General features: G+C 35.9%; 3 protein-coding genes across 3 annotated transcripts; 1 reads left to right on the forward strand and 2 right to left on the reverse strand.

Moving 5' to 3' along the window:
• Positions 1-24,788: 24,788 nt before the first annotated feature.
• On the reverse strand, positions 24,789-31,366 carry LOC132038148 (putative late blight resistance protein homolog R1A-10). Its single transcript, XM_059428869.1, has 3 exons — positions 30,944-31,366; positions 25,457-27,686; positions 24,789-25,102 (listed from the first exon to the last, which is right to left on the reverse strand). The coding sequence occupies exons 1-2, from the start codon at positions 31,364-31,366 to the stop codon at positions 25,461-25,463; spliced, it is 2,649 nt and encodes an 882-aa protein (XP_059284852.1). The 3' UTR covers positions 24,789-25,102; positions 25,457-25,460.
• Positions 31,367-37,574: 6,208 nt separating this feature from the next.
• Positions 37,575-43,118, forward strand: LOC132038149 (putative late blight resistance protein homolog R1A-3). The gene is made up of 3 exons (XM_059428870.1): positions 37,575-37,985; positions 40,116-42,309; positions 42,915-43,118. Exons 1-2 carry the CDS (start codon positions 37,575-37,577, stop codon positions 42,300-42,302), a joined length of 2,598 nt encoding a protein of 865 aa, XP_059284853.1. The 3' UTR covers positions 42,303-42,309; positions 42,915-43,118.
• A 2,700-nt stretch (positions 43,119-45,818) lies between these two features.
• Positions 45,819-48,691, reverse strand: LOC132038150 (probable disease resistance protein RF9). The gene is made up of 3 exons (XM_059428871.1): positions 48,632-48,691; positions 47,862-48,177; positions 45,819-47,617 (listed from the first exon to the last, which is right to left on the reverse strand). The coding sequence occupies exons 1-3, from the start codon at positions 48,689-48,691 to the stop codon at positions 45,855-45,857; spliced, it is 2,139 nt and encodes a 712-aa protein (XP_059284854.1). The 3' UTR covers positions 45,819-45,854.
• Between the last annotated feature and the right edge of the window lie 16,035 nt (positions 48,692-64,726).

The raw sequence follows: 64,726 nt of genomic DNA on the forward strand, positions 1-64,726 counted from the left end.
TTTATTCCCCACACTTCCCAGTTGGTCCTCTAAGTCTCAAATCATGAATATAGCCTAGTTTAAAGGTGCGAGGTGTTACAGTAATAAACTTGTGGGTAACGTCTTGGATGTCTCTTACGTTTTATGGAGGCATGTTGCCACGTTTCAATTTAAATGTTGAATAAGACTTCCGCTGATTTTTATTTCATGAGTTATGACCATGATATTTAATTAGTTATTTATAACATCTCTTAAACTATTAATGAAAAATTATAAAAAAAATTGGGCTTGATGGTTATTGATCTATGAGGTTCTTCCGATGTTGTTCATGACATCGGATCTCGGTCACGTTTAGGGTTGGTTTTGGGGCGTGACACAACACTTGGATCGGGTTGCACGTACCGTAACACTGACTATTAGATCGGGCTGTGCGCCACCGGCAGTGGTACGGACATGCCTGGGCCCAAAAACATGGGTTATGGCTGTCGGAGCGTAGACATCGTCCGCCCGAAGCGTGTGTGTATCATTGCATTACATTTGCATTCATATCATATTCTCATGTTGTTGGTTTGGATTGATATTGATATGTTGATGATATTGATAGTTGTTCTTGTGGTTATGTTTCAGTCTTATAAGGGACTTTGAGGTGAGATATCGGAATTGGTACTGAAATTGCAAATACTTATATTGTGTTGAGATTATATATGTTTGTGAGTATGCCTATCTTTTAGTTCCTTACTATGCATATGTTATCCAACTATTATCAGCCTATGATATCTACTCAATACTGTGGTTTTGTAGTGATATTACCTTGATGCGCTCTTTCTATGAGTGCAGCGTACACTGTTGGTGAGTCATATACTCCTCGAGACTGATCCCAAGGCGTGCTACCTATTAGAATTTCTAGGGTGAGTTTGCTTGATGGATTCCGCAGCCCGGAGATTCTTCTGTTCACTTGGCTTTATTTTATTTCGAGACAGTGCTTTCTATTTTGAGACATATTGACTATTCCAGACTTGTATTTATAGTAGCTCTTGTACTATTAGACTAGATCTTTGGGTTGATGTATTTCTGCACTTATAGAACTTCCTATCTATGACAGACTTATTATATTATCATTGGGTGATTGATTTACTTTATTGCTATTGGTTGTTGACTTAATGGACGGGTTCGCCTACCGAGGTGAGAAATGATAGGTGCTTTCACGTTCCCCAAGTTAGGGCGTGACATAAGGTCTTTGAGCACTTCATTTTAAGACTGGAAAGCCCACTATGGGCACTAGAAAGCAAATGTTCACTATGGGGACTTTGGAACAATGTGAGTGTCTGGAAACGAAAGGAGGGTATTGGCAGCAATTTAATCATTTCTATCCTGATTGAAGCTCAGGAACAGGCCACTATAGAAATTGAGAGGCTCAAAGCTAAGAATGCCATCCTGAGAGCACAATTGGCTGCAAAGGCACAGGAACATTGTCCCGGTAATAAAATGGCAACTGCTAATGCTGAGTTGAGGGCTGAAAATGCTGAGTTGAGGCAAAAGCTTGATGTGCTCCGTGACCAAATGGTCCAAGATCAGAGGGCTGCCAGTGAAAGAATGAATACAATTATCAAGGCTTTCACTCACTAGATCCTTCCCAGCTTGTCCTCTATTTCCCTGTCACTTTAGTCCAGTCCTCCTTTTGAAAATCTTTTTTTGTTTACCCTACTCTTTTGATGACATTGGTACTTTTGACATTTTAATTATCATAATTTGTGTTGTCTTGACTGCTAATTTTTGGATATGATTAACGGTTACTCTGTTTAATGGGAAATTACTATGTTTTATGCAATGCTTACTCTGTTTTTATGCGATGTTGTTCTTGTTTTTGCTCATGTTGTGTTGCCCGCGCCATGAGTTAATGTCACTGAACTTCTTTGTGCTTGTGCCACCTTTATTGCTCTTTTCAATGATGCCAAAAGGGGGAAATTGATAAGTTATGCCATTTTATGCTTTGATGATTTGAAAAACACTTGAGGGATCAGGTACTCGATCAGGTCCCCTGAGTGTCGTACAGTCAATGCATGCGCCACAGCTGTAAAGCTATGGTACTATCACTATGCCGACTGGCAGAACCGCAACAGCACAGTTGCAGTTTGCTAGAGGCTAAACTTGTAGCTAAAGACCAATACCAAAAGATGAAATGTCCCTATCCATGGTCACATGCTTCTTACATGCTCCCTAATATATATATGCAACATATTACAAGGTTTAACCTATCACTTGCAAAATCAGAAAATCATATTCTCTTAAGTGTAGCCGCCACTACTCTCTAGGTGCTCTCAAGAACAAAAGCTTCATCAAACTCAAGAACCAGATCCCAACAACTGAAGATCTCTTAAGTCCTAGGTTTGTTAAGTCTTTTGGCATTTTGTTCTTTATTTGTAATCCTACACTACTTTCAAGAAGTGTCATTGTAGGAAAGTTTATCAACCTTTATTATTTTGTTTTCTTGGCTAGAGTTAGTCAAGGGCATTTGTTTTCTTGGCTAGAGTTAGTCAAGGGCAGTTGGTTACTTGGCTAGAGTTAGTCAAGGGTTGTAGCTTACAATAGAGTTATTGTAAGGGGTGATGGATTAAGAGTTTAATTCCTAGGTTGCAAAGGTTGTAATCTGAAAGTTGCTCAGTTAGTGAAGTTGAAATCCTACTCTGGTGGATCGTGGTTTTTAATCCCTTGATCAAGGAGTTTTTCACGTAAATATCTTGTTTCATTTACTTTCTGTTTTGTTAACTTGAGGGAACATATAGAGAACCTTGTTCTCTATACTGTGTGGTGGGTTTCTAGGGGCATTTAATTAGAAGTGACTTTTAAGTTTCAAAATTGAGTGGAGGTAACTCAAGTTTTTTTTATTGAGTAAAGGTGATAATTTTTTGATTAGCGATTAAGGAGTTTTGGACTTGCCCAATAGTTTTATTTTTAACACTTTGCCCCCAAATTTTATTTTTAACACTTTGACTCAACTTAATAAAATCCAAATTACCTAAAATTGGTAGGAAAAAAATCCCAAAAAACACACCAGCGCCCCTCCCCCACCCACCATAAAAAAAAATTTAAAAAGTTTTGATTTTTTTTTCACCAAACCCGCCCCCCCCCCCCCCCCCCCCCAATTTTTTTTTTTGTACACCAGCCCCCCCCCCCCCTACCAAAAAAGAATTAAAAAAAGTTTTTAAATTTTTTTCTTCATCCCACCCCTCATGACCCAACACCCCACCACCTCCACCCTCCAAAAAATAAAATTAATTTTGGTTTTAAAAAAAAATGAAAAGTTTTTGTTTTTGGTTTTTTGCACCCCCCCCCCCCCAACAAAAAATAATTTTTCATGAAAAGAAGTTTTGAATTTTTTTTGTTTTTGGTTTCTTACTCCACCCACCTACCCAAAAAAAATTAATTTTGTTTTAAAAAAAAATTGTTTTTGATTTTTTGCACCACCCACCCACCCCCCACCCAAAAAAAAAATCTTGAAAAGAAGTTTTGAATTTATTTTTTTTGTTTCTTACTCGACACACCCACCCTACCACCCCCTCCTCCTCCTCCTCCTCCTCCTCCTCTTTTGCTGCTGCTGCTTTCTTCTTTCATTTAGAAAAAAGTTGCTCAAGAAAAAAAAACTCGCCTGATTTTCCAACAATTTACAGTAGCAGTTACAGTTGTTGCAACAAGTGCTAATGATGTTGTATAAGAGCTTCTGAATTTATTGCAGCAGCTGTTGTAGTTTTTGCAACACTTAAAATAATTTATGCAGTTGTTGCAACTTCTGTACTAATCTGTTGCAACAACTGCTAAAATGTGTATAAATAATTTAGCCTACTTTTTGCAATAATTGTGAAAGTTGTTGGCCAGCTTCTACTCTTTCCAACAACTCACTGACTTATCGCAACAAGTAGACTTCTTGTTGCAATAACTACATTAGTTTTTGCACATATTTTATAGCTGTTGGATGAAACAGAGACAACCGAAGTTGTCACCAACAACTAAGTGATCAGTTGCAACAACTCACCTAAGTGATATGTTGATCTTGTTCAAATCACAAATGTATGTTCTGTTTTTAATAAATTCCTGAAAAATTTCCAACAAGTAATAAATATGTTGCAACAGCTCTGTAATATGTTGGGTTTTTCCAACAAGTAACAGGACTCGTTGCAACAACTAGCTAGTTGTTCAACATATCACAACAAATAGGAAGACTTGTTGAAACAACCATTTATCTGTTGGACTTTATCCAATAAGTGACAAGACTGGTTGCAATTAACAAATCTTTTGCCGCAACTAAGTTACTTGTTGGGGTTTGTCCAACTAGTGACACGATTTGTTACAGCAACTAGGTTGGTTGTTTGAATTTTTCCAACAAGTGGAATGACTTGTTGCATAAACTAGGTAACTTGTTGTGTTTTATCCAACAAGTGATATGTCTTGTTTAACAGTTATGTTACTTGCTGCAACAGATACTGTAATTGTTGTAACAGATACTGCAATTGTTGCAACAACTATGATATGATTCACCCATATTTAGTGATCAACAAAGAGAATCAATGATATTTAGTGATAAACAAATGAAATTAATTATATTTAGTGATCAATATATATACACTTAATCAATTTGATGGTATTTTGAGTCATGACAGATGATCAACTAAGTCACTATACACTAAATCTAGTGATCAATAGAGTGATTTGATGTGAACTACTTAATTTACCCATATTTAGTGATAAATAAAGGAAATCAATGATATTTAGTGATCAGTATATATATTTAATTAATTTGATGGTATTTTGAGTTAGGACAGATGATCAACTAAGTCATTATGCACTAAATCGAGTGATCATTAGAGCAATTTGATGTGAACTATTTGATTCACTCATATTTAGTCATAAACAAAGGAAATCAATGATATTTAGTGATCAACATATATACTTAATCAATTTGATGGTGTTTTGAGTCAAAAACAGATGATCAACTAAGTCACTATGCACTAAATCGAGTGATCATTAGAGTGATTTGATGTAAACTACTTGATTCACCCATATTTAGTGATAAACAAAGAAAATTAATGTATTTAGTGATCAATATATGTTGACACCCAATTTTGTCCCTCCTTTATTCCTATTTATTTTTGCGGGCTTCTAAATTTTTGACGAACTAAACACTTTATTTTCGCTATTATTAATTTTCACTATTTTACTATCGATGTTACTAGCATTGCTTCATCACAACTTTCAAAATGGTTCGTCGTCATTTCATTTTTAAGATTTGTACTCGTTAAATTAATTTCACTTTATTAAATCATTTATTTTCTATATACTAATTATTAATCGTCTTTACATAGTATATATTGTACTAGTTATTAAATTAGAAGCCCAATGGAATTAATATGGAAGAGGATTTTCAACTAAACTACCCAGCCCAAATGAGCAGCCCATTTCTAAGTCCAAAACAAATCAGCCGTGACCAGCCCATGCCTTCACCCGACCCGACCCACTATAATCCCTAAATCTATCCTAAACAAAGCAAAAACAGACGCCTCTTTCTCTACCTCTTCCCTTCTTCTCTTCTTCATCTCTCTCCCCTTTTGAGCTAAAACCTTTCCCCCTTTCAGCCATGGCAGATTGCCATACTATTTCCGTGCAATACTCCGCACCACTCATCCGTTTCTCCTTTCTCTCTCTACGCTCCTCCCCCTCCATTTTAGGCAAAGAAACAAAACCCCTTTCAACCATGGTAGAGTCAAACAATACCATTTTCGTGCAATACACAGTCCCTCTCTCACCTTCAACGAAAATGGAAAATCTCAGAAGTCTCTTTGTGTTTTTACAGACCTTGCGTGGCTTAAATCGGGTGGAAAATTAATTGGTCCGCCACGGGTTCAGGGTGAAAGAGGGTTTCATCCCTTTTCTTGTTTTCTTTTGTGTTTGTTTCGATCCAAAGCTTTAAAGAGTGTTTGTCCGTTTATAAAGTCCGAATATTGCTTTATCAGCCCTTCTGATTTTCGAGTACAAAGCTTTAATAAGACTTTTGTCTCCATCTTCTTTGTTGATGTCATAAAGCTGAAACCAGCCCCAACGTTCGGATTATCACGATTTTTGAATTTTGGATTTCAAAATCCCGCCCATTTTCGAACCAGAAAAACCCTAGATGCTTTGCTATATATATCGTTGAAGTCATTTTAGAAAGGGGGCTTTTTTCAGCGGCCTGAACACCTCCAAAACATTTTCAGTCACTATATCTAAAAAAAAAAACATCAATGCGGACCGAATACTTTACCATATTCAACATTTCTACTTTTCGACTACTACTTTAAAGTTTTAGCTTTGTTCGAGTTCGATTCTGTTTCGGAGTCATTCGTGTACTCGAGAATAGATTCGCGACCACCGTACCCGGTTCACTGTACCCAAAACAGAACACCGGAGCCGAAGAGTTTCATTGTGAAACTCAACGACACTGCTTATGGAGTTTGCACCCTTTTATCGTCTACCCTCTTCTCTCTCGAGTCAGCCCACCGCACGGTGGCGGTGGCAGACGTGATCTCAAAAAATGGGCTGAGCCCATTTAGCTTATTGCCTCCTTATTTTATTTTGTGCATATTATTTGTGTAGTATGACTAACTCTTTGTTTTGTCTTGTTTTCTTAATTTAGGTGAACCTTAGATGAGTTAGTAGTTTTAATTTTAATAATGGTAGTTAATTTAAGGAAAATTAGTAATTAATCCCGCAAGATTCATTTCTTCTTCTATATTTAAGTTATTTATAATATTCGTAATCTTTACTTCTAGAATAATTGATAGTTAAATAGTATATTTTGAATTAAAGGGGTTATATTCCTATTATCTCAATTTCGAAACATCGGTATAAAACTCAAGTATACTTTATGAATGACTCTTCAAGTTTGAATCAATCACGTAGACTTTTAGCTAAACATAGTTAATAAAAAATAATAATAAAAGGGAGAAAGAAAACTCACTTCTTATTTTGAATCCTATTTATACAACTAAATTTTTCTACATTGTTATATTCATATAACATAGTTTATCTAAAGTTCAAAACTACTAAAATCTCATCTCAAAAACTATTATTCATATGTAAATTATTATATTTTCTACAAGATTTATTTTAAATAACATTATCATATTTCATTTATAACTTTAGCAAAGCTTATAAAGCTATTTTCTTTTTTATGACACTATATTTGCACTTAGCCTAATTAAATTCAAGTCCGGTCGGATTAACCATTATTAATGGAACTTAGAGGATGCCTAATACCTTCCCTCTGGGTTAGTTGAACCCGTACCTAGAATCATTTGGTTTCGTAGACTTTAAAAATAAAATCAACTTTAGATAATTACTTTAATAATTTTAGGTGCCCTAATTCACCATAATAATTAGGTGGCGACTCCTTAACTTTAATTAACCCCGGAATTACCCGGATGTTATAAACTATTTTGACCTAGGTTAAAATAGGGTATGACAATATATATACTTAATCAATTTGATGGTATTTAGAGTCAGGATAGATGATCAGCTAAGTCATTATGCACTAAATCAGATGATCATTAGAGTGATTTTATGTGAACTACTAGATTTACTCATATTTAGTGATAAACAAAGGAAATCAATAATATTTACTGATCAATATATATATATATACACACACATACTTAATCAATTTGATGGTATTTTGAGTTAGGACAAATGATCAACTAAGTTACTATGCACTAAATCAAGTGATCATTAAATTGATTTGATGTGAACTACTTTTTCACTCATATTTAGTGATAAACAAAGGAAATCAATAATATTTAGTGATCAATAGAGTGAATATTTTACAACAACTAAGTACATTGTTGCAACAAATGAGCCATCTGTTGTAACAGATGAGTAACTTGTTGCAACATTTGAGTCATCTGTTAGTAACTTGTTGCAAAAGCTTCAACAAATTTGCTTGATTTTTGCAACAAATGAGCCATTTGTTGCAACCTTGACATTACTTTCCGGCTTGTTGCAACAATTTACATTGTTTGATGTTTACCGACAGGTCGAATGCATTACAGCATTACTCAACTGTTGTAACCATTTACTCAAAGTAACTCTTTGATTATTTTCAACAGTTGTTTAATCTGTTGCAATAGATGGGAAATCTGTTGCAACATCTGCAGCAACTGTTTGAATATTACCAACAGATTTGGAATATGTTGCAACAGGTTTGTAACTTGTGAAACTACTGAACATAAGGAAGTTGTTGCAACAAGTAAGGAATCTGTTGCAACAACCTCAACAACTTTTTGATTTTTTCCAACATGTGAAGAATCTGCAACAATAACCTCCTTGATTATTGCAATGACTTTATGACTTGTTTGAAACTACTGAACATAATTTGAACAACTGAAATACATGCTGAACATATAATATGTTGATACTGAACACACAATATATATATATATATATATAACAAAAATTGCATAATGATCATCCACCATAATCCACCAAGAACATAAAATACAAACTTATAAATAATTGTTCGTCAATCCCCCTTAGGGCTCCAAAAGTACAATTAACAGTTGTGATGTGTTTAACGCAACAATTCCGGTTACTTGTTGGAAAAACCCAACATGTTGCAGAGCTGTTGCAACATATTTATTACTTGTTGGAAATTTTTCAGCAATTTATTAGCAACAGAGCATACATTTGTGATTTGAACAAGATTAACATATCACTTAGGTGAGTTGTTGCAACTGATCACTTAGTTGTTGGTGACAAATTTTCCGATTGTCTGTTTCATCCAACAGTTGTATGTCCAAAAACTAATGTAGTTGTTGCAACAAGAAGTCTACTTGTTGTGACAAGTCAGTAAGTTGTTGGAAAGAGTAGAACCTGTCCAACAGCTTTCACAGTTGTTGCAACAAGTAGGCTAAATTATTTATAGACATTTTAGCAGTTGTTGCAACATATTAGTACATAAATAGCAACACCTGCATAAATTGTGGTAAAAACTACAATAGCTGTTGCAATAAATTCAGAAGCTCTTATACAACATCTTTAGCACTTGTTGCAACAACTGTAACTGCTACTGTAAATTGTTGGAAAATCAGCAGCAATACCCAGATGAATAATTGAAATAAAACAACATTGTTTTACTTACCAAATGAACGGAAATAACCCATGAAGTGATGCCCAGTGTTACACGAATGAAATCCGGTCCGAAAATTACGTAAATCGGGCGAGTTTTTTTTTTTTTTTTTTCTTGAGCAACTTTTTTCTAAATAAAAGAAGAGAGTATTGACACCCAATTTTGACCCTCCTTTCTCCCAATTTATTTTCTCGAGCTTCTAAGTTAATAATAAAACAAATATTTTATCATCGCTAATGTTTTCATTAATATTATTATTATTACTATTAGTGCTAGGATTACTATTCATACACTCAATTATTATTATTATTATTATTATTATTATTATTATTATTATTATTATTATTATCATCATCATCATCATCATCATCGTCGTCATCCTTCTTTTAACTTCTAATTTTCATCTTTAAGGCTTCTCATGTTCATCGACTTAATAAAGTAGTGATACTATTCTAGTTTTACGCTTTATATTATTTTTACTATGGCATTTTTCACTAAACTTTAGAATATTTCATAATTTATTTTAAGTGCTATAATTTTTAAGGTATATTAAATATTAATATGTTAATATTACATGGTATTATTAATATGGCTAAAAGTATAGTTTTATTCAACTAGAAGCCTTGGTGAGGAAGAAGGGAAAAGGCCAATGCCTTCAGCTAATTTAAAGGCCCAAACTACCCAAGTCTTTCCTTTCACCAGCCAAAAACGGAAACCCAGCAAGCCCTTTCCAAATAATTACAGTCTAGAATTTTCCCACATATCTGAAAAAGAAATCCAAATCTCCCCTATCTCTCTTCACGTGATGAGTTATTGTTTTTCAGGAAACTTTTTGACTTGCCAAGACTCTCTCTCCTCACTTTTCTTCAAACCTTCAGAAGACTCCATCATCTTCTTCCCCTTTTCATGCTTCACCACACAAGAAATCTTAAGGTGACAGAAAAAAATCTCAACACTTTGGGCAGTGACAGCTTTTTGTTGTTCTCACTCTCAATTTCAAACGGCTCTTGACTTTTCTTTTGAAATTCTAAACCAAATTCCCGCTCTAAGAACCCTAGTTGCATTTATAAATACCAACTGTATTGCAGCCATTTAGAGAGAGAGTTTTAACCCGCCTCCTCTCCCCCTTCAAACTTCTGCAAAACTCCTTGTTTACATAGTTATCCTCCAAAATATAAGCTTTAAATCACATGTTCTCCCTTCTCTATTGTCTTTAGCCTTTGAGAAGATTTATTCAGCTTTAATCGTGTCGTTTTATTTGTGAGGAAGGTCGGAGTACGTCGGATTTAAGACCCTTCCCCCAGTTCATTGCACCCAAAAAAGGTCAGCCTGTTTCTTTATTTTAGTTTCATGTTTTTCCTTAGTTGTTATTGGAATGTAAAATCTGCATCTGTTTATTTTCTCGTTATCAACGGGTATTTTCTGTATTAGAAATCATGTTTCAGTTGTTCATCACATCCGTTTAATCAAAATATCGCTAAAAAAAGAACTGGACTTAGCAAAAGTTTCTCAGATGTTGTTGTCCATCTACTAGAAACCATTTTCTAACCCTTTCTTATTTGCTTGAAGAGGAATCAATGTTAGCTGTTGTTTACACAGTAGATATCATTTTAGTGGATCTCTTGGTTTTAGTTTAGTTAAAGAAGTGACTTGAGTATTTTAAGTACAAGCAGCATGCTAAGAAGCTATTGTATTTTTTTTAATGAAGAGAAAATAGAGCTATTTACGTAACTTTAAAAAAATGTGTTCCAGGATTCCTCTTTTTATTTGTTTGAAAGATCTGTGTGTCTTAATATTTTTAAGTTTTGCTTATTGCATTTTTATAGTGAATCATCTTGAATCTATGCTCATCTAAGTATTTAAGCTTTTCTAGTTGACACTATAATACGGAGCTCAGTAATGGTTATCGTGCTTAAGATTGATCACTGTGTCCTCATCTTGGTGCTGCATAAGAGAAAAGAATCTGAGTGCGAACTATATGCCTAAACTTGCCGTGGGTTGATACTAATTAAGGGTGTCAAGTGGGCCGGGCTGGGCCGGGCCGGGCCATTTTAAGGTGGGCCACAAGGGGCCGGGCCGGGCCGTAAGTTAGGGGGCCGGGCTTGGAGAGGGAAAAGGGTGTCCGGCCCAGCCCACCCCGGATAGGGGCTACACCTCGGGCTAACCGGGCCGGGCCGGGTTATAGTTAGTGGGCCGGGCTTTTTTTTTTTTTTTTTTAAAGTTCTAATACAAAAATAGACATTTACATTTACTAATAATAATAAAATTAACATTTACATCTAATGATAAAATTGCTAAATTAAAAAAAAGTTTAGTCGTCGTCAAATTCAAAAAGCTAGATTTGTAAATTTAAAAACTAGTCGTTCTAATTTTATTTGAACCCCTAAATTTATGAATAACTTCACTTTGGTCATATTTTCAAACTATAAATACCCCTCCATTCTTCTTCATTTTCACACAATTTTTCCACAATTCTCTCTTTATCTAAATTTGTTATTCAACTAGTGTACATTACTTCACCTCCACCTTTTCCTCGAATTCGAAGATCAACTTCAAGTGCGGTGTGGATGCATTTTGAGCGAGTAAATGAGGAACATGTTAAATGTCAACATTGTGGTGATACATATCTCCACAAGTCTGAGAGCGTCGGGTATTAGCCTATTGGGGGGGGTGGGGGGTGGAGGGGGGGTACCTGTGTTGCGTAGACACTTGTGAAAAGGCATGAAATTGAACGAATGATTTATCAAAGGTATATTTGTTGAGAGATAAGTACTACCACAATCTAATACATACTATATCTCGAAATGTATCAAAGGTATATTTGTTGAGAAAACAAGATTGTCTAGCTTTAAAATACAATTTTAAAGAAAACTAAAGTGCTCCGTAAAAAGAGACTCCTAATTTATTGGGATATAATGTTTTTAAAATACTTATTATTAGTAATAAATGTAGTACTTATCTTTTTCTTTTTTTTTTTAATTTGAAGTGGGCCGGTCCGGGCCGGTGCCCCTGGCCATCAGCAACTCTTGGGCTGGGCGGGTTGGTGTCGTCCACCTTGTCCGGCCCATCCCCCTAAAAGCCCACCTAGCCCAGCCCTTACACCTTTTAGTGGGTTTGGGCCGGGCCGGTGGTGGGCCGGGTTTACCGGGCCGGGTTCGGGCTGGCCCGGCCCACTTGACACCCTTAGATACTATAGATAAAAATATACTTTTTGTAGCTTATTAGATTGTTACACTCTTAAATATTTGAATTGTCTCACTAATTTCTTTATTTCACCTCTTTTACATGTACACCGTGGAGCAAATGGAGTCTTAATTCGGGACTTCAATGCGGAGTCTCAAAATGAGACTCGCGCTATTACTATACCTGTGCATGGAGTCAATGCATCCCATATTCTTCAACATACATCAGCCAACAAGAAAATAAGCGAATACGCTTTGGGCCACCTATGGCGTCCTTCCTGCTTCGTTTCTTTCCTCAGCCATTTTATCTTAACCCTTTTATGATTGTTAAGTTGTTTGTGCATCTCAGATTTCTTGAGTTTTTGGGGTGTATATGTCGGGAGTCATGCTTAACATAGGATTAAAAATAAGCTTATTTTAATCATTTAGGATTTCAGTTCTAACACTTACTAAATTACTTCCACGCTTGAAATGTGGCACTTTTTGTGAAGACTTTTATTATATTTTGATGTGTACTAACTATCACCACCATAAGGTTTTCCTTTAAAAGCACTTTTCTTTTGGCAGCAGTTGTAAATCAAAGGAAGTTGCTTTTTTCGTAAGTATTAAAACTTATCCAACTTGAGAGCCATTTTTCAGTCAAGAAGAACATTTGATTATAAAGGCTTCTTTTTGGTTTTAACTTATCTCGTATGATGTGTATATATATATATATATATATATATATATATATATATATATATATATATATATATATATATATATATATATGTATGTTTAGTAGTTAAAATCAATTGTTACTTAGCCACGAGTTATTTGAACGATTATAAGAAAACATTTTCATTGGTTCGGCTTACTTTTTTGAAGTTCAATTTGTAACTTAAAACTTTGCAGCTACTGTCTTTGTTAAACTCAACTAGTATTTTTATAAACTTCATTCGTAACATTATTAATATTTACTAAGCAGTTTGCAAGCTATTTTCTTAAATATATAAAATGTTGTACTTGTATAAATAATGACCTAAGTTTGGCCGGTTAACCGTAGCGGATCTTAAAGGATGCCTTACCCTTTCCCTTTAGGATAACTAAGAATCCTTACCTAGAATCACATTAGTTAAGTAGACCATTATCGGAGTTATTTTAAAGCATTTATTTAGTTAAAATAGGTGTCCTAATTCACCTTTAAAAAATAGTTAGGTGGCGACTCCTTAAGTTAAATAATTAGGAATCACTATGTCGTACTCCACTTTGATCCGGTTAAAATGGGGTATAACAGCTTGGCGGCTCCGCTGGGGACATTTAGGTTCTTAACTATAACAAACTTAGGTTAATTAAGTTATTGTGTTTTAGTTGTTCCTCTTATGTGATTTTTTTTTTTTAATTTTATGTGATAATTTTTTGTTATTTGCTTTAACTATTTCTTTTAAGCCAATATGTTGTAATTATGTGTTATTGTTTTTTTCTAAAACTGTCATTCCGCTCATATCTCCTCCAATTACGAAAAATTCATACTATCACACGTGCACGCGAGGTGTGTTTTGCGCATCCGCAAATTTCTTTCAAAATCTCAAATTTTAGGAGAGTTGGCATATGCGCGGGGTGTCCGAATTTACGTATGACCGTGTAGTCTTCTCACTCAAGTAGTCCGCTCGGGAACCTTGAGTCTAGTCAACCAAATCTTAGAAAAACTTAGGATAGAGCTAAAACAACACCTTTTTCCTAAGGTCATGCATCATTAAACTTAGGAGGCTTAATATCCTTGGTATATTAAGTCCATTAGTAAACCTTACCCAACCCCAAGCGACGCTTATCGTATTATGTGTGCATTATTTGAAGGTTGATTTTGCCAACAATATGGACCATTGTTCTAAATTAATTAAACTTTAGGAGGGCGGGTTTGTCTAAGTCTTTTGTGATGCAGACTAATCATGAAGATCCCAAGATTTCGTGGATTGAAGACTAGCCTTGGCGCGCCTTATATGGATGAAGAAGTTTAGACGCGACGAAGAAGTGCATTTAGCTTACGTAGATTAGGAAATATTTCGTTTGGCATGTAATAAAGCTTATAGACATTTTTGTACCTCATTTTGGGAATAGAGTTGTTTAATTGATTAAAGAGCAATGGGATGACATACAATGGCACATTCATCTTTCAAATATACGCTAGGCCTACCTCTGGCATATAGAGGTCCCTGCATATTATGACGTGTTATTAATGCTTGTGTTAAAACTTTGTAAGTCGTTTGCTTGCTTACTTGCTAAGGTGATTTACCTGAATTTATTTGCAATATGTTTGAATTTATTTCCGATATGCTCTTGGATTTATTTGCAATATGCTTTACTTGATATTTACTAACATCATCTTTGTTTCAGAAGAAAAATTGAATTCAGATTTGTTTATCTCTTTATTTTGACATATAATTGCATACTGTTTATTAATTATTTTTTATGCATCACCTTCACAATTTTAATAATCAAATTATTCCGCGCTTAGCGCACTTTATCGATTCTAGAGCACATTTAAAACGTTCACATTCCTGGTGCCTATCCCTCCATTTTTCGAGCATGATCCCCTATTTTACAAAGTAGGAGGTTTTATTCGACAAAGTTCTAGTCGTCGGAAGTCTTTAATTATTAAATTTCCTGATTTTTGCATCCATGAACTAGCCTCGAAAAAAATTTCTTTTGCCAGCACTTGAAGTTAATTCTTCATTCCAACTTTTTTTTATAGGCGTAGTCTCTTATAATTGTTTTTTCCATCGTTGTTTCCTTAGTTAATCAAATCTATTTTTCTTCTAAAAAAGGGTCAAATAATTGATCTCCCGTCAAGTTCGAATTCTATAGCTTTTACCTTCTCAAATCTTCCAAGTCCTTCTTTTATGGGTATGATCTTCCATCTCAAACGATAGAACATTTGGCCGGTTAGTTCTGCGCCTCGTAGGATCCATTTAGCGCTCGATCTACTTCATACTTTAAAATTCTTCCTTTTTCACCATTTATCACTTCTTAAATTGGTAGATGTCCAAATTTATTTGCGCAATCTATTAAATGGCATTTCTCGATATTCGTTCAATTTTGCCATCAAGTTGTTCAGAAACGACTTTCCAAGTAACTTACTTCTACGGAGTCTTCACTCGTTTAATCACGTCATTCTTATTTTGGGTCGTCGAGATTTATCTTCGCGCACCCATTAATTTCCAGTTTTGGCATACAAGTCTCCCGTCCTTGACATTTTGCAACCCGCCAATGCTAAATAAATTTTAGAGCCGTTCGCAACCCTTGTGCGTTTTAAGTTCAACTCTCGTGCGCTCGATCAATCATAATTTTTCTATCTTAATCCTGAGTTTGTCTATCATATATTCCAACAAGCATCAAAATATGTCTAAAGCCATAACTTTTGTCTTTGGCCTCTTTTTTAAAATAACCTTTCTAAGACTCGATCCATCGGTTTCTTCTTAGGAAAATTTCTAAATCTCTTAGCCTTTAACACTTCCTTGCCTAACGTTAATCATACCTCCCCTACGCTTACCAAATATTTCATTTTCCTTCCAAAGGTTGACTTAAGTTGAACACCGAAGGTAAAACGAGTGTCATTGTTTGAAAGAAGCGATCCAAAACTATTGGATAATGTAGGATTGTTCAGAGACCATTGGCTCACCCTCAATTTATTTTGAATCAGCCTCCAGCCGGCATACCGATGCCAAGTTACAATCAAGCAGTTTGTCCGCAATTTTCCAGTCAAGTTCCTCCTCAAAGCCAAGTAATTATTGGATCAGGGTTTACGACACCAAATTTATCCTTCCGCACAGACAGCAAGCACTTATGATATAGCTAGACAGAGCATCAAGAATGGTTTCATTAAGAAAGACCGCTAGGCGCATGGTGGGACTTCAAAAGAATGACATGATGTAGGATAGTTTTTGGGTAGCATCTTTTGGAGACAATTATGTACTTTTGTAAGCCTAAATGGTCTATCCTTTGTATGTCTTCTATTATTAAAAAAAAAAAATCTCTTTTTATGTAAAGCGAACTACGCTTGACCTGATTCCTTGGTGGATACGTAGGCAGCCCACATAGGGTCTCGGTCATATTAGAGTAGAAATTTTAATATCTCATTTGCTTGTAACCGGAACTAGGTTTGACCTGATTTCCTGTCGGATACAGGATACGTAGGCAGCCTATTTAAGGCCCGGTCTTATTATTATAAATTTTTAATATTCCCCTAAAAGAAGGAGCATGAAACTGGGGCAAATTTTGGCACGCAATCAAGAAATCTTCATCAGAAATGTCCAAAACACTGGGGCAAAAAATTTGGAATACGCGGGAGTTAGCAAAGGATAAAAATCAAGTCAGAGCCAAGCTTTAATGTTCGACATAAGTCATCCTTTTTTTTCAAACTTCATATTCTACTCCAATGTAGTTTGCTTTCCTTTCGTTAATTCTCGAGCGTTAGAGCCTGCTAGTTAATAAGTCGTTCCCCTCCACTCGTGCTACGACTTAGGTCATCTATTCTTGCTTAACTATATCACAAACTAATCTAATTTATCACATATTGTATTATTTTGTGCATTTACTTCATATGCATATTCTCATGCACTAACACTTTAATTTGTGTTTGTTTAGTTTTATTGTATTCTTTAGAGGTTGCCTAGCATTGAACACTGTTTTGGCTGCGAATCTGCATTAAGGACAAGACTAAAATGGCAAAGAGATTTGAGTCATTCAACACTGTCATGGGATTGGTGCAAGAACAAAATGATGATAGCGAAAAGAATGTGGTTCGAAGAAACATTTTGGTCAATTTAGGAAATACCTTCAGCCTTTTTCCTAACACAACTTCAACTTCCAGCTCAACCCAAAACATTTCCTTCACTATTTCTCCTCACCCAGCTCCTACATATATAATTTCTCCCCAAATACCGCCAAGATACTCTATTAAACTAGAAGCTTTGCAAATCATGTTGATGCTTCACGTCCAACTCATTCGCACTTGCAAAAAAGACTCCTTCACAGTAAAGCCGCAAAATCGCCTAGCTGTGATGTGCCCATACAAGAGATCGAGAAATGGAATAAATGCAATTAATTGGGATGACTCGGATAGAGAGTCTACAATTTAAGGAGAATTGCCGAAGAAGAGATGCCAAGAAGCATCCAAAGTTTAAGATATGAAAGCTTGTGCATGCTTCCAAATGTTGAGTTTCCGCCCGGATTCAAAGTGCCAAAATTCAACACCTTCAATGGCAGAGAAATCATGTTATGCACTTGAAGGACTATTGTAGCGTATTGAAGGTAACTGGACAACGAAGCCATACGAATTTAAGCTTGTTCATTCGTAGCCTACCGTGTTAGCATTAGATTGGTAGCCATTGCAATGTAAAAGACTTTCACAAATGGTACACATGGGAGAACATGGGCCCGCGACTTTGTAGAACAATTCAAGTTTAACATCGGGGTTAGTCCAAATTTTATGATATGCGTGAGATAGAAAGAATGCCACATTTTAGGTCTTTTCAGAATACGAACTACGGAGATTGGAAGTTTTTAAAAAAATACGCCCTCCATTGCCCGAGAATGAGTTGATTTCAACTTTTATCCAAATGCAAAAGGCATATATCATGAAAAGTTATTATGTGCGGAAGCATGATCCTTTTGATCTAATTCAAGCCGGAAAAAGTTGCGTGTAAGCCGGGCATTCGAGCAGGAAGAATTGTTGACACTTCATCAATACATGTAATTTTTCAAGCTGAGACACTCGACAACTTGCAAGGCAAAAAAAGAGAAACTCGACTGTACCGTCGTGTCTACATATCAGTCAGTAATCACGACAGAACCATCAAGTTTCATGTGATCATATACCTCTTCATCAACAAGGCTTTCAATGTCAACCTGATCAAGCACAGTCTAGCTTACGACAGTCGGAGCACTTAAAATTTCGCACTTTTACTCCTCTTGAAGCATATTTGAGAGATTGAAAGCCAAGTGACTTAAGCCAAAGAAAGACAGATCCCAAAAGCCCACCGTCGATTTTGATCGGGTTCAAGAGTTGTGCTTAACACTCTAATATTCCGTGTCACGGCATGTTAGCGATTGCCTAGCACTCCTACATAAGATCCGTAACATGATTGAAAAGGATAAGATAAGCATGCAACAAAATAAATCATGCAACAACGATGGCCCTCCAGTTGCAAATGCAATTATTGTTACTAGTGATCCATCAAAATTGGTACCGAGGCATTTGGAAAGGAAGCGTGGAACCAAGTAGAATGACTGAAAGGATTTACCATCACTAGCATTCTCCATCCACTCTCCTTATGATTGGCTTTGTTTCTTGTAATTTTGCTAAACCTTTGTATGAATTACTTTTGACCTAATTCCTTCGGGATAAGTAGGCAGTCCATTCTTGGACACGGTCTTAATATAATAAAAAATTCTATTGTCCCCATAAACAAAACTGGGGCAGAGTTGCAAATGGCCTATTAGTATTCGACAAAAGCACAGATCGAAATCACGAGCAATATATTAGCATCGCCAGATTGCTACAATGCCATCACCATGAGAAATGCAGATTCAACGCCAAAGCTTTAATGTTTAATGCAAGGCAACCACTTTCTTTATGCTAACTAATTTTCTTTGAGTAACGCAAAGGCATATTCTTGAATGATATTGCACGCTATCCTAAAGCTCATCATCAAGTTAGAAGTTGCAAGATTTAAACGAAGCAAAGGACAAATCAAACTCACACTTTGAAACTCACAAATTTCTTTGAGTGCAGGAACTTTTTAGCTGTAAAATTTTGGCAGGGTAGAAGATCCCCAAATCATTGGCACTGCATCATGAATATTTGCTACTACAAGTTACACACTGCGTCAAGCTCTTCTCACCGCACCATGAATGTTCGCTACTACAAATCAAGCATCGCATCAAGCTCTTCGCTCCGCACCAGTTTGTTTTAGTAATTATAAATCAAGCACCGCATTTTGGCTTATCCGCCTTTAATAGGATATTTTAGGCTTATCCGCCTTGAAAAGGATATTTGAGGCTTATCCGCCTTGAAAAGGATATTTGAGGCTTATCCGCCTTGAAAAGGATATTTGAGGCTTATCCGCCTTGAAAAGGATATTTTAGGCTTATCCGCCTTGAAAAGGATATTTTAGGCTCGTCCACCTTCAATAGGACATGTTAGGCTCGTCCGCCTTCAAATAGGACATTCTAGGCTCGTCCGCCTTCAAATAGGACATTCTAGGCTCGTCCGCCTTCAAATAGGACATTCTAGGCTCGTCCGCCTTCAAATAGGACATTCTAGGCTCGTCCGCCTTCAAATAGGACATTCTAGGCTCGTCCGCCTTCAATAGGACATTCTAGGCTCGTCCCCGCCTGCCGAATGGGACATTACTAGGCTCGCCCGCAAATAGGGACATTCTAGGCTCGTCCCGCTCAATAGGACATTCTCGGCTCGTCCGCCTTCAATAGGACATTCTAGGCTCGTCCTCCTTCAATAGGACATTCTAGGCTCGTCCGCCTTCAATAGGACATTTTAGGCTCGTCCGCCTTCAAATAGGACATCTAGGCTCGCCGCCCAAATAGGACATTCTAGGCTCGTCCGCCTTCAATAGGACATTCGGCTCGTCCGCCTTCAATGGGACACTCAGGCTCGTCTCGTTCAATAGGACATTCTAGGCTCGTCCGCCTTCAATAGGACATTTTAGGCTCGTCCGCCTTCAATAGGATATTTTAGGCTCATCCGCCTTTAATTGGAACCTTCAATAGGACATTTTAGGTCTGTCCGCCTTCAATAGGACATTTTAGGCTCGTCCGCCTTTAATAGGACATATTAGGCTCGTTCGCCTTTAACTGGACATATTAGGCTCGTCCGCCTGTAATTGGACATATTAGGCTTGTTCGCCTTTAATTGAACATTTTAGGTCCGTCCGCCTTTAATAGGACTTATTTGGGTTTGTCCACCTTAAAATCGGACGTAATGTTATTGGGTTTGTCCACCTTATAATAGGGCTTAAAAATTTTATTTGGTCTCGTTCGCCTTTAATAGGACATGTTAGGCTCGTCCGCCTTCAAATAGGACATTTTAGGCTTGTCCACCTTAAAATCGAACGTAATGTCATTGGGTTTGTCCACCTTATAATAGAACTTAATTATTTTATTTGGGTTTGTCCACCTTTTAATAGGACTTAATTATTTATTTGGGTTTGTCCACCTTATAATAGGACTTAATTATTTTATTTGAGCATGTCCACCTTAGAATTGGACATATTAAATTTTACAAAGCACACCGATTTTGCACTTACCTTAATTTCATCTCAAATATTTTTACATTAATCTCGCAGCTGCACTAGTTTTTATCTCAACTAATCTCGCACTAAATTTTTATACCTGCAATAATTTTATCTAGAAGTAATTTCTATTGATTGCTACACTTGCACCAATTTTATCGCTTTCATTGAATTCTATCTTAATGCTTTCATTTATTACTAATGGTTGTACCTTAGATCTTTGTAGCAGATTTAGCAGGTAGCATCGCACAACGTGGAACTTTATCTAATGCAGTGAACTGGGGCAATTTGTTGGGAAGGAACCAAACTTCCCAACAAAGGTCAAGGGTCTACTCGAACTCCGCTCAACTTCACTCTTAAATGTCCTGTTTACGTCTGTAACCCGACGACTAAGTTTAGTTATGCTCATAATCAGATTCCTCCAGTTCAAACACCCTTCTCAACTCGGCCATGTACCCAAAGGTCATCATATTCGACACTGGGGGAATATTTTGGGATTCACATCAACCTTGTTCCTTAGTATCACAGTTCTTCCCAAAACTACACATGGCCTGATACTCGTGTTACCCGAGATACGTAGGCAACTCGGAGACCGGAGTTCGGCGACAATTCTCTCAAATTTTCTTCATCCTTATAGTCTCTCAAATTCTTTTAGTCGGGACAAGATCGGCTACTACGTTAACTTCTTTGCCCAAAAACTCTTTCATCGTCTCCGGTCCAAGAGGGGCAAGCTGTTGACACCCAATTTTGACCCTCCTTTCTCCCAATTTATTTCCTCGAGCTTCTAAGTTAATAATAAAACAAATATTTTATCATTGCTAATGTTTTCATTAATATTATTATTATTGCTATTAGTACTAGGATTACTATTCATACACTCAATTATTATTATTATTATTATTATTATTATTATTATTATTATTATTATTATTATCATCATCATCATCATCATCGTCGTCGTCTTTCTTTTTTAACTTCTAATTTTCATCTTTAAGGCTTCTCATGTTCATCGACTTAATAAAGTAGTGATACTATTCTAGTTTTGCGCTTTATAATATTTTTACTATGGCATTTTTCACTAAACTTTAGAATATTTCTTAATTTATTTTAAGTGCTATAATTTTTAAGGTATATTAAATATTAATATGTTAATATTACATGGTATTATATCATATGGCTAAAATATAGTTTTATTCAACTAGAAGCCTTGGTGAGGAAGAAGGGAAAAGGCCAACCTTCATCTAATTTAAAGGCCCAAACGACCCAAGTCTTTTCTTTCACCAGCCCAAAACGGAAACCCAGCAAGCCCTTTCCAAGTAATTCCTATACAGTCTAGAATTTTCGTATTTGAAAAAGTAATCCAAATCTCCCCGTATCTCTCTTCACGTGATGAGTTATTGTTTTTCAGGAAACTTTTTGACTTGCCAAGACTCTCTCTCCTCACTTTTCTTCAAACCTTCAGAAGACTCCATCATCGATCTTCTTCCCCTTTTCATGCTTCACCACACAAAATATCTTAAGGTGACAGAAAAAAAATCTCAACACTTTGGGCAGTGACAGCTTTTTGTTGTTCTCACTCTCAATTTCAAACGGCTCTTGACTTTTCTTTTGAAATTCTAATTCAAATTCCCGCTCTAAGAACCCTAGTTGCATTTATAAATACCAACTGTATTGCAGCCATTTAGAGAGAGAATTTTAACCCGCCTCCTCTCCCCCTTCAAACTTCTGCAAAACTCCTTGTTTACATAGTTATCCTCCAAAATATAAGCTTTAAATCACGTGTTCTCCCTTCTCTGTTGTCTTTAGCCTTTGAGAAGATTTTTTCGGCTTTAATCGTGTCGTTTTATTTGTGAGGAAGGTGAATAGCTGCGGATTTAAGACCCTTCCCCCAGTTCATTGCACCCAAAAAAGGTCACTGCTTTTTTATTTTAGTTTCATGTTTTTCCTTAGTTGTTATTGGAATGTGTAAAATCTGCATCTGTTTATTTTCTCGTTATCAAATGGGTATTTTCTATATTAGAAATCATGTTTCAGTTGTTCATCACATCCGTTTAATCAAAATATCGCTAAAAAGAACTGACTTAAAAAGTTTCTCAGATGTTGTTGTCCATCTACTAGAAACCATTTTCTAACCCTTTCTTATTTTCTTGAAAAGAAATCAATGTTAGCTGTTGTTTACATAGTAGATATCATTTTAGTGGAACTCTTGGTTTTAGTTTAGTTAAAGAAGTGACTTGAGTATTTTAAGTACAAGCAGCATGCTAAGAAGCTATTGTATTTTTTGAATGAAGAGAAAATAGAGCTATTTACGTAACTTTAAAAAAATGTGTTCCAGGATTCCTCTTTTTATTTGTTTGAAAGATCTATGTGTCTTAATATTTTTAAGTTTTGCTTATTGCATTTTTATAGTGAATCATCTTGAATCTATGCTCACCTAAGTATTTAAGCTTTTCTAGTTGAGACTATAATACGGAGCTCATTAATGGTTATCGTACTTAAGATTGATCACTGTGTCCTCATCTTGGTGCCGCATAAGAGAAAAGAATCTGAGTGCGAACTATATGCCTAAACTTGCCGTGGGTTGATACTATAGATAAAAATATACTTTTTGTAGCTTATTAGATTGTTACACTCTTAGATATTTGAATTGTCTCACTAATTTCTTTATTTCACCTCTTTTACATGTACACTGTGGAGCAAATGGAGTCTTAATTCGGGACTCTCTCAATACGGAGTCTCAAAATGAGACTCGCGCTATTACTATACCTGTGCATAGAGTCAATGCATCCCATATTCTTCAACGTACATCAGCCAACAAGAAAATAAGCGAATACGCTTTGGGCCACCTATGGCGTCCTTCCTGCTTCTTTTCTTTCCTCAGCCATTTTATCTTAACCCTTTTATGATTGTTAAGTTGTTTGTGCATCTCAGATTTCTTGAGTTTTGGGGTGTATATGTCGGGAGTCATGCTTAACATAGGATTAAAAATAAGCTTATTTTAATCATTTAGGATTTCGGTTCTAACACTTACTAAATTACTTCCACGCTTGAAATGTGGCACTTTTTGTGAAGACTTTTATTATATTTTGATGTGTATTAACTATCACCACCATAAGGTTTTCCTTTAAAAGCACTTTACTTTTGGCAGCAGTTGTAAATCACTCTAAGGAAGTTGCTTTTTTCATAAGTATTAAAACTTATCCAACTTGAGAGCCATTTTTCAGTCAAGAAGAACATTTGATTATAAAGGCTTCTTTTTGGTTTTAACTTATCTCGTATGATGTGTGTGTGTGTATATATATATGTTTAGTAGTTAAAATCAATTGTTACTTAGCCACGAGTTATTTGAACGATTATAAGAAAACATTTTCACTGGTTCGGCTTACTTTTTTGAAGTTCAATTTGTAACTTAAAACTTTGCAGCTACTGTCTTTGTTAAACTCAACTAGTATTCTTATAAACTTCATTCGTAACATTATTAATATTTACTAAGCAGTTTGCAATCTATTTTCTTAAATATATAAAATGTTGTACTTGTATAAATAATGACCTAAGTTTGGCCGGTTAACCGTATTTAAGCAGATCTTAAAGGATGTCTTACCCCTTCCCTTTAGGATAACTAAGAATTCTTACATAGAATCACATTAGTTAAGTAGACCATTAATCAGAGTTATTTTAAAGCATTTATTTAGTTAAAATAGGTGTCCCAATTCACCTTTAAAAAATAGTTAGGTGGCGATTCCTTAAGTTAAATAATTAGGAATCACTATGTCGTACTCCGCTTTGATCCGGTTAAAATGGGGTATAACGAGAGAGGAGGAGGAGGAGGAGGAGGGGAGGTGTGGCGGGGTGGGTGGAGTAAGAAACAAAAAAAAAAAAAAAAAACTTCTTTTCAAGATTTTTTTTTTTTTAATGGGGGGCAGGTGGGTGGTGCAAAAAATCAAAAACAAAAACTTTTTTTAAAAAAAAAATAATAATTTTTTTTGGGTGGGTGGGTGGAGTAAGAAACAAAAAAAAAATAATATCAAAACTTCCTTTCAAAAAAAAAAAAAAATTTTGGGTGGGGGGGAGGGGGCTTGACTTGGATTTGGTCAAATGTGTCACCAATACTAATTATGAGACTTTTTAGTCACCTTGAGTTAAATTTTCAGGGTTTCTATCAAGAGGAAACAAGAATGAGGCAAAGCAAAAAAAAACCGCCACAAGAGCATTGGAATGGTACAATTTTTGAACATAGAAAGAAACATTTGACAAGAGATCCAGTAATAACGTTAATTTCAAACTGACAGACGAGCACACCTAATTGACATCACCAAAACCACACACAGGATTTTTTGTTTTTTCTTAATGTCTGAGTAAATAAAAGACAAAAATGTTCCGATATTGAGACTAGTTTGTAAGATGAATGAATTGCAGACGACCCGAGACACGGTGAGTCATATGAGAGTGGATTCTATTTATTCACGACTCCAGGCCCCCAGCATGTCATGATTGATTAGTTCCTGCAGAAAGAAGGAAATAACTGATAATCAATGATGATGAAGCCAACAAAACGTGCACCAAAATTCTGTATTGTAAGACACTAGCCATGCTTACCCATTCCAATGCTTGTACAAAGTGTAATAGCGATACGTTGCATCAGAATCTCAATCGATAGTGATACCAAATGGGCAAGAATATAGTCGTATTAATAGGTGTGTTCACGGTTCGGTTTAGGTCGGTTTTCCTCTAAAAGGAAATCAAACCAATTAAGTTGGTTTTTCAGTTTTCCGTGAACACACTCGCACATACAAACAGTTAGTGCAGACTATAAAGGTAATTGATGATCATTTGAAGACAAGATGGAATAGACTAACCTCTTTAACCTAACTGTGCGGCGTTGGGATCATTTTCAGGAAGGACTATGAGCTTGAATGCAGTTTCATCTGGAGCTTGCGTCTCTTGTTTCTTGCGTTCTATTTTTTCTGCAGAGTTGATTGCGTTGATTGTGTTCTTCAGCCACATCTCTTGAAGGTTACTTATATTAGCAAACGCATATGGCACAGCCCGAAGCGTATCACATGAGATAAGAACAAGGTGCCTAAGCATTGGGAAGTGACGATCTGAAGCCTTCCAATTAATGAAGTCTGCCTTCTCAATCCACAAGACCTGAAGGTGGCTAAATCCTCCTCTCTTCGGCTTCCATAACATTCCCATGAATGCATTATCTTTCAATTTTAGGACCTCAAGGCACTGCAAGTTGCCCAATGTATCGGCATCACTCCAATCGAACCTTGTATTTGACAACGTTAATTTTTTCAGCCAATGTGAAGATTTGAAAAGATATGGAGCAAGGTGGAGTCGTCCTTCGATCGAGTTACTTATGCAATTGTTCAATAGTTTCAAAACTTTCAGGTACTTTAGCTCATGAAAAATGCTGAACTCGTCGCTGTTACTTTGAAGAATTTCTGTCAATTGCCCGTGAATGCTCAGCTTTCTTATATCATGAGCCTTTGCAAAAACATCTTTCTTGCAACTTTCTGGTGAAATCTTATAAAGAATTTGAAGACAAGAATGTTTATCTGTCTGAGTAGGAGGTGGCGGCAACTTTGCAGGAATATTGGTGTACAGATGTCTCAGCCTTAACATGTTCCATATGTCTGCTTTTATGTCGAGGGTGGGCTCTAATGTACTTGTATTAAGTATAATGGTTTGTAAATTCCAAAATTTACCAAGGGATTCAGGAAGGGTGTCGAAGTCACCTGAGACAGCTATATACCTCAAATGAATCAGCTTGCTAAAATCCTGGGTGAAATGAAATTCGAGAGACTCAATGTTCAAGACCCTGATAAGGGGAAATGCTCTATGGAGGAGTTGGATATCAGGAGTGGACAAGTGAATTCGATTTTGCTCCGGTGAAAAACATAAGAAAGATCTAACTTGCTGTGAAAATGGTTTTGTGGATATAAAATCATACAGAAATGAGGATCGAATACACAATCGACGAGAATTACTTGAATCTTGTATAGTAGGAATAGATTGATCGGGTGTGAGACATACTTCTTGAAAAAGAGATTCACTAGCAGCCTCCATCTTGCAGAACTCGTGCAACATGTCGTGAACACGACATGTCTTTATTTGACCATCAGCACTCCTTTTCTTCACCAAAACCAAATTCCTAAGGGCAAGATCATTCAAATAAAACGCTGCTGTCTCCTCGAGACTAAAATCGGCTTGGGACTTTATTAGCCCTTCAGCAATCCACAAGAGAATCAATTTCCACGCCGGTATGTCAGAACCTCTAGGAAAGGTGGCACAATATAAGAAGCAAGCCTTCTTTTCTTCTGGCAAATAGTCGTAATTCATTTCCACAAATTTCAAGCAGCTTTTAGGGTCATTTTTATTTAAGAGGTGCTGCAATACATTTTTCTCAACTCTTTTCCAGTCCTTTTTGTTCCTTCGACCTCTTAAAGCTCGTGCGATTACCGTAATTGCAAGTGGTACTCCATTACATTTTTCTGCAATGCTTTTTACATGTCCTACTAATTCATCAGGACAGCTTCTAAAGCCGAAAGTCCTCCTTTCCAACAACCGAATACTTTCCTCAGAAGTAAGAAATTTCATATTGTAAGGATTTCTATTGGCATATTGAGCCACTGTCTGAGAACGAGTGGTGATCATGATTCGGTCACCCTTCTTGTTTTTACTGAATGGTTCCACAAAAGACACAACGGTCGGATGCCACACGTCGTCCAGGACAATGAGACATCTCTTTCGTTCAGTCAAAAAATCAAAGATTACTTTGGCCAATTCGTCCTTATTCTTATCTTGATATTCTTTAATGCTCTCCGAGAACCATTTAAGAATATTAAGACAAACATCCTTCATTTTGTCTGACTTGCCCACATAAACCCAAATTTTGCAGTCAAATTTTTCTGAAATTTGAACATTGTTATAGATTATCTTTGCGAGAGTTGTTTTTCCGAGTCCAGGCATACCCACAATAGAAACATAACCTGTATCATTTGATCCCTCAAGAAGTTGCTTGATCAGTTGTTGCGCTTTCTCCTCAAAGCCGCACACTTCATCATCTTCCAAGAAAGGATCCTTTCAATTAAAGTGATCAAATTAATTCGATATCAAAGTATTTTAAAATCTATACTAAAAGAGTCTTAACTTCGTGCACAACACTACCATAAAATGAGCTCAAGGTAAAAGTATTTGAACTCATTTCTGGAGATAAAAAATATTTAAAACATGGCAATTGATGAATATATAAAAGCGGAGTTTATCACCAATTCTTACTGTTTAAGTAACACGTGCATTTAAATGTAGTAAAAATACTCTCCGCCACATATTATGTGGAGTTATGTTACTTGGCATGAAGTTTAAAAAAATAAAGAAATGTTTGCCTTCACTACTAACAGTTAAATGAGAAGTAAGGATTTCACATGTCCTTTGATATCTCTTTTTCCTTTTAGAAATTTGAACTTTTAAATCAATTGGTATCCTAACAAGATGTTATTCAGGGTAACAGGTGAATGATAAGATTAACTAGTTTCCAAATATATAAATGTGACAGTCGTTTTAGGATAGATAAAAGAAAATTTTGACAAGATGTTAGAGTATATGTTCTCTTCTGATACTTTATATTCCATCATCTCGTTTTATTCATTCTTGCCGCCTGTCATCAGACTCGGTGGCAGATACAAAGTTTTAGGTACGGGTTCACATGAACTAAGTAGTTTTTGTTCATACCCTGTATATGTATTAAAATAACTCACTCAATAATTATAAATATTTGATTGTGAATAGGGGTGGCAAACGGGTGGGTCGAGTCGGATATGGGTCGGTCGAAAATGGGTTGACAAAAAACGGATCAGATCCGACCCGCCCATATTTAACACGGTTAAAAAATGGGTTACCCGTCGGATAATATGGATATCCATATTATCCAAATTATCCAAAGCTACTTCAAAAATGTTGGCTTCATGTAGCCAATATGGAGAAGATTAATTTACCATTTTGTCCACAAATCCAATCCCTAGTACATAGTTGCACCTCAACATTTGTGGGAAACGTAGAACTTCGAACCTTTTCAATGACACGACCACAAAGAAAATCTTTTTTGAAAAATATCCACCCAACCCCACCCCCCCACCACCCACTCCCCAACCAAATCCCAGCCCCACCCAACGATCACCCTCGAACGCACTTCATCTTCACCTACCCACCCCAACTCCATCCTATCCCACACCACCGCTCCACCCAAACCCCACCCACTCCCCCTCCCAAAGCGTCTATTTCATATATGACTACTTTGCACTTTGAAGACAGCCCCAAAAAGTGACTATGTTTGTAAACTAGCCATTTTTTAAAAGTGACAAAAATGGCTATTTTTGTAAATTGATCATTTTTATAAAGTGACATAAAAATGGTTATTTTTGCAAAAATTTATTTCTTGGAAAACGACCGAAAATGCAAATTTGCAAAAATAAGCAACTTTTTTGTCATTTTTCAAAAAATGGCCACTTTACAAAAGTAGCCATTTTTGTGCCACTTTAAAAAAAATGGCTACTCTACAAAATTGACCACTATCTTGGAAATGGCACATTTTCGAAAATGGTTATTTTAATACTTTCACAAAGATGCTATTTTAAAAAATGGCTACTTTTGCAAAGCCAGCTAGTTTTTAAAGTAACTACTTTCACAAAATGACTATTCATGAAAATTGACTACTTTCAAAAAGTGACTATTTTTAAAAAGTATCTACTTTCACAAAGTGGCTATTTTCTAAAAGTGACTAATTTTACAAAGTGACTATTTTCTTAAGTGAATACTTTTGCAAAACGACTATTTTTGAAAAGTAGCTACTTTTCGCAAGTAATATTTTGAAAAAGCGGCTACTTTTGTAATGTCATTACTTTTGCAAAGTTGCTATTTTTGAAAGTTACTACTTTCACAAAATGTCTAGTTTTGCAAAGTTGAGAGATAGGGGTGGTGGTGGGGAGGTGAGAGGTAAGGGTTGGGGGTAGGTGGTGATAGGGGGAGGGGGTGGGTTGGGTGGTTATAGTGGTGGGGAGGGAGGTAGTGGGGGTGGGGGTAGGAGGGGGTGGTTAAGAAACTTGTTTTCTAGAGAAAATATTTTCCAAAACATTTTGACCAACCAAACATGAGAAAATGGGAAACATTTCCTTCATACCAAACACACTCTATATGTTGTGGGTTTTATCCATTTTACCCATTAATTTACCCATATTTTAAGTGGATAATATGGGTTGACTCATATTGGACCCATATTAAATGGATAGGGTATCCAACCCATTTAAAATGGGTTGGATCGGGCGGATAACCATATTTTTAACCCATTTTGCCACCTCTAATTGTGAATCCAAATTATTATGATAATTTGAGAATACCGTACGAACCCCTAAACTTTAAATCATGGATCTGCCTATGTCATCAGTTTTGCTATAACTCATTGTTCTCATTGGATTTTGGAGCCTTATTTAAAAACAAAAATAAGAAGATGATTTACAAGAAAATAAAGGCATAATACATAAACAAGCCCTCAAAATTTGCCTCAACTGGCAAGTATGCCCTCCAATTTTGGGTGTGCACAAGTATGCACCTCAACTTGTATAAAGTTGAACACGTAAACACAAAGGCTGACGTGGCACATAAATTTTGGAGGTGTCTAAATGATCATTTTGTAAGTTGAAGTGTTCAACTGACAAAGTGGAGACAAGTTGAGGTGCCTACTTGTGCACACTCAAAGTTGGAGGGCATACTTCCCAGCTGAGACCAAGTTTGATGGTCTGTTTATGTATTATGCCTAAAACAAAAGCTACCCAACTGTAAGGTCGGGTTTTACTTTTACTTTTGGTATTAGTTAAGTCCATATGGACTGATATAAAATGGCACATCAGTTTTTGGCCAAATGATTTTTGGTGTGATATGGTATAGAAAAATGACTTTTCGGTTTTAAAAAAGGAAAAAAGAAGAAAAATAACTTTACTACATAATTTTCAACGGTCGATCGATTATTTCAGCAATAGACTGAGTAATAAAAGTAAAATGTCATAAATGGATTAAAGAAAATAGAGTAATGGTCTAAAACATATTTGAGGGAAAACTTTTTCGATATATTTGAATTATCATTTGTTCCTTTTTCCTACCTGAACTATCACCATCTACTAGGTGTGTTTTGATACATAGATGGTGATAGTTCCAGTAGAAAAAAAGAACAGCTGATAGTTGAGATGTGAAACTCACGAAAAAAGTGATAGTCCATGTGTATTTTTAACTATTATATTGAAAAAAAAAAAAAAAACTTATATTGACGGAAAACTTTTCCGACATACCTGCAGTTCCTCTTCATTTGATGGAACCAGATCTACTAGGCTGGGCGAAAGGTCTTCCTGATTGTTTTGCTTAATTTCCTCCATCCTCACAATGATGTCTCGAATCTCTTCTATGAAATTCCTCCTAGAAGCAATGCGATTGGCAAAATAGAACAATTTTGCAGCTGCGTTTTTTTCTTGGCGCAACATTGCTTTGACTAGAAACTTATCAATGGCATCCTCAGCTCTGTGCACGATCATTCGGATATCCTTGCGCAACTGTTTCAACTGATTTTTTTTGCTAGGTAACTTTTGTGTAGATTCTTGAAAGCCATGTAGGCATTCCAGTAGATGTGAAATGTCTTTCTTAGCAACTGCAATCAGATTTGAATGTTCATCTAGTAGCTGAATGAGGTTATCTATAAGCTTTGCACTCTCTGCCATTGCAAAGTAGTAGTAATGGTAGTAATAAACAAGAATGAGAGAATTGGGAATTCAGCTCTTTTCTGTGAAATCTTCACTTTGTGTAAGTTTATACAACTTGTTTGAAATGGTTGTTCTTGCATTGTTAAATGACAGAATGGTCAGAAACACAGTGAGCTATTATTTTTTTGCGAGTTTCATACTCAACTATCAGCTGTTCTTTTTTACTATCTGAACTATTATCATTATGTATTAAAACACAACTAGAATCTGAGTAGGCTAAATGTTTAAAATTAATCGTCAACATGCGCGTGGGAGCTTATTTTATCCATAAAAATTCATCCACATGGCATATACAATGGCTAATTGAGTTGACTAGTTTTATTATTATTATTATTATTATTATTATTATTATTATTATTATTATTATTTTGCTAATTTCCACTTAAGTCCTTTGAATGTCTCGCTTCTCCCCCTTCTCCTTTATTTCTCAGTCCTTTTTCTTCATTTCTTCTTCTTTAATCAGATTTTCTCTTTCACAAGAATTGTCACGAAAACTAAAATTGAACATAGCAAAATAAAGACAACTTTGAACTGATTTAAGATAAAAGCAAGTCAGCAAAATAACCCAATTAAATTTTCTTCTGGTAAATAAGATTTATGTTACAGAATCCACAAAGTAATCTCAATCTTTACTTGGTTTTCGGATTGGGGTTCTCTTACTATTTATAAGATTTACTGTTTCATTGTAAATTTTTTGTATAAAAACCCCTATGATCCTGTCCCTTCATTTTCCAATTGGGTTTCTCTTAAATTTTATTATTTCATTTAATATTGTATAAATTTTGGGCGAAAAAATCTAACATGAAACTGTTTGATCCTCGGCAATAATGGAATCTGATTTCTCTCCGGGGCGTGAGTCTAACGAATCATTTACACAATCAAATTTCGGGTTTGCTTTCAATGATAGCAATTTTTCGGAATTAGGATTTAAAAACTTTCGGGGTCGTTTGATACAATGGTGGAATATCACGTGGGATTAGTTATCCCTCCTTTTATATGGGATAGTTGATCCCACCATATTAGTGTAAAAGTTATCCCGTATTATAACTAATACCCCAAACTAATTTTGGTCTGCAAATTTCGATGAATAAAAAAAATCCTATTTTTACCATTGATACTTTTTGTTGCAGAAGAAATCAAGAGGAAATAGTTTGCTTTTCTAAATTTTTGCATAGGTGCACATATTTATACACATGGAGTGCCACGTGGCGCTCTTTTAAAACAAAAATAGAGAGCGTACACACACACCAACAACTACTCAACTAGATGTTTTTTTGAATATATAGATAATGGTAGTTCTAGTAGGAAAATGGAATAATTGATAGTTGGAGTGTGAATCTCGCGAAAAGGTGATAATTCAAGTGTGTTTTTGACCATTATCTCTTGTTAAATCCATCGTAGCTGTCATTTAACGATCGATTTGATGTGATCACATCTTTATCTTTTTTCTTTCCTTCTTCGGAGAAGAGTCAATAAAGCCTTTAATTTATTAGAAATGGCTCAAAAATGCTCTCCTTCCATCTATTAGATCAAATTTCTGCTCCTTCCACCTATTAGATTAGAAATATCCTTAACATATTATAAATGGCTCAAAAATGTCCTTCTTCCACTATTGAGTCCAAAATGAAGTTTTTGAAAGTGAGGATTCAATATTTGATACTCGGTAAATTGGCCAAAGAATAGAGCAATTAAGAAGCCCTGAGAAGACTAAATATATACACACATAGCTATTAGTAAGGTCAACCATGGATCAAGAATTCATTAATTAATGGAGAATTTCATTTGGAGACAGGAGTGCAACTTGTTCATGATAATATTTCCAAATCCAATTTTGTTAATTCCCACGCCCTCTCCTTAATCTCAAATTCTAATTATTTAATATCTGCAAGGAATAATAATACACCCTCTGTTTCAATTTGTTTGAACCTATTTCCTTTTTAGTCCGTGCTAAAATGAATGACCTCTTTTCTAATTTGGAAATAAATTCACTTTATGAATGATTTACAGCCACACAAATTTTCAAGGCTTATTTTGAACCACAAGTTTCAAAAGTCTTCCCTCTTTCTTAAATGTCGTGCCCAGTCAAATGGGTTCATATAAATTGAAACGGAGGGAGTAATAATTCAGTAACCAGGCATCAAAGAGCTTGATAATATAATTGATTGCAGAATCTTAGTTAATTATTAGGAATTGGGTTTAATATTATATGAGTAAATCAGATCAATACATATGGGTTAGTTAATCAATACACATTGGATTAACACCTGGGCCAATCATACAATGCCACGTGGATTTTTTTAAAATAAAGTTGCATCAACTTAACTAGTCAACCGTTTAGGGACATTTTTCAGCCAAAAAATAACCTTGGGGGCATTTTTGGTCCAATAGGTGAAAGGAGGGTAATTTTGAGCCAAATTCAATAGGCTAGGGTCATTTTTTGCCCTTTTCCATTTCTTATTTTAATCTTGTTTATTATTTAACTAGTTTTCCGACACTGCGTTGCACTTATGTCCCATGCTAAATAGTAAAAAACGTGTTTAAAAAATTATAATAAGTATGCAATGAGTTTCACTAAAATTGAAGGTAAAATGCAAGCTCAAACCGATGAATGGTGAGCCTATTCGACCGATATTTATTGTCATTGCAAAGCATAATTATACTGAAAAATCATATCGAAATGTAATGTCCTAACGACTTCAATTATGCAATTCATATAAAATATTTAAGTATTCAACTTGACAATACTTCTTTTTATATGTCAAAACATATAATATAAATATGAAGTTGTATCATGTTTGTTATGGTTCAAATGTTTCACGTTTTAAAGTTTTTGCATTTTTTAAAGAAATTGCAGCCTCCCCTTTCTTACACGCATACATATCAAGAACTTATCAAATGAAAGTAGTATTTAGTAAAAGTTGTAAAAAATTCATTCGATATGGCTAGTAGATCATTGTCAATTTCATGACATATACCTACACAAATAGTTATTTGTGACAGAGATAATAATAATTGAAATATTTAATTAATGAATATAAGTCATAATTACATGTACACTTTGTGTGATTCAAAACACTGAGTACTTTCATTTGTAGCTTTTACAGAAAAATATTAATTGTATACAAATATAATTATATTACGAAATATAGCACAATCATGTGTCTGATCCTTCAATAATTAGCTGAACGTCAAAAAAATAACAAATCACACAACAATTGAAGAAAAATTAAATAAGAGAAGGAAAGAATTCTTATAGGAGAAAGGAAGAACTATTACTCCAAAAAAAAAAAAAAAAAAAAAAACTTAGGAGTACAATATAAGAAAGTTATAGGAGAAAATAAGAGAACATATATTTTACCCCAAAAAATATAATAAAGGAAAAAATCATATGAAAAGTACTACATTTGGTTCTCAATATAAGGTAAAATTTCTGCTAGTCTCACCGGCCGTAAATTAGATATTTCATCATCTTGATTGTTGAAACTTCACCATTTTAAAAGTGAACAAATAAAGGTTAATAAAACAAAGAGAGGGGCAAAACCAGTGGCGTAGATAGCCTTTAGATGGAAAATTATGTTGTGTAGATAGGTAATTTTGTTTAATGTATATATGTACATATATTATATGTTGAATCCCCTTATTTTTTCAGTCATTGAAAAAAAATTTGCATAAAAAATGAGAGAAAGCTGAACATTAAACTGATAAACATGTTAAATGAAATGTTCACCGTGAAAGAATAAATCTGAAATTTACAGATGTTGATTAATTACAAATAGTTAGGGAAAAAAAATATGACTCTAAAGAGAATGTGGTTTACTAATCACTGACGACTTTTAACATAAATTGATTTACGATAAGGATGACGAAAAGCTAATGGGAGGAAATTTCGCTAAATATGTATGACACCTTTTTTTGTTCCTCATTCAATGTCTCACTACTCTGGATTTGCTCCGCGAAGTTCACTTTGGAAACGCTTCCTATCAAAGGCTATTCCATCTTAGGGCTTGAACTCAAGATATTTTAATGTTAATTATAAGTCACTGTTTAAGAGATATTCACGTGATATTGGAAAAGCCGGAAGTGTTGTTTGCAAAACTCTTCGTATTTGTGGCTGTTGCTACCATCCTGCAACTCCGCTTTCCAACGCTGATAATTTTCTGCTTACTCAACATTCCAAAGCTCTCCCCATGTCATAATATAGTTTGCAAAATGATCATTAATTTCCTTCATTTAGTACCCGGAAATGAAAAGTTACTGGAAATGAGAGGTTACATTTTTCAAACTGAAACCTGATCATTTCTACATTCATTTTTCTTAACGTCTGCTCTCTTTAATAATTGAGTAATGAATTAGAACAGTTTCAATATAGAGAAACGGCTTTTGATAATTGAAATGAATATACATTACTGCTACTGATCTTGTTATTCACCTGTGTAATTAAAATATTACTACTATTTAATTAGATGTTTTATTACATTTTGATTTACTACAGGGGCAAAATCGTAATCCAACTTTGAAGATGGGAGCTTTCCACTTTTAGTATAATAATAATAATAATAATAATAGGTGGAAGGAGGCGAAATTTAAGTCATTTCGATACATTAGGACCATTTTTGACTCTCTTCCAAATAATCCATTCAAGACCCAATAAGCTAAAATGACCGTGGTCCAAAATTCATGAAGTAAAATTCTGATTACGCCTTAGGGAGAATATAATAGTTGGTAATTCCAAATATCTAAAGTATATTTAAGAAAATCGTAACCGAAGAAAAACCTCTTTAATTTATTAAATAATAATATTATCACATAAATTGAAACCGAGGAGTACAAGTTAATGTGGTTATGGATTGAGAACGTCCAATATCTCAGATTGGATCTAATTCCGATTTACATAAAGCAAGTCGTTTTTAATCTTAATTTTCAAGCAACTCCAACAATTTAATATGACTTGAAACCAAGTCTTCTATATACTTCTTTTTAATAAACAGCTGGTAGTCCATAAAATTTACACCTAAAAAAATGGCAGTCCATAAAATATTTGCAAGTAGGTACCATTTGTCAGTGGCCTTTCAAGGTAAATATATCTTTCCTGGCAATTCAGAGTTTCAGCTCTTAGATTATTCTTGTTTGTATTAGTTGAACAGTAGGAGAGAGATTCTTGTGAAATTACTTAGTCCCCCGTCCCAATTTGTTTGAAGGTTTACCAGTTTAGGGGAGTCAAACAACTCTTTCTTTGACTACGATTTTCTCTAACCCTTCTCATATATTGTGAATTATAGTACCTTTTATGTAGTTTTCAAATATATAAATTTTATTATAAAATACTTGAAGAATCTATGTTTAAAATTAAATCAAAGAAAAACTGTGTGACTCCCCAAACTGGTCAACTTTCAAACAAATTGGGACAGTGGGAGTATTTATTAATGTTGTTAATTTCCTAGCTCCTTCAAAAGGTCAACCCGAAAGGCTGATAGAGTTAAAGTTATTGAATTAAAACTAACAAAACTTAGTTCCTTATAGATATCTAATACTCTATTTATAAGATATCTTGTATAATAACAAAATACTCGCATACGATACCTTGTATATATGAAATGAACTCAAAAACCAAACCAAATATCCAATCAAACTATACCTCTAGTTCATAGATGTAATTAAAACATCCAAGGTAAGTTGACTAAATCCGATAATACATCCCACGCCCATATCATAGCAGCACGAATGCAATAAGAATTTTAGAAAGTCCGAACAACGCCTGATGACATGAATGGTTTGAATAGGGAGATATATATTTCTCTTCCCCTTACATTTTACTTGTGTGACTTTACTTTATTTCCAGGCCTGATAACATGAAGGCCATTTCCCTTGCTTTCTTACTTTTTAAACCAGGAAAATAATGTTACATAAGTATTCCCTCGATCTGTTTCAATTTATGTATATTACTCCCTCAGAAAGCTTCAAAAAGCTGTTTTCATAATTTTCGCTCCAAATCACTCACAAAATTCAAGAACAGCTCCAATTTATATTTATATAATATCTAAACACAACTCCAATTTCCAAATACCATTTTCAACGTGAAAACAAATAGTACTATTTTTTTCCAAATTTCAACAGGTTTTTTGTTCATCTCTCTCCATTCACCCAAAAAACACTCGGGAAAAAAGACATGGTGGAGCCGGCAGTGCGCTTGCTGATACAAAAACTGAATCAGCTATTGTTGGAGAAAACAGATCTATTTGCTGGAGTAATAAAGCATGTGATCGAGGATCTGCATTTGGAGCTTCAAAGACTTCGTTCCTTTGTCGAGGATGTGTCGTGGAGGCTTAATCAGGACTTTGATTTGAACAAAAAGACAATAAAAACAGTGAACGAAGCTGAAGATGCAGTTGATAAGCTTGTAACTGATACTAAGTTAATTCAGAACCAAGGAATAATTATAGAGCTTTTTCTTGATATGAAAATTGAGCAGAGTGCAATGAAGATCAAATCAATCACTGACAAGTTAAGGGTACTTCGCCGAAATGGTGCTTATCTCTGTAGTCCCTTTTTTATCAGCGAAGTTCCCGTGGAGAAAGAGGTACACATCAATTCAACCCTTGTCTATTCCTTCATTTCACTATCCAATCACTGCAAAAAATGAAAAATTGGAATTACCTGTGAACTTTGTAGCTAATCTAAGTTTCTAGTAGCTAATATGATTTTGTGATAATCTATCGCTAAATAGGATTGACGACGGATTTTGCTATTTAGCTACAGGATTTGTCCGTCCATAATTTTTTTTTTTTTTTTTTTTTGTAGTGAATTATGCCCATTAACAAATACTCTTTATCAGAGGCAGATTCAACATTTGAATTTTAGGAGTTTCTATAGTGACCTCAAGTTGATATACAATAATAATTGGGTTCACAATTAAATATTTGACAGATACTTTAATAAATTACAGGGTATGAGCAAAAGCTACTGTTTCCGCGAATCTGTAACTAACACACTAAATCCGCTACTGCTCTTTATAAATATTGAGGGACTCCTCCCCACCCCCAACCCTCGAGGACGAATGACCTGGTTGGCCACACTCCTAGCACCCCGCTAGCCTAGTTGGTCATGGCTGATAGGGGTGTCAAATATGGCCCAAATGATAATGGCCCGCCCAACCCGCTCAATTTTTTTTGGGTTGGGCTCAAGATAATTTTATATTGAGCTGGTTTTAGCCCAACTCAACATAGTCCATTTTAAAGTGATCTCTAATTTAGCCCAATACTAACCTAATTCTAGCCCATTTTTAAGATTTACTTAAATTTGGGTTTATTGCTTGAGATTTACTTTATTTTTTTCTATGTTTTCACTTTTCTTGTATCATGTATCTTATAAGTTTGTGGTGTGTTTGATATGAAGGAAAATATTTTTAACGAAAAATGTTTTTCTCAAAAATATTTTCCACGTAAAATGTTTTCCTCAAAAATATTTTCCACGGAAAATCCGCGAAAATATTTTCGAAAAATGTATTTCTAAAAATATTTTCCACGAAAAATGTTTTTCTAGAAAATAGACTCTTAAAAAAAAAAAATCGGGTCAAGTGGGGCGGGTCATGACACAACCCATTTCAGCCCAAGTAGTTTTTGGGCCAATTTCATCTCAACCCGCCCATTTAACACCCCTAGCTGATATCAATATTTTTTTTCTTTTCGGTCCAGTTAGTCAGGGTTGGCGCCCCTCTCGAGTCTCAGAGGTGGATCCAGAATTTTGTGTATATAAGTTCTGAATTCTAGAACAGGACAACTTACTGGGTTCAATATAAGTTAAGTATACATATGACGTGATTTTTTTTAACATAAATACAAGGTCTGTGCTAAAATTATTGGTTCTGCCGAACGCATCAGTTATATTGTAGCTCCGCCCCTGTAATGGGTTTAGGCCACCACTCGACACGGTAGCAGTTAGTCACGCACCCCTAGCTGATATCAATATTTTTTTTCTTTTCGGTCCAGTTAGTCAGGGTTGGCGCCCCTCTCGAGTCTCAGAGGCGGATCCAGAATTTTGTGTATATAAGTTCTGAATTCTAGAACAGGACAGCTTACTGGGTTCAATATAAGTTAAGTATACATATGACGTGATTTTTTTTTAATATAAATACAAGGTCTGTGCTAAAATTATTGGTTCTGCCGAACGCATCAGTTATATTGTAGCTCCGCCCCTGTAATGGGTTTAGGCCACCACTCGACACGGTAGCAGTTAGCCACGCATGACACCTCTCATGGGTCTAGGCCCCCACTCTGGTTGCAGTCAGCATTGGTTCATCTACTGTGGTACCAATTGTTATCGATTGAACAAGAGCCTAACTCAGAAAACTATCTTATTGAGTGAGAGCGCCCGTTCAGCCTATAAACCCATTACTGATACTCTTACAATCAATTGAGGGAGTCAACTGGTTCACAACGATCTCAGAAATAAGAATCCTTTGTAAGACTTAAGAATCAAAATTTTGCAGTACATTTCTGGTTTCCATTTTAAAAGGTTAGCGATGTTATCAGCATTGAAATTCATTACTGGACAAGCTTGTAGAAACAGTTGCACATCCTTCTTTCCTTGACAACTGAATTGAAACATTTGTATATCCTTCTATGAAGTTTGTTAAAAATGTAAAGTATTTTAGTTTTCGATTTTGCTTAAACTCATAGGTCTAGTCTCAACTAATCATTCTTTATCTTAGGCACCTATAGTGGAGGAAGATGAAGTGGTAGGCTTTGACGGGGAGGCAAATGAAATAGTGAACCGTCTAGTTGACAGATCAACTGGTCTGGAGGTTATCCCCATTGTTGGCATGCCTGGTCTTGGCAAAACGACACTGGCAAATAAAATTTTCAAGGATATCAGGGTTGAACGTAAGTTTCCTTTACGTATCTGGATCTATATTTCTCAGTCGTACAATAGAAGGCAGTTATTTCTCAACATCATCAGAAAGTGCAGCCAAAACACCATAGGACATCATGAAATGACTTTTGAGGTTCTAGTTAATCAAGTACGCAAATTGTTGGAGAAAAAAAAATGTTTGATAGTCTTGGATGACTTATGGACATGCACAGCCTTGGATGATATTGGAAGTGCTTTGCGAAGAAATGTAAGAGGTAGTAGAATCTTGTTAACCACTCAAGATACATCTGTGGCTAACTATTGTCATCAACGCCCTCACTATTTAAAATTCCTAACAGATAGTGAATGCTGGGAGTTAATAAAAAAGAAGGTTCTCCGCAAGGATAAATATTGTCCCCCGGACTTGGAACAACTTGGGAATTGCATAGCTAAGAAATGTATGGGACTACCCTTTGCAGTATTGGTGATTGCAAAAGCTTTAAATGGTAAAGGAGAGACAAGAGCTGAGTGGGAACAAGTGCATCAAAGAGTGAGTGAAGACATCATTAGTAGAGATTTTGAGATAACCAAGAGATTGTTGCAAACGAGTTATGACAGTTTGGATCTTGACTTGAGGGCTTGCTTCTTATATTGTGGTGTTTTTCCTAGAGGTTTTGAGATCCCTGCGTGGAAGTTAGTCCGGCTGTGGATTGCTGAAGGGTTGATCACTGAAGGACTCCATGTCAACGATACCCTTGAAAATATAGCAGACCATTACTTGGATGAACTTGCGCGCATGAACCTAGTGATGGTTAGTCAGTGTTCCTCCGATGATCGAATCAAAACATTTCATGTTCATGACATAATACATGAGTTTTGTAGGCAAAAAGCTAGTGAGGAAAATTTATTCCAAGAAGTAAATGTAGGAGTTGAGCATTCTTTCCCTAGAAAAGGTGAACTAGCTAAGTACCGTCGCATTTGCATTAATTCATCAGTGGTGGAATTTGTTTCTACGAAACCTTATTCCGAAAGTATCTCATCATTCTTATGTTTTTCATCTGAGAATATTATGATTTCCCCAAATGAAGTCGCAATAATCTCAAAAGCCTTTCCACTAGTCAAGGTATTTGATGTTGAATCCATCAAATTTGATTGCTTCTCTCCAAAATTTTTACGGTTATATCATTTGAGGTACATTGCTTTTTCAAATGACTCAATAAAGGTACTGCCTAAATTCATAGGGGACCTTTGGAATCTACAGACTCTTATAGTGGTGACACAACAAAAGACTATTGATATACAAGCAGATATATTTAACATGCCAAAACTAAGGCATCTTCATACAAATGCCTCTGCTAAATTGTGTTTCCGAAAATCCAGCAAACTTGTCTCTGTACATGGTTCATTACAGACCTTGTCTACAGTAGAACCTGAAAGTTGTACAGAACATGTTGTAGCGAGGTGTCAAAACATGAAGAAGTTAGGTATTCGCGGGAAAATAGCAGTGCTTCTTGGAGCCAATAAAGCTGGACAAATAGTCAATGTTAACAAGCTAAAGTGCCTTGAGAAATTGAAGCTGATAAATGATGATCATTTAACAGGCCTGGAGTTGCACCTTCCTTCAGAAATTATTTTCCCCAAGAGTTTGAGAAAGCTGACTTTATCAGGTACCAGGTTGCACTGGAAATATATGGGTATACTGGGGAAGTTGGAGGAACTTGAAGTCCTCAAACTGAAAGAAAATGCATTTGTGGGAAGTGTTTGGGTGTCAACTGAAGGCGGTTTTCCTTCTCTTGAGGTCTTGTGGATTGAAAGGACAGATCTAATTTCATGGGGAGCTTCTAGTAATCACCTCCCGATATTAAAGAGGCTTGTTCTTATTCACTGTGACAAGCTTGCGGAAGTCCCTATTGAACTTGCTGACATACGCAGCCTGAGAAGGATAGAATTGGTGGATACAACCAGTGAAGCAGCTGAATGTGCTCGGAAAATTGAATCCTGCAGTAAATGCATTGAGTTCAAGCTTTCCATCTCGGATTCCAACTAGACAAAAGGTGCTATTCTTCCTGTGATTCAGATTTAAATTTCATTTGATTAGGAGCTTTTCTCAGCTCAATCCCGGTTACATTCATATTTAATGGAGATAATGGGCAAAAACACACCTGAACTATACCTTTTCACGAGTTTCAAACTCCAACTATCAGTTGTTTCCTTTTCCTGAACCATCACCATCTATGTATTGAAAGACACCTAGTTAAGTAGACAGTGATAGTTCAGATAGGAAAAGGGAATAACTGATAGTTGGCCTAGTCAGCTTTGATGTGTGTTTTAATACATAGATGGTGACAGTTCAGGTAGGAAAAGAGAACAACTGATAGTAGGGGTATAAAACTCGCGAAAAAGCGATAGTTCATGTGTGTTTTTGACCATTAACTCTTTTTAATATCATAGGGCGGATTGACATTGTAAAATTCATAAATACATCGAAACACCATTACACCAGAGAGCAGTCACTGTGCTTCCGCAGTTGCGATGTCCAGAAATTGAAATATTCAATAAGTTAGTTACACAATTGTGGACAAAGTATTGTTTCATATCGACAATTTAGCGTCTTCAACAGATTATGTTCACACTAATGGAATGTTTTTGGTTCTTGCAGCTCTTCTCAAGGCTTTTAATGGATGGGGCTTTGCTGCGTCTGTGGCTGACACAGGATTTTTTTATAATCATGGGTGCTCAACTATTTTTAATCTGGAAATTGCTACTGAAACTGGGTGCCCTGTTAGTATATTTGTATGAATTACTATTTTTTTTTTCTATGTAATAAATAGAGTTTGGCTCCAAAAGTAATGTCCACTATTGTGCTACGGGGTTTCTATATAGGCTAACCAAGTGCGGATATAGCTGGTTTTCATCAGCATATGACGTCGATGGTCTGGTGCGTTTATCTTGCTGGTATGTTTGGATTTTTGGTACTGGTGTGATACTTGGGTTAGTGTAGAGGCGGATGTAACATACCAATACTGGGTTCAGATCGACCCCGAGCATAAATTTAATATTGTAAAAATTCACGAAAATGACAACAAGTAGTAGATATGAGCCCATATCTTTAAAGATACAAGAGTTCAATACTAAGAATCTTATATATTGAACCCAAAAAACTTAAATCCTGGATCCTTCTCTGGGTAAGTGTGCTGCTAAGTTTTTCCATTTCATCAATTGTGTTATTCAGACCTAAATTTCTCAGTCCTACACTGAGCCAATTAAGCCATTGTTAGATGGTTCGTTTGACTGAGGAGAAGTATAGGTAATCTTTGTGTGCTTAATTTTCACTGGGTTTTTTTTTTTTTTTTTTTTTTTTTTATGGACTGGTATTAAACTTTTGCCCGTTTGATATAGTAGTGCATATACCTGCTAGAACGTCTCCTCCTCCTCCTTCCTCCTTCCAAGAAAAAGAGTGAATTTTGGCTTGACAACTACTTGCTGAAGCAAGAGTGATGTAAGGAACCACTAATGTGGGTACAGATGAAGAGCTTGTTGTGTTATTGTGCCTATAGATGAATATTTTGAGAATTCTTATTAATTGGACAATACGAGCAAGTCCTGATTATCTGTTTTGTGAACAATTTATTCCAAAGTTGAGACACAATAAGTATGTAAGTCATGAGGATCTATCATGACTCCTGCCATGGTGGGCCTTCCACCCATCCATCGGAACTTCTGACAATTCGCCAAGATTTGCTGCCAAATTCTAACTTGCAAGCTCCAAGTTCTTTTTTGAGGATCCAATAGGGGTGCTACAACATTTTGGGAGGTCAGAAAAAGAAAAAAAAAGCTCCAAGTTCTTAATTAACCTATTTTGCTGAACATATTTAAACGGGATCAAAACTTAAATAGTGATACGGAAGTATCCTATCTGTGCAAATCACCCACGAGTCCTGTACTTAGATTACCTTGGTAAGCCTTAATCTTCCTAATTACTTGGTTAATACAACCACATGCAAAGGAAGGAAATGAAAGTTATCATTACAATCCCAAAAGAACAAAAAAAGGTATGGAGAGGCTAATCTACCCTATTGCTCTTCTAAATAGGTAATACCTATATTTGTAACCCTACTTTTCGCCTTGAATTGGTCCAAATATGCGGAATTTCTTACTTTATGTGGAGGATTAGGTCTTGTAACTGGGGCCTGCAGCTGACTGATATTGCCAGTCACCATTTAGCTATATCGTTTACTTTTCTCGTTGCTGTTCATATGTATAGAACAAATTTGAGATTGGGCACAGTATGAGGGCAAACGTCTAGATATAGGAATAAACAGGTAGTGATGCAATGTTATGAAATGTAGTAGCTGGATTAGCATTTTATTAGCTGTGGTAGTTAGTTAGCTACTGTGGCAAAGTTAGTTGGTATTGTTCAAAAGTTAGTTAAAGTCCCAAAGTTAGTTACAAGTCCGTAAATCGATTCTGAGTTAGCATAGCTGTTGACAGCTGTGTAAATTGATTAGATTCACTTCATATATACCTTGTAACTCATACAATCAATCAACAATGAATATACATTTTCTCATATCTCTCTCAATATTTCTCTCTCTAGCTAAATATCTCGGTTGAACCCTGAACTTAGCTTACAGTTCTTCAAGTTCTCAACTTCTAGATCTGTTATTTTCGAATTTGATTGCACTTTGTGCATCAGGTAGGCTCTATAAAGAACACTGAAGGAAGATAAAGTGGAGGCTCAAATTACTAGTGAAATTCTGGATAAATAGAAGCTTTATAAAAGTTGCTACTTTCCCTTGAGTTGCTATTTGATTTGTTTCAACAGGGACATATGTTTGATAGTTATTAACTTTTATATAATTTCCCTTCAGAACTTCATGTCTAGATTGAATTCACATCAGTCTGAAGTTGGATAATTCCTCTGTGTTCAGCTATTATATAGTCTCCTATTCTATGTTTCAAGTTAATCACTATTTGCAGGATGCTTTTTTTCCTTAATGATCGAGAAATCCTTTTGGGGTCAACTCTTAGGATCAACTGCAGCTTTTGAAACTTTAAGATAATAAGCCTGCCCGTTTACCCTTTTCCACTTAAATTCCAAGCTTAACTCGCATAGTGCAGGGCTTGAACCTGTGACCTAAGTCACAAGTCTCTCAACATTTGCCGCTTGAAGTAACCCCTGGGGCGCCATTTGCAGGATATATTGTTATGGCAAAGCTAATTTCAACTTTAAACAGTTCACCAAGTTCTAGGTGTTGCATTTCTTTTGATAAATTGATCTTCGAAAATCTTACTGTCTAAAGCAACAATCATATGAAAGAGTTTGAATTAACCAGTAAAATTGAAAAGAGCAGTATAATAACAAGTCTTACTGGAAATGCCAAAAGAGTAAAGAGGATTAGAAAATATTGTTTCAGCAATGCCTTATTAATAGTTATCAAACTGAATGATAGCTCATTATGAACTTATGGGAGTTTCATTTCCCTAGTGGCGGGGCCAGAATTTTTACTACGGGGGTTCAAAATGTAAGAGAAGTAAACACACAAAGAAACTAAGGGATTCAACATCTACTAAACAACAACAACAATATGCCTTACCCCTACCTTTGTGGGGTAGAGAGGATGTTTCTGATAAGCCCTCGGCTCAACAATGATTTTAACCTTCTTAATATAGTGTATTTCTTCGCCGAAGGGGGTCCGGTTTCTGAACCACATTCCAATCCCTTAGAGGAGCCCATGTGACCTTCCCTTTCAGGCCAAATGATCTCCAACGAATGCCCGGAAGCATGGATTTGCAGACATTTAGGGAGGATTTCCAGTTTGCTGCAGTTACTAATTTTTAGGGTGGAAAGTTGAGGCATGGCTTTATCTTCCACCATCCATTTTTCGAGGAAGGGCAAATTTAAGAGTTCTAAGCGTTTGAGTTTTGGGAAACCCAAAGCAGAACAGGCCATCACCTTCCCCATATAAGCATCATCAGAGAGGACTAGGCCCCCTAAATTAGGGAGTTTCTCCAACATCGACATTGGATCTTCTCTAAGATCAGATTTCTTGAGAATTAGCTGAGTGAAACTTTGGGAGATTTTTGCATATGATGGCAAGCGTCCAATATATCCCTCAAAGTGTATGATTCGACCAGCAGGACACTGTAACAATTGTCCAAGAACTGAATGCCTTTCCTCTGCATAGCAATCCATATTTATGATGTCAATGGAGGAATGCAGCAAATTATTTGAAGTTGTTTTCATGTAATTGGTGATTGACTCGAAGTCCTCGAAATTCCCTTCCACCTTCACTGTCAAGTGCCGGAGTTTACAAAGTTTCAAGACATCGTTAGCTCTGCACAACCCTGTGTTGAAGTTCACCAGGGTTTCAAGTTCCGTCAAGCTATCCAATCGCAATTTTTCTCCTTTTGGAGTTCGAAATCTCAGTGGAAGATACAAATGGTTCAATCTCACTAGCTTCTCTAGCACATTTGCAATTTTCACTTTGGATGAATCTTTCACTCTCAAGTCAAGTATTTGCAAGTATGACGACAATTGCCTAATAGATGACGGCAATCCCTCCAGGACACACCCTTTAAAACTCAAATATTTCAATAGCAGCAGGTCAAATATGTCCGGCGGTAATTTTTGCCCTTGAAAATCAATCCTATCAAAATCAAGAATCCTGAGTACTCTGAACTTTTTAAGATTAAGCATTTCAGCCGGCCAAACGAATTCTTTTTCTTCTCTCAGCTTGTTTCCACAGACAATTCGAAGCGTCCTAACTTTTTCAGCAACTTGACGATCTACAACTACTCTATACTCACCAAGATATATGACTAGTCGATGTGATTCAATCGAGGAGAGTGAACAGTCGCTTTGCTTTAAATCTATGACTTTAAGAAAACGTTTTTGTTCACCACTTGAGACACATAATTTCTCTATACCTTTAACGATACTACAACTCTTGAATTTCTTGGTGAACGGAACTTCCTCTTCTTGCACCTCTACCAAGCCCTTAAGTTCCAGCTCTCTCAGATATTGTTCTGTCACATCCATCATTCTCTTCCCTCTATCACATTCTCGTGTTGACAACAAGCATTCAATCATCCACAAATGGGACAACCTTTCGGGATCTATCTCTTGATCTTCTAAGAAAAGACCCAAGTAAAAGAGACATGGTTTCAAGTGGGCTGATAATTCATTATAAACTGTAGAAAAGAATTTGGACATACATGTTTGGCTGCATTTATGCACCATATTCCACTCTGTCTTTTCAGATGCCAAGAACAATGCAAGTTCCTTGATAAGCTTTGGTAGACCCCCACAAGTGTTTACCATTTCCTTCCCTTTATTTATCATCACGTCCGTTAAAGATCCTACAAGCATGACATGAATCAGATACGTGGTTGGGATGAAAGAAAACAAACTAAGTATAAGCTAACTACATGACACTTCACTTGTAATTGTACCAATTTAATAGCGTATTGGTGTGGCAGAAGTCATTTCCCATGGAAACTATCTTCTTGGGAAAATGTTTTCTTCTAACGTTAGATTGGTGGCTGGAATTCTTTTATTAAGAATAAAAATATAATATAAACTTAAGATAGAAAATGAACATACCTAGATGTCGCGAAGTGTACAACTCCGTAAAGAAAACCCAGCTATCGTCCTCGTTCAAGGGCTTTATTTTATGGATGTATTGCTTTGGAGATATATATTCTACTATATATCCTGCTCGAGTAGTTACCAGCATTTTGCTGCCCGTTTCGACTCGTGGCAAGTTTGTGCTCAAGGTTTCCCAAGTTTCAATGGACCGTACGTCATTTAGCACAATTAGGCTTTTCTGGAACACTTCTCGATTTGTGCGTGTCAGACTTTCCTGGGAAGGAACGGATTCATGTACTTTTCGAAGTATGTCTCCCCCGGATACATCAATCTGTAGGAAAGAATAGGAAGAGAATATTTTTCTTAGAGAATGCTCAAGTTGTATTAGGCTACTTAAGGCCACTTGAGATGATTACAATCATCAATTACATCTCTATTTATACTACTCAAAAAACCAATTCAAAAGTCTTGCACAAATAACTAAATACATGTATCATAATTCACTAGATACATGTATCACAAACTTTTAAAAGATTTCTTGAAAAACTAAGAGATAATATTGAAAAACTAAATGATATTCTTGAAACAATAAAGAACTCCTAGAAAACATAAAAGTCAAGGATAGGATCCTTATGAATGCATTAATTCCAACACTCCCCCTTAATGCATTTGCTTGACAACTCCAATGCGTTCTCGAAGATAGCAAAACTTTTCTCTAGGAAGTGCCTTGGTGAAGATGTCAGCAAGTTGTTCTCCTGTCTGGCAATAATGCAACTGAATTTCACCTTTCTCTTGTGCTTCTCAGATAAAATGGCACTTGATGGAAATATGCTTCGATCTTTCATGGTTGACTGGATTCTTGGCAACGGCAATCACTGATTTGTTATCGCAATACAAAACAGTCCCTTCTTTTTATCTTTCACCAATATCTTCAAGAATTCTCCTAAGCCAAATAGCTTGAGAAGTAGCCTTAGTCGCCGAGACATATTCTCGCTTCGGCGAGGATCGAGCAACAACACTTTGCTTTTTGACAACCAAGAACAAATGCTTGAACCAAATAAGAAAGCATAACCAGAAGTACTCTTCACGTCATCTATACTTCCAGCCCAGTCACTATCAGAATAGCCAATTAAGTCCAAATCTCCATCAAATTTGTACATTATCCCATAATCCATTGTTCCTTGCAAGTAGCGTAGAACACGCTTTGCAGCTCCAAAATGCACTTGGCTTGGTTCTTGCATGAATCTGGATAATAAACTAGCAGCAAACATAATGTCAGGTCTTGTTGAAGTCAGATATAGTAGGCTTCCAATCAAGCTCCTGTAAAGTGAGCTATTAGCTTTCTTTGCTCCATCATCTTTTCTGAATTTCTCATTTGCTGCTAATGGTATGGCCACAGACCTGCAATCCATCATTTTAAATTTTTGAAGAATACTTTTAGTATACTTCTTTTGAGAAATAAAAATTCCTTCTTTCACTTGAGAAACTTCAATGCCCAAAAAATAATGTAGCAACCCAAGATCACTCATTTCATAGGTTTGCATCATATCTTGCTTGAATTTTTGCATCATCTTCAGATCATTTCCTGTAAAAATCAGATCATCCACATAGAGGCAAACTATCACACCCCAACTTTTGATAGGGCATGATGGGCACCCGACCCTTGCTTAGGGCCGAGCGAACCCGCCGGTTCTCGTTATACTCATAATCTTACTGGACTCTTAAATCATGAAATGAATGCATAATGAAAGCTTTTCAAAAACATGCTTTTCGTCTTTCTCAAATCAAGTAAAATCTGTAATCATATGAAATTTGTAACATAATGCATAATGATACATCGGCTTACAGAGCCGCTTACAAGACCGACATGTTATATACGTGACTCTCGTCTCGCAAAGTATCTAACATAAATCAAGATACCATAACATAGATACTCTGACTCGGCAACACTGAAGGAAATGGAGCTCGCCAATCCAGCTGGAACATCTTCTACTAATATCCTCTACTCATCTGTATACACTTGCGTGGCATGAAACGCAGCGTCCACAAGAAGGGACGTCAGTACGAATAATGTACTGAGTATGTAAGGAATGAATAACAACATAATATAGATATGGAAGGTAACATGTCCGTTGTTGTTATCATAAAAGCTTATAGAATCATAATTCTTTGACTCGGAAAATAGGGACATTTTGGAAAACATTTATGGATTATTAAGAAAAAAGTCATGCCTTTGAATCATGAACTCTAACTTTTGGAAGTAAGGAGGTTATGAAACATATGTAAGGAATTATAACATAGGAGTTTCTAAAAATAGGATCATCGTCATCACAAAACACATTTATCTTTAGCATCATAAGAACTCCATAAATCATGAACCTCTAGCTTTTGAGAATAAGAATATTCTTGGAAAACATTTATAGATTCACATAGAGGGATCATGGGATATTTGGAAAACACCTATTGGATTCATAAGAAAGGAATCATGCCTTTAGAAGAAAGGGACTAGCCTTAACATACCTTTGGAGCTTACTCTCCGACTTTTCAACTTGCTTCCTGTCACGCGATTTATTTAGGATCGTTCGTCATCTCATAATCTACATAGGAAACCATTCGTATTATCATTAAGCTCATTGTCACACTCTTATCTTAAGTCTCTAAATAAATTCCTTTTAAGGTCTGCCGAAATTCAGACAAAGATCTCCCCTATCTATATGCCTAGCCCGAATTCTAAATACCAACAATTAACAACCAATAACAACAACAAAAACAACAACAACAACCTCATTACTACCAAAATATTTCATCAAATACTCCACATGATATTTTCTCCAACTCCTCCACAAACGAATTCGCTACATAATTATTCCATAAATTTATCTCCGTAAATAAGCCTTAAATGATACCAAAAGAGAAAGATTCATACCTTACTTCCGCTAATACCGTGATATCTCCAATACTTGCCTTACTCCCAAGCCACAAATTCACCGCAACACAGTATTATAATCGTAGCTACACGCTCTGCTTAACCCGAATCCGGAGATTTTTACTTAACTCGCGTTGAAATTTAATGGAGGGAAGGTTGGAGAACTCTCTAGAATTTTTGGGAAGGTTTTTTTTTTTTGGGTGGTTTCTTGGCTGAAAATGAGTTAAACCCCTTTATATAGTTGCTCCAATGTAGTCACCGTAGCAAAGATCGTTCACCGCTTTATGTAGCAAGATCGTTTCATCCGCGGAAATTATTTCGAGACCTAAAACTTTTATACACCGATCTCTTTATTTGCATACTTGGATATGTCCAAAACTCCATACAGTCTGTATAACTTATTCAACATCCCAAACTTAGCAAAACTTATTTTATTTTTTTCCCATTCGTTTAACCTCCAACCTTCGCGGCACTTACTTATCACTTGTTGAACATAACATAAACACTTATAACTTCAAACATAATCATGTCTTTTGAGCTTATGTGACTAACCTATGATGCAACTTAACACACGAAAATACGGGATGTAACATCCTTCCCCCTTTTGAACATTCGTCCTCGAATGTTAAAATAAGACGAAACTCACGTCATAGTCACTATCAACTCTTCCGTTCTTATTCAAAACCTTCATTGTCTCGCGATATCATCACTTTGTTCTATATATCTCGTATGTTTACTATGTCCTTATTATCTCTCTTGACTTATCTTGTTGTACTCTTACTCTCTTCCTTATCTGCTTCTTGGTTATCATATCTTACCATAGACAATTCTATAACCTTTATCACCTGTCGCTTTTCTTCTTCTTCTCTCGTATAAACCGTAATGCCATTAGGACACTATTCCACCGCTAATACTTTTTTTTTCCTTTAGTACCCATTTTTTTGAACTCGTAGCATCGTCATCCCTTGCGTTCCCTTCTATAGCGACTGGGTCGATCATTGCGGTATTTTATTTTCCAGTTGGTATAACACCGAAATTTCCTTTCACCCTACGCTTTACTCGATTCTCTCTTTTCTTTTTCTTTTAATAAGGGTCCTTATGCTAAGTCTGGCTATCGGTAATTCGTATACTTACACCTGGAATATCTTGAATCCCTCCTTCAATGATCTTCTTCCTTTAATGCTATCATAATCGATGCACTATTGCATCTATTTTCTACGACCTGATCATTCAATTGTCCAGCTCGCGCTGTGTAGTCTCCCTTTACTGGGTGGTCATACCATAGTAAGCATCGTAGTTATTCCAATATCTTGTCAATCTTTATCCCCTTCACTGGAATATTGTTCAATTTCTTTTCTTCCTCACGAATTATTTTCAGTCCAATCTCAAAAGATACCCTTCAATCACTCTATTCCTTTGCTGACTAACCCTTAGATCTTATTGAACTCGCTTCTACAAAAATTCTCACTTCAAACTACATCTTTTTTCATATCTGAGTGCGTTTAGAATCTTTGCACTCTATTCACTCGCTCCCTCCTTATGAGTCTTACCTTACGGTGCCTTCAAAACAAATCCACACTTCGATCTTCAATCCTTACTTTCAATCTCAAGCCTAATACGTTCCTTTCATCGATTCACTTAATGTCCATACTGAAATGTATAACGATAACAACTATACCATTTCCGTATAACTCTCACTTTTTGTTTTAGGGTCTATACTTGTCACATCTTAGGATTCATCGTTTCAATCTCTACACTTATATTTTCCTTACTCATTTCCCCCTTTAGGGGTCTCACTTGTACTATTCTCAAATCCATTACCTCACTTCCAGCCTTGAACTCACGTATCCCTTTCCTCAATTCCCTTATTGTACTGCATCATATTCATGCCATTTCCCGTAATTTATAGCTGCAGTAATTCATGTGTGAAGTCTTAACATACTCATCTTGCAGTTACGTAACCCAGTAATTCGGCCAACATAGCACCCCAAGCAAGGATGTACTTTGCTTAGCTCAACCGTTAATTATGAGTCGATGCCTACATCCGCTCCAATTAACAGCTCTGTCCCATGGGGATACTCAAAATAATAGTATGTCTAACCGTCTGTACCATCCATGTAGTGTCACTTATCCCATTCTTCAATAGTCAGCATTCACTGGTAGCGTCATCTTCCCCTTTTTTTTTCCATCTCAAGTTATTTCTCTCTTTCTGGTAATCAACTTATAGCAACCGTAAATGCATTTCCCTTAACCACCATCTATCTTATCAAGGATCTAAGTCTCATGCGCAACTAATGCCCCTTGTACCTCATACTTTTTTATTCTTGTGTTGTACTCAGCATTGATTTCGAAGCCAATCATAATCATATCTTTACTTGTCATTGGTGATAGCCTTACTTTATCGCTTTATCGTCATGTGGTGAACTCATAACTCATAGCCACATTTTTCTTTCCAGCTTATTCCTTTATGTACTTTACTTGTTCTCTTAGTATAGGTATCCGTAGGAGACGCATCTTCCTTTTCTCATAATATGACTACTTCTTAAGCTTGTGTACTTCGCATGTTTCCTTTTCTTTCTATACCCATACTTACTCCGTTTTATAATTAATCCTTTATTCCTCGCACAAGGAACCCTATTCTTAACTCAGTACCGCTTTGTCCTTCAAAATATATTACTTCTATACAATCCATTCTTCGCTTCCAACACTTATTCTACTCATTCCCTCTCATCCTTATTATGCTGATCCTTTTCCTAACAATCGTTCTATTTAGTCATTCATCTTTCCGTAGTCTTGGTCTTTTACATCCAGCCAAAATATCATTCGTGATCTCAATTCTCCGCCACTACTTTGCTAGGTCACCTTTCTCTGATTTCTTTTTCGAGTTGACTTCCTCTTCCTCATGCTTGCTATCATTCCTGTCATTGCGAAACCTCTATGCTGAACTTTCCCTAACAAGGTCTTATAAGCTTTCTTATCCACTGCTTCATGGCTCGCTTATTGGTTTCACACCTGCATTCACTCTCTATTCACATAGAACATGTCACCTCTTTAGTCGTTTCCTCGCTATACTTTACTTACTTTGTATTATAATTTTGCTACGTTCTCATTATATCCCAATCATAATCAATTCTATAGAGTGCCACTTCTTGCTCTCATTCGTAAAAAACTACTTATAAACTAGAATAAACCTCGTGGAGTAAGCATACTTAACCTGTAACTCTTTCTGATTGACCCTATTACACTTACCACATAAGTTTTCTTACCAAGTTATTCACATTCGTTATAAACCTTCGTATTCTATGCCCTCGTCTCTTGTCATGTTGTTACTTCATTTTACTAATAGACTCGTCGTATTTCACTTGTACTTATCCATCCCAATCGATACTTCGTATCACACTCTATTGGAGTTAACCTTTCTTTTTTAAATCATATTTTAGTACTACCAATCTTCCCAATTTTCTCTCGGTATTTCTCTTTATCGTAAATACCCTTCCGTGTAATCATCCTTACCTTCCTCTTTCCTTTCACTGGTTATCTTTTAATGCTTCCTTTCCTTTTGCACTCTAGTTCTGTCCTTGGTCTTCTTTGGATCTCAATTTCGATATGTTCCATTTAGCTTAGCTTAACGATACTTTCATAGCTTGCCTTATGTCCTTTCACTCTTATCATTCCTTAACATTCTAACTTGAGTTGCCTTGCACTTTCCCTCAATTTATCTGTAATATCATAGGCGTATGTCCTTCGCTTATCATCCTACCTTTGGCCTCAACTCTTCGCGTAGTCCCTTCATATTGTATCGCCTTATTAACGCAACCCTACTATTCCCCTCAATCCAACTTGTATACAACTATCTCCATAGCTTCGACATCTATAATATGTCAAGATTAGGCCGTATCTATATGCGGTAATACTTTTAACTTGACTTAAATATATAACTAATCCCATAATCCTTTCGATACTTTAATACCTTTGAATTTGTCATAATAACCTTCTCTTCGTATAACTCACCTTCCTCACGTATCATTCTTCAGGCCATGCCAAATCCATAACTCTTCTAAAGCAACACATCCCACTTATTGTCTATTTACGATATTTCCTTTTTCACGTTTCTTCCTGTTAGATGTACCTAACCAAATGACCTGATTTTGAAAAATTCTGGCAGAGTCTCCTTTATAATTCTTACTATCCAAAACCTGCATGCAAAGAATACCAACATATATATATATATATATATATATATATATATATATATATATATATATATATATATATATATCCCAGCCCACCCAGTGGCTCCCAATTTCGTAAAAGAACAAAGATATCAAAACTTACCTCATATATCACACCTCGAGATGTACCTGATCCTTTAGCGATCTGCCCTGTTATACCTTCTTGTTTACCTTCCCTTTTCATTCTTCAGCTTTACATCTCAATCATATAGGCAATATTCTTACCTTACCCGACATACATCCTTCGTACCATTGCTTACCTTTGTACTGATTCATTCAATTGTCCAGCCACAAACTTATGATCGAACTTATCATCAAGAGATACATTTAATCAATTCCTCTACTTGTACTTACACCGACTTACATATATATATATATATATATATATATATATATATATATATATATATATATATATATATATATATATATATATATATATATATATATATATATATATATATATATATTCTGATAACGTAGCCTCAACGAAGTGACTTACCTCTGTGACTTCCCATATCATCACTCACTTTCTCCCGTCGAAACTGTGCTTCTGCTGAAATCAAAGGTTAGTATAAGGAATCTCATTTCCTATGACTTGGCTCTATCGCACGATCTTAGATGTGAAAGAAGAGTAACCACCCTAGATGCCCCGTAGCCTCCTGTTTATAAATGTGGCGCGCTTCACACCATAAACAGGACTCTACTGGACACGACTTTGCAGACAACCCCTAGGACGAACTGCTCTGATACCAATTTGTCACACCCCAACTTTTGATAGGGCATGATGGGCACCCGACCCTTACTTAGGGCCGAGCGAACCCGCTGGTTCTCGTTATACTCATAATCTTACTGGACTCTTAAATCATGAAATGAATGCATAATGAAAGCTTTTAAAAAAAACATGCTTTTCGTCTTTCTCAAATCAAGTAAAATCTGTAATCATATGAAATTTGTAACATAATGCATAATGATACCTCGGCTTACAGAGCCGCTTACAAGACTGAAATGTTATATACGTGACTCTGTCTGCAAAGTCTCTAACATAAACCAAGATACCATAACATAGATACTCGACTCGGAACACTCCGAAGGAAATGGAGCTCGCCAATCCAAATGGAACATCTTCTACTAATATCCTCTACTCATCCGTATACACTCGCGTGGCATGAAACGCAATGTCCACAAGAAGGGACGTCGCACGAATAATGTACCGAGTATGTAAGGCATGAATAACAACATAATATAGATATGGAAGGTAACATGGAATAAGAGAGATAACTCCGTACATCCGGATGCCTCATAAGGCGGATGTCATGCATGCTTACCTTAAAAAAACACTTTATATATATATATAGTATCATGCATCATAACGCTCGGTGTCATATATATAGTATCATGCCCGACCATTAAGGCTCGGTGTCATATATATAGTATCATGCCCGGCCATTGAGGCTCGGTGTTATCATCATGTAGCCCGCGTCCGGGCAATGTCATAACATGCCCATCGCAGGTGTGCACATCTACGTGCCATGCCCGGCCGACTATAGCGCGGCACGGTGTGAGAAAATACATACATATATATATAATATATGCATGAGAGCCAAATAAAAGCTACGACTATATCGGAGTGACGTAAGGTCGGTAACCTCCGATTATATTATGGATAATCATCATCGCTATATCTCACCTTGAAGGAACAATTATTATAAGGCGAGATCAACAACAATGAATAAAATCAAGAAAATCATGAAAATAACTCAACATTCTCATATTCACATTGAAATCATAAGCTTTGGACTTTTAAACATGAAATCATCATCATCATAATCATCATAGAAACATTCTCATCTTTAGCATCGTCATTAACATTGTAAAAACATGTCCGTTGTTGTTGTCATAAAAGCTTATAGAATCATAATTCTTTGACTCGGAAAATAGGGACATTTTGAAAAACATTTATGGATTATTAAGAAAAAAGTCATGCCTTTGAATCATGAACTCTAACTTTTGGAAGCAAGAAGGTTATGAAACATATGTAAGGAATTATAACATAGGAGTTTCTAGAAATAGGATCATCGTCATCACAAAACACGTTTATCTTTAGCATCATAAGAACTCCATAAATCATGAACCTCTAGCTTTTGAGAATAAGAATATTCCTAGAAAACATTTATGGATTCACATAGAAGGATCATGGGATATTTGGAAAACACCTATTAGATTCATAAGAAAGGAATCATGCCTTTAGAAGAAAGGGACTAGCCTTAACATACCTTTGGAGCTTACTCTCCGACTTTCCAACTTGCTTCCCGTCGCACGCGATTTATTTAGGATCGTTCGTCATCTCATAATCTACATAGGCAACCATTCGTATTATCATTAGGCTCATTGTCACACTCTTATCTTAAGTCTCTAAATAAATTCCTTTTAAGGTCTCGCCGAAATTCGACAAAGATCTCCCCTATTTATATGACTAGCCCGAATTCTCAATACCAACAATCAACAACCAATAACAACAACAAAAACAACAACAACCTCATTACTACCAAAATATTCCATCAAATACTCCACATGATATTTTCTCCAACTCCTCCACAAACGAATTCGCTACATAATTATTCCATAAATTTATCTCCGTAAATAAGCCTTAAATGATACCAAAAGAGAAAGATTCATACCTTACTTCCGCTAATACCGCGATATCTCCAATACTTGCCTTACTCCCAAGCCACAAATTCACCGCAACACAATATTATAATCGTAACTATACGCCGGCGGAACCCGAATCCGGAGATTTTTACTTAACTCGCGTTGAAATTTAATGGAGGGAAGGTTGGAGAACTCTTTAGAGTTTTTGGGAAGTTTTTTTTTTTTGGGTGGTTTCTTGGCTGAAAATGAGGGGTTAAACCCCCTTTATATAGTTGCTACAAAGTCCGAAGTCATCCGTAGCAAGATCGTACACCGATCACCGCCATATATTCAACATCCTAAACGTAGCAAAACTTATTTTATTTTTTTCGTTCATCCGCGAAATTATTTCGAGACCTAAAACTTTTATACATCGATCTCTTTATTTGCATACTTGTCCAAAAATACTATGTCCAAAACTCCATACAAATACCGTATAACTTATTCAACATCCCAAACTTAGCAAAATTATTTTTTTTTTTTTTCAAGTTTTCCGATTCGTTTAACCTCCAACCTTCGCGGCACTTACTTATCACTTGTTGAACATAACATAAACACTTATAACTTCAAACATATTTACTTCAACAATGACTTGATTTGGCTCAATTTTATCATAAATTCTACAACAATTATCTCTAAACACAAGAGAATAACCATTTTCCATGAGCTGACCAACACTAAGCAAATTTTCTTCCAAGTCAGGAACATAAAGGACATCATGAATTTGCTTACCGCTCCCTTTTCTGTTGATCGAAATGGTACCTCTACCTTTTGAATCAACTAAGGCTCCATTCCCCATTCTCACTTTAGAAGTGATGCTGCGATTAATTGAGAGGAAAGCCTTTTCATCTCCAGTCATATGATTGGTACAACCGCTATCAACATACCATTCATTGCTTTTTGCTGAAGCATCAGATTGAGAAGCGTAGAAAAGGTTTTCTTCCTTTTCTTCCTCTTTTCCTTCACAGAAATTTACTTGCTCCTGTTGCTTGTGCCTGCAGTCCTTCTCAATATGGCCAAATTTTTTACAAAAGTTACATTGGGGCTTGCCTTTGTGCTAACATTTTCTGCATTATGATTAGTCTTTTTGCAAATTTTACAAAAAAGACTAGTACTTTTCTCACCTTTTTCTTCAACCTTCTTAGTAGAGCCATCACGATCCTGCTTCTTTTTTGGATTGTACTTCTTTTTTTTGTTGATTCTTTGAGAAATTTTGAGAATTCTCATTGGTTCTGGACTGGAAAGCCGTCTCTTTGGGTTGATTCTCACGAAAAAATCTTCGCTTCTCGTGTGCACGGAACGATCCAACTAGCTCTTTGATGGAAAGCTTAGAAAGATCTTTCGTCTCCTCAGTGATAGCAACAATATACTCATACTTTTCTGTGACACTAATTAGAATCTTTTCCACAACTTGTTGGTCGAAATTTCATCACCATGATTTCTCATTTCATTAACAATATTCATGACTCTTGTGCAATATTCATCGATTTTTTCAGATTCTATCATCTTCAAATTTTGAAACTCTCTTTTAAGAGTTTGAAGATTGATAGCGCGTACCTTTTCGTCACCATACACCTCAGCTTCCAGAGACTCCCAAGCTTGCTTTGCAGTCTCACAAGTAGCAATTTTTGCAAAAAATGCTCTTGAGACTCCCATTTGAATTTTGCTCAAAGCCTTTGCATCTTGACGACGCTTAGCCTCAAGATTTTTCATCTCTGCTACTGAAAGTTCACCATCGTCTTCTGGCTCTTCATAGCCATTTGCAACAATAGTCCACAAACCTTCAGCTTTCAGATAAGTTCTCATTCTTATCTTCCAGTATTCAAAGTCATTTCCATCAAAAAATGGAGTAAGAACAACTGAAGAATCAGCACCATCATTTGTTTTAGATGCCATAACTTTTTCTTCTTCCCCTAACCCTAGATTAAGAACAAAAACTGCCCTTGATACCAAAAACTGCCCTTGATACCAATTTGTAGGAAAGAATAGGAAAAGAATATTTTTCTTAGAGAATGCTCAAGTTGTATTAGGCTACTTAAGGCCACTTGAGATGCTTACAATCATCAATTACATCTCTATTTATACTACTCAAAAAATCAATTCAAAAGTCTTGCACAAATAACTAGATACATGTATCACAATTCACTAGATACATGTATCACAAACTTTTAAAAGATTTCTTGAAAAACTAAGAGATAATATAGAAAGACTAAATGATATTCTTGAAACAATAAAGAACTCCTAGAAAACATAAAAGTCAAGGATAGTATCCTTGTGAATGCATTAATTCCAACACAATCCACCAGAGGCGAGGGCCAAACTCCTCACAAATAATTGGATCATGGTATATCAATTTAGCAAGAGTCGTCTTGCCTGAGCCAACAACTCCGCATATTGGGATTATTGGGACCGGAAATTGGGAGGACGATGACTCAGGGATGTCTGATCTGGTTCCAGATAATAGAACTTGGCGCAATTTCTCTGTCTTTTTCAAGCCCAAATAGGCTGTTCGTTTGAACTTCATCTCCAATTAGGTTGTTGTGCAAAACAGGACGACTGCTTTTTTTACCTTGACCGTAGAAGTTTCTCATTTTACCTCGATCTTTTTCTTTGGCAGCAGCTTCAAGGATCTCGTCGGAGATTTTCTCAATCTCAGACCTGATTTGCTGGAGATCATTAGCAATTTCAATGCCTCTCATAAATATAGTTTTGATGCCTTTAAGTATTCCTGTTTGTGTTGACAAGTGATAAGTTTCGATGATATCCACGATCTTATAAGTAAGGCACTACTAAAAAAACAGGTTTTTTCGACCGCATAATTTCGACCTCACTTTTTGGTCGAAAACAAATCGACCACATGAGGTCGAAATTTTCAGAATTTTAATTTTTTTTTTTTTGGATTTCGACCTCATGAGGTCGAAAGTTATTTTTGTACAAATAATAAATGAGAAAAATCATTTTTAAAAATTAAATTATATAAATAAAATAACTAATAAAAAAAGAAGAAGCATATTTCGACTACACGCGGTCGAAATAATGAACTTATAAAATTTAATATACTCCACTAAACTGCAATCGTGCAAATCTCATTCCCAACAACCAAAACCTAATTACATTAAAACTCCCACCCCCACCATACCCCTACCCCGGCGCCGACACTCCACCCCCACCACACCCCTACCCCGCCGCCGACGCTCCATCCCCACCACACCCCTCCCCGCCACTGACGCCCCATCCCCACCACTGCGTGTCCTCCGTCGCCGCCGTTGCTGTCCGCCGCCACTAAAGGTAAGTCATTTTTTTGCCATTTTTGTTCAATCTCATTTCTATCATTATTAGTTACATTACTTTGTAATTGTTGTTTAATTAGTAGATTACTTATATTTATTGTTAAAGTTTGCATTTGTAGCTATTTGTTAAAATTTTACTAAGTGTAAATTGAAATTTATTTGCTATTCTAGTAACAAGTTCCCCACTGTAAGTTTTTTTTTTGTTTTTATTTAGTTATTTTCTCTTTTCCCTAGAATATCCATGTGGGTTTCTTAGTTTGTCCCTCATTGCTTAAAGTTTGATGCCTAGATAACCAGGATTTTGGTTTTTATATGTGGGTTTAGCGCTTTTTTACATTCTTGTGATTCTTCTTATTTTTTTACTTTAGAATATGCTCTCTTTTTGCCTATTCTGCCTATCAGTGCTTTATCTAACCTATTCTTGAACGGTTGTCTTGGATTGTGGTTTCTTGGTATGTTCCATTCTTGCTCCCTCCCAGGTCACAAAAATGGAAGAAAAAGAAAATTTGCCTTAAGAAAGATGTAATGGTGACCTAATCAACCATGGCAAAAAAATAGAATTTTATGGCCAACTTGTGTGATTAAGGAGTATTTGATGAGTTTCTTTTCCTATCTGTCCTTTGATTATGGTTATAGGACAAGAGCATTACAATAGATTAAGGCCACTGAGCTACCGAGGAGCAGATGTTTTTGTCCTAGCATTCTTCTTGGTTAGTCGTGCGAGCTATAAGAACATACTTAAAAAGGTGTGTTCTGTTGAAACTATCAACTTTGTGAGTTTATGTCAAATGTCTTTAAGGTTGTTGACAGTCGATTTTGGTCGGTGGATTCACGAGCTTCAAAAGATTATGCTCCCTGCATTCCGGTGGTATTAGTGGCACAAAACTTGGTAAGTACTTAACATGTTTCACGATTTTGCAATTATAACAAATGCTGATTCTTGAATGTAAATGCTTGGGATGTACTTGCTAAAGTGCTAATATGTCTACTTATAAAAAAATAAATATAAAAGTTGAATGTGTTGATCGTCGCCGCCCTTTGTAGTTTTGGTAATACTGTATTCAATAGCATACATAACATAAGGCGTTTGGATGATGGAGGTAAAAAGACATAAATAGAGTTTTTTTTTTATTAGCTTTGCGGTCACTATAACTCGTAGTGAGATCTGGAAATGAAACGGAGGGAGTATTGCTATATAAGTCGTGCTATATAAGCAAAGAAAGCATTGCACAGTCAATTATTTTACCAGCGCCTTGTCTTGTCGCGCTTTCGATTATGGTGATGTTGATTGTGAGTGCATCTCTAGGCTCCAAGCAATATTGCTAGCAAAATAAATAGTAGAAAGGTTTCCATCACGCACATTAATGATGAAGCTGTGGATTCGGGGATTGCTTAAAAAATGAAACATAATGTTGGCATGATCAAGCATGCACATATAAGTAAAATATGGTCATAACTTAGAAAGATCACAGTTAGAACTAAATGAAAAGATCGCAGTTAGAACTGAATGTACAGAACTTAGATATATTAATTGCGCTATTTCTAATGATTTCTCAAAAGCGTATCCATAGTTCATCTTTTATAGGTTGAAAAATAAAAAGCAACTTTCAAGCTAAATATGCACTCGGTGTTTGAAGACTCTAGCTCTTTCTAGCTTTGAAGCCAAAATTGCATTGGCATAAAAGATACATCTTTAAGCGACTCACTATACGCAAGGCGAATCATTTAGGCAAAAGGAACTGCTTACATTTTATTTGACAAATAGGCAAGTGAAGTTAAAGTTTTGAAATATACACAGAAAAGATGAAGATTAATCTATCCTCCAGGCCGGAACCAATATGCAGATTATATCAAACAGTGACAGAAACAACTTTTTGAAAAATATGGTGGAAACTAATTTCACTGTAACGTCCAAATCCCAAGCCTAAACCAAGAGATTTAGTATTATCTGGCGTGGGATAGATTCAAAATATGTAAAAACATGGTGTTAACCGAAAGGAAAAATGCACAAGTTAGTACTCACTTTGGTATTAAAGAGAATTCTGTAACCTTGTTCTTCTTGGAAGGGGATTTAGAGGTGAATGAAACGGTCTGATTTCGGCTCTATTTGTAGTCAAGTAGACAAGTAATGCATGTGTCTATCTCCATCACTTATTTACTTATTTTCTTCTCTCTTTGAACAAATTCACATGGGTTACGGCAGTAGAAACTATTTTTTACCCATAATCTGCTTCTTTTATTGGAGGTGAATTAATCTCTCTTTACTTCTTTTATCTTCTTCAAACAATTCACATCATCACATGGGTTAGTCTTCAATCATTAATCGTTAGGTACATGGCCCATTAATGAAATTCTTTTGAAAAGGTCATCCTATGTCTTTATTTTATACATTAGAGGTTGATGTTTTTGGCAATGAAATCATGAATCTGTTTATCCCACAAGGACCACTCTATGTAATCTTTGCTAGTATTAATATACAAATAACGTCTCTTGCATTAGACAGTTTCGTTGACAAGGAAAGAAAAGTTAAAAAAATGAAGAAACGCGATCTGCATATCAAATCGCAACACTATCACCGCTAAATATGGTTTTCCTTCCTTCACTAACTTCAATAACCTTGTTGGCATGCTTCTTTTTAATTTGTAGGTGTTACTTACGAAGGGCAAAGGATCCTGGAGTACCAAGAAATGAAGCGAAAAGTTACTCAACTAACAAGTACACTTAGTGCCACGGAGGCAAGGATGTTGCATATGCGGCCCAAATAGACAGAAACTACTCGGTTCCGGCCCCTCCCCAATATTCCCCCGTGTCCGGGGATGCTCGTAGGTCACGGCCCCGCAGACGACGTAGGTCACGGCCAACGTAGTTCATGCTCTTGTTGATGAGGATAGTGGGGAGGAATTAGATCATGTCTCTAACACCCAACGTTGACTTTTTTTATTCGTATACTGTTGGATTGTAATATTGCTATGTTTTCTTGGATATGTATATGATATTTGATTATAGTTTTAATTCGAATTAGATGTACTTTTGAAGGTGAATTTGATTGTAGAATGTGTAGTTTATGATTGTAGAAGTACTGTGATGAATTGGACGTGTTGATGAATTGCATTGTTGATTTGGTCGATGAATGAGATTGGCGTGGGGGTCTTTGTAAAAACGCAAATGAATCTTTGGAATTATATTTCCAGATTTTCGACCTCATGAGGTCGAAATCCACTTAGATATTGATAATTTTCGACCTCATGAGGTCGAAATTGTACCCAGAAATTTAAATTTCTACCGCATGAGGTCGAAATCTGGGCAACATTTTGAATTTCGACCTCATGAGGTCGAAATACGCAACAATATTGCTAAATTTCGACCTCAAATGCGGTAGAAATTAAAAATAAATTTTTTATTATTTTTATATTCTATCATATTTCGACCACAAGAGGTCGAAAACTTTAAATAATATTTATATAAAATAATATTTTCGACCGCATGCGGTCAAAATTCTATATTAAAATTTAAATAAAAAATAACTTTTTCGACCTCATGTGGTCGAAAACTTTATTTTCGTAAATTAAGGAAGAAAATAATTTTCGACCGCGTGTAGTCGAAAATTTTCGACCACGTGAGGTCGAAAAAAATTTCACCCTACCTGTTAGCGACCGTGCCTTGAGGTCGAAAATTGGCGTTTCTCGACCGCGCGTGGTCGAAATTCACGGTTTTTTTAGTAGTGAGGTATCCAAGTCGCCA

Source organism: Lycium ferocissimum, chromosome 11 (assembly GCF_029784015.1).
Source record: "Lycium ferocissimum isolate CSIRO_LF1 chromosome 11, AGI_CSIRO_Lferr_CH_V1, whole genome shotgun sequence".
In the NCBI taxonomy this organism is placed as follows: domain Eukaryota; kingdom Viridiplantae; phylum Streptophyta; class Magnoliopsida; order Solanales; family Solanaceae; genus Lycium; species Lycium ferocissimum.

Bases quoted from the DNA above. Each gene is read 5' to 3' on its own strand.
- LOC132038149 (XM_059428870.1), top strand. From the start codon at position 37,575: ATGGTGGAGCCGGCAGTGCGCTTGCTGATACAAAAACTGAATCAGCTA. The intron at 37,986-40,115 runs GTACACATCAAT...TCTTTATCTTAG, and splicing joins AAGTTCCCGTGGAGAAAGAG to GCACCTATAGTGGAGGAAGA.
- LOC132038150 (XM_059428871.1), bottom strand. From the start codon at position 48,691: ATGAAAGATCGAAGCATATTTCCATCAAGTGCCATTTTATCTGAGAAG. The intron at 48,178-48,631 runs GTGAAATTCAGT...TCTTTCCTACAG, and splicing joins CTGAGAAGCACAAGAGAAAG to ATTGATGTATCCGGGGGAGA. The intron at 47,618-47,861 runs GTATGTTCATTT...TCATGCTTGTAG, and splicing joins GTACACTTCGCGACATCTAG to GATCTTTAACGGACGTGATG.
- LOC132038148 (XM_059428869.1), bottom strand. From the start codon at position 31,366: ATGGCAGAGAGTGCAAAGCTTATAGATAACCTCATTCAGCTACTAGAT. The intron at 27,687-30,943 runs GTATGTCGGAAA...TTTAATTGAAAG, and splicing joins CAAATGAAGAGGAACTGCAG to GATCCTTTCTTGGAAGATGA.